The sequence below is a fragment of the Mirounga angustirostris genome, unplaced genomic scaffold, assembly GCF_029215605.1.
Source record: "Mirounga angustirostris isolate CCGP_5_RB_7025 unplaced genomic scaffold, mMirAng1.0.hap1 SCAF_9, whole genome shotgun sequence".
In the NCBI taxonomy this organism is placed as follows: Eukaryota; Metazoa; Chordata; class Mammalia; order Carnivora; family Phocidae; genus Mirounga; species Mirounga angustirostris.
Window position 1 is genome coordinate 143008992 of NW_026991717.1, and position 69791 is coordinate 143078782.

A 69791-nucleotide genomic window follows, 5' to 3' on the forward strand; every position below is an offset into this window, starting at 1 on the left:
CCACCCTCTTTCCTGCTCACATCCAGGAGTCTGCCCCAAACCGGGTCCTTAAAGCCACAAGCAGAACCTTCTGCTGGGGCTGAGCCCGAACAACACTCCGGGAGGCCAGGGTCAGCAGGGCCTCCGAGGTTGTGCAGGCCCTGCCCAGGGGAGGCAACCCCGAAGTCCCTTCGACCTGTCCTGGCAAGTGTCGCCAGGCTGGTCCCTGACAGGCAGCCGGCCCCAGACCCCCATTCGCGGTCGCCCCATCTCCAGTGAGCAGGCCCCATGCGGACAACGGAGCTGAGCCTCCGAGGGGTCTGCTGATGGAGTTGGTGTAAAAATCTACTTTGTAATAAAGCTGTTCATAAAAGAGAAACGCCATTTAGAGGCTCTGTTTCCACGGGAAGCCGGCTTTCTGTCCCTGTGCATCTTGGGGAAGCAGGTGCCTCTGCTCACCGTCCCGGCCGGGCCCGGCGTGGGGCCCTGGTCTTCGCAGGGACCGTACCCAGCGGGGGTCTCTGTGAAGCTGCCGTTTAGAGGGAAACCAAATGCCTCTGCTCCCCCCACCCTCGGCCCCAACGTGGGCACCAGCAGGATGGGACCCAGAGAGCAGGCTGGGGGCGGGCAGGGGAGACCAGTGGTGCAAGCCGTCTCCTGGCTCATCCAGGAAGGAAGCAGGATTGAAGCCTCTCACTCCCCTCCCGGCCCCCAGCCGCCTCTTCACTCAGCTCGGGCCGAGTCTATGCCACTCACCGCAGAGCCGTGAAGGGAGATGGACGCTGGCCTCGTCCCACGGGGGCCATGGCCGAGCCACGGAGCCAGCAGATGGCCGTGCGGGCAAAGGAGCCAGGGTCTGGAGCCGGCTCCTGGGTGTGGAGGCTAATCTGGACGCAGAGGGTCTGATGGCACCAGGCCGGGGGGAGGCCTGGCCACGGGTGAGGGGTCACTCACGTGGCTGCCCTGAAGGTGCCTGAGGCTGGAGACGTCACCAGGCTTCCTAAGCCGCAGGGCCGGGACACTGGGTGGCCTCCCGAGTGGCCTGGGCTTCCTCACAGCGTGGGAGCCGGGTTCCAAGGGGCTGCCGCAGAGGCCCCGGTCAAGCTGCCTCACCTTCGGGGCCGAGAGGTCACACAGCATCACCCCCACATTCTACTCACCTGCCGAGACCCACCAAGATCCACGGAGGCCAGCCCCATTCAGGAAGGAACAGGAGGCCACCCGACAGGGATGGTGAGCCCCTGCACGGGCCTTGGGGGAGCAAGACCAACTCACCCAGCTGTGTCCCTCTGTCTCTGTCTCTCTGAGTCTCTCTGTGTCTCTCTGTATCTTTCTATGTGTCTCTCTAGGTCTCTGTATCTCTGCGTCTCTGTGTCTCTCTGTATCTCTCTGCATCTCTCTGTCTCTGTCTGTCTCTCTCTGTCTCTGTGTTTCTCTCTCTGTCTGCCTCTCTGTCTCTCTGTCTCTGTCGCTCTCTGTGTCTCTGTCTCCCTGCATGTCTCTTAGTTTCTCTGTGTCTCTGTCTCTCTGTGTCTCCTCCTCTCTCTGTCTCTCTCTTTCTCTCTTTGTCTCTCTCTCTGTGTCTCTGTGTCTCTCTGTGTCTCTGTGTCTCTCTCTCTGTCTCTGCCTCTCTGTCTCTTTGTCTCTGTCGCTCTCTGTGTCTCTGTCTCTCTGCATGTCTCTCAGTTTCTGTCTGTGTCTCTGTCTGTCTCTGTGTCTCCTCCTCTCTCTGTCTCTCTCTTTCTCTCTTTGTCTCTCTCTCTGTGTGCCTCTCTGTCTCTCTGTCTCTCTCTCTGTGTGTGTCTCTCTATTTCTCTGTCTCTCTCTCTGCCTGTCTGTCTCTCTGTGTCTCTGTGTCTCTCTGTATCTCTGTGTCTCTCTGTGTCTGTCTCTCTCTGTCTCTGTCTCTGTCTCTCTGTGTCTGTCTCTCTCTCTCTGTCTCTCTCTGTCTCTGTCTGTCTCTCCCACCCCCCTCCCCGGCCCTGGGGGTAGCCAGCTGCCAGGGCCCCACAGCCCCTCTGTCCTCAACACTGCCACCCTCTCCTTGGTGAAGGGAGAGCCCAGATGAGGGGGTCACGTCTGTCCTGCTCCCCTGCATCTTTCCTGCAGACTGTCCCTGCGGTCCTGGCCGGGCCTCCGCCAGGCCTGCCTCCTCCATCCAGCAGCCTCCTGCCTTCCTCCCTCCTAAAGGCCCTCTCTGGGGGGCTGGCAGCCTTGACTCTGGGGCCGGGATGCTGAGCTGGACATTCAGGCCGACCTCCCAACCCAGCCCCAGTGGTCGCACTGACCCCTCCACTCCCCCTCTGCAGGCCAAGTCCTGGACTCCAGGCCAGGGCCAGCAGAGGCACCTCATTCCTGCACTGCTGTGGCCCGTGGGGTGTCCTGTCCCTGTACAACAGGCCAGGCAGGACTGCCTCCGGAAGAAGAACCCAAGGGCTCCTCCACCAGGACTGAGCTCAGAGGGCCGCGTCCCACTCCAGCACGGGGAGCAACTGAGACATGTGCTCTGTGCCCACCTCGCTGCCCAAGAAACCCGCCCAGTGGGGACGGAGGCCCTTCAGGTCCACACGACACTGAGTATCCGGCCCACCCACCCCAGAAGTCTGCTCCCACCTGCCCTCCTCACAGCACCCCTACAAGCCCTCCACCAGGAGGGAAGACCACATCGGGATTACAGCGTTTGCTGCCTGAGCCTTGACCCTCCAGCCCGCGTGCACGGGGTTCCCACTGCCCACCTGTCTCCTCAAACGGGAGAAGTCTGCAGGGGTGGCCGGGACAAGGGAGCAGCCGGTCCCCCAGGGACCCTGAGCCTCCTGCACCAGGCCCACCTGGGTCCGTCCCGGGCCGGGGACCTCATGCCAGCAGGGACGGCCGGGCAGCAGAACCAGATTCCTGTCCCCTCCTGGCCTCACCTGCTTGCGCTCGTGCCCCGCCCGACCGGCCCAGCGCCGTGGAGCCAACCTGTCTCCACCCAATATGCTCTCCTTCCCGGCTAATCCAACTGGAGACTTCCAACCTCATTGTAATTTACAAGGCAGCTGGAGCACAGGATATTTTTAATAGAAATTAGGTACAAGCAGATACAGGGGATTAATAGTTGTATTATGATTTTATAGTTCTCCACATACAGCAGCGTGGAAAAGACAATCAGAGAGCAGAGCCATTTCAGGCAGATAAAATGGGGCATTTATTTTTAATGGAAAGAGAATTTCAGGACTCACCCAGCCGTGGAAAGAGAGCTGCTGACGGCCCTCACCGGCTGGAACAAAGAGGAGGCTGGCGGTGTGGCGGCCTCTCCGAAGAGCCCCTCTGGGTCCGGGGAGAGGCCCCTGGGCTTGCCGAGCACAGGAGGGAGTCACCAGGTGGGAATCTTCAGCCCAAAATCAGAGGGACCTGGGATGGAGCCTTGCGGGCATGGCTAAGTCTCTGTGAGCCTCAGTGTCCCCATCTGCACAACAAGGACTGGGTGAGCTCTTAGGAAAAGCAGACGCCCCTCAGAGCCCACGGGAGGGTGTCATTGAAGCTGGGACCCACGATCACATCTGCTCTCCACTTGGGGAGCAAACACTGAGCACCTACTGTCCTCCCTGAAATCACAGCTGTGCCTTCCACTCAACCCAATCCTGCTGGCCGTACACCGGGGCCTGCCTCAGCCAAGGGGTCTGGCCTGGGCTCAGGCCTGGGGACCGCTTTCCCTGAGCTCCCCAGCAGAAGCCACGTCTCTCCAGGAACCACCAGGAGGCTTCGAAGCTCAGAGCTTGGAAAACGCACCATGGGTTGGAAGGGATTCTGCAGGAGCTGTAGCAGCCCGGAGTCCCCGCGGCATCACAGAAGGTGGGAGGTAGCCTGGAGCAGGGCAGCAAGAGGGCAGAGCTTTGGAGACCTGGGGCAGGAAGGGGGAGAGCGGGGCAAGGACACCCGGGACACCCAGCCCACCTGGACCAACCTGCAGTGCTAGGGAAGGAGCCCTTCCAGGAAGCGGTCATCTGGCTATGACTGGCCTTCCCTGCTCACAGGATTGCTGCCCGGATGGCCACCTCTACCCATCACCTGGCCTCCCGCAGGGCACTGCTGCCCACCAAGGGCCTCCCTCCAAGCCCCAAGCCCACGAGGCGAGCGACAGGCAGAGTCACGGGACACATGGGCCAAGCCCAATCCCCACCATCCTGTAGCCTGATAGGACGCGGGATGGCTTCCGAAGACAGGCTCTGCACCAGCTGGGTTGGTTGGGATTCACTGTGGTCTGGGGATTCAGGGCTAGGAAAGAATAGGGTTCCTCCCATGGTTACCCCGCCTCACCCTGAGGAGCCTCAGGGCCTGGTCCTGAAATCAGCTGGCTGTGGGCCTCAGAGCCAGGCGAACATGCCGGCGACGGCGGAGCACCCCGGGCTGAGCCCGTCTTAGGACCAGCCCCTGAGGGCCCGGATGAAACGGAGCCTACACAGCTCAGGCCGCATTAGCTAACTCACCTGGGAGCGGGGGCCTGAGTCCCGCACATGGAACCCCCGGGGCGCACGGGGCGCACGGGGCGGAGGGCGGCAGTGGGGGCCCCACGCGTGGACGAACCATCCATCCATCAGCCCACGAACACAGAACACACGACCGAGCCAGCGCCGGGGCCCCTCAGAACGGAGAGGCGGGCTTGGAGGGCCCACTTTCTAAATCACACAAATTAATTTAGAAATCAGAGCAGCTCCCGCAGCTAGACTGCAGATTTCAAAACAGCTTAACCGATTACCAAACCCCCTTTAAGAAGACAAATTATACCCGCTCCTCCGCGCCTGCCTGGTTAATTATGTATGCGCTTCTGGGAGGCCTTGTGAAATATTCACTAGCTGGGGGTGTGCACTCGCCACTCGCGGCCTCATTTCCATGCGGGGCCCGCAGTCGCGCCCCACGCCGTCCCGGCACCGGGGGACCGCCAGCCTTGGGACCTCAGGACCCACAGATGCCCCCGCCTACCTGACCACACAGTCGCTTCCAGCCCGGCCGCCCAAGGCCTGCCCCCCAGAGCAGAGCCCACCCGGCACACCTGCACAGAGTCTTCCCACCCTCCCCGCCCGCGCAGCAACCCGAGGCCTATGCATAACCACGTCCAGTGCCAGGCACAGCTTCTCCCTGCCCCAGCTCCTGGCCTCCCCCCCCCCGGCCAGCCCCTCCACACCTTCCCCATAATCGGTGTCTGTGTCCCCCCAAAAGGAGACAGGGCCCCCTGCCTCCAGTGGTGTCTTCCTCCTCCTGAGTATTCAGGGGGAGCGGCAGAAGGAGGTCCCAGCCATCGAGGGCTGCCTTCGCCAGTGAGGGCTGCGGTCCTGACTCCACAGGCAGCCGGAGCCCCTGTGCCGGCCTCCTTCCCGGGGTCCCAGGATGTCCCCCAGCTCACACTGGGCACCACAGCCCACGCACAGGGAGACGGTCCTCTGAGCGTCCCCGGGGGGACCGAGGGAGGACACCAGGGGATCATCACCTTCCTCCCCTCCCAAGCTCGGCGGCCTGAGGCGCTCAGCTTTGCCAGTGCCCGCAAGTGCCCGCCGTCCCCTGGAGCCCATCCAGCCGCCCAGGCTGCCCCCTCCCTCCAGGCCACCCAGTGTTCACGAACCCCTTCCTTCCCTCGCACTGACTCGGCACAGCACCCCCAGGCCTCACTCAGGGGCCTTAAATCTCTCAGCCCCTGATCCTGGACATTGTCCTCAGCAGGGGACACTCAGGGTCCAGACGGCGCCAGGCTGGTGTGGACCGGGGACTGCGAGGCAGGTGACACTAAGTGACTGGTATAACCAGCCCAGAGCGAGGGCAGCCAGACAGCTCTTAGAAGAAGCACCCTCCTCTGCTGGGGTGGGGTCACCAGGCCAGTGCCCCCACTTGAAAAGCTTAGAATCACAGACCCTCAGAGCCAGAGGGACCCTCGGCTGCCACCACACCAGCCTGCCCTTGATGGATGGGAGAGCAGAGATCTGGGCTCCGGGGAACCCACCTGCCCCGCCGGGCCGTCCCAGTCCTGGGGCCTCAGGCACCTGCTCCCCCTGCCCCACCAGCCCCCCACGGGCTCCCATGACTCCGACAGAGTGAGAGATCAACCCCCAGACGTCCTTCACAGATGTTCCGCCCCATTAAGTCCACATTAACGGGACAGAAAGGACAGGTCCACTGGCAGCCGCATGTCCCCATTTGCCTGGGGGAGAGGCACTGGTGGACCCCAGACTCACAAAGGGGGGGCTGCCGTGTACCTGCCCACACACGTGTGCACACACGCAGACGCGTGTGCTCGAGTGTGTGCGCACGCCCGCACGGATGCACACACAGGCACACACACACATGCACACCCACCGACAGCCCGGACAGCCGCGCCACCGCGTGCTCCTCCACAGGGCCCGGGGCGGGAGCAGTGGCCCAGCGGGGCTCACCGGCTCGTGTCCCGCTCCTTGCAGAGGAGCTGGGGCCGAGAGAGGGACGGGGCCTCGTTCAGGGTCTCCCAGCGAACTGGTAGCCAGCCTGAACCAGAGCTCCCCTCAGGGCTGGGCCGAGCAAGCAAGGCAGGTGCATGCAGGTGCAGGGGTGCGGGGGCGTGGGGGCGCGGGGGTCCCGCCAGAGTCTGTGCCCACGCTTCCCGGGGGCCCCACAGCCCCACGGGCTGCCCTCACCGTGGTTGGGTCCGGGCCTGTCTTCCCTCCCTGGGCGGCAGCCCAGCCCTCAGGCTTCGGTGATGGCTGTGGAGCGCCGGGCACGAGGAGTCTGCCGTGTCGTCACTGGGAGCCCACGTGTGAAGACTCGGGAGAGTCCTTATTTGTGTCCAAACTCTCCAGGAAGCAGGGATGTTGGGTGGCAGGCCCCTTGCAGCCCCGCCTGGCACGGCGGGGGGAGGTGGGGGCTGCTCCCCTCCGACAGGGCATGCACCCTCACCCCTGGGACCAGGGGCACACAGTGATGGACAGCTCTGGGTGCTGGGGCTTGAGACTGGGCTTCTGGCCCTCCGTCCCTGTCCCAGCCATCTGGCCCTACCCCGTGTCCTGGGCAGCACCCAGAGGCAGATCAAGAAAATTTCACTCCCAGCTTCCCCGGGCCACCTGTGTGCTACCACTCGGCTCACCCCAGGGGGAAGGAGACAGCCCAGATCCTGCTCCTGGCCCCAGATCCCGCTCCCGGCCCCCAGCCCACTGGAGCCTCCACACCTAAGCTGCACACCGCACTCCTCACCCCCTCCCTGGGCGTCTCTGGGAGCCCAGAGCAGCCTGTGGTTGGATAGGACATCCTTGACTTTCTCTGCAAGGAAAAGACACAGTCACCCCTCCAGAGGGAGGTGCTGGGGGCACGTGCGGGGGCTCCGGGCAGCCGGCAGCAGGCTCCCCCCAAGCCGGTCGGTCGCGTGCCTTTGCGCTCACTTTGGAAACTGTCAGTTCAGCAGTCTGGCTAACTACCTGCTCGACGGTGGCCTTAAAACTGTCCACACTCATAAATCACCCCGAGATTTAAATAAGCACTGGTGGCAGGTGATTTTTCAGAACTCCCCCACACTCGCGCACGGGATCGTGGGTGGAGTGGACAGAAAGCGAATTAAGACAGGGCTGAGAACAGAGCAGGAGCCCGTCCCCCGAGGTGTTTATGGAGGAAGGTGGACAGTGCTGGGGCTGCGAGACAACGGGGAGGCCCTCGCCTCCCCCAGGCTCTTCCCCTGTCGAGGCCCCCACCCCACATCCATCGGAGACACAGCCAGCTTGCAGCCTGCCCACAAAGAGCTCCTCACACGGGTCTGCTGTAATGGTGTGGAGCTTTCCTCCCTCTGGGTTTTCTGGTTAACAGCAGGAAGCCTTTACTTAGGGTGAGAAAGGACTGGTAGGGGATCAGGCACTGAACAAAGAAGCGGGCCATGAAGGGCTGTGTTTAGGGCTCCCCAAGGGCATCTCCTCTGCCCCACACAAGTCACAGGGCATTGGTCCCACGAGCATAGCTAGGAGGGGGAAGGAAGAGAATCACATGCCTCCTTGGGACATTTTCCAAGACCACCCCCCTCCAAAGCAGAAGGAGTGTGGCCCTCCACGTCTGCCCTCCTGCTCTGATGCTCACCCATTCATTCAGCAGACTCTCAGAGCCCTGCGTGAGGTCAGAGTCTACACTCTAAGTGATCTGAGGTCAGGGTTCCATGTAAGCTGGGACCAGTGCTCAGTGTGTGCTGGGGCCAGAGCTCAGTGTGGCCTGGGACCAGAACTCAGTGTGAGCTGGGATGTGGGCTCAGTGTGAGCTGGGATCAAGGCTCAGTGTGTGCTGGGACCAGAGTTCAGTGTGTGCTGGGACCAGGGGTCAGTGTGGACTGAGATGTGGGCTCAGTGTGTGCTAAGCTGTGGGTTCAGTGTAGTCTGGGACTAGGGCTCAGTGTGTGCTGGGATGTGGGCTCAGTGTAAGCTGGGATCAAGGCTCAGTGTGTGCTGGGGCCAGAGCTCAGTGTGGCCTGGGACCAGGGCTCAGTGTGAGCTGGGATGTGGGCTCAGTGTAAGCTGGGATCAAGGCTCAGTGTGTGCTGGGACCAGAGTTCAGTGTGTGCTGGGACCAGGGGTCGGTGTGGACTGAGATGTGGGCTCAGTGTGGGCTGGTACCAGGGCTCAGTGTGTGCTGAGCTGTGGGTTCAGTGTAGTCTGGGACTAGGGCTCAGTGTGTGCTGGGATGTGGGCACAGTGTGAGCTGGGATCAAGGCTCAGTGTGGCCTGGGACCAGGGCTCAGTGTGAGCTGGGATGTGGGCTCAGTGTGAGCTGGGATCAAGGCTAACTGTGTGCTGGGACCAGAGTTCAGTGTGAGCTGGGACCAGGGCTCAGTGTGGTCTAGGACCAGGGCTCAGTGTGGGCTGGGATGTGGGCTCGGTGTGAGCTGGGACCAGGGTTCAGTGTGGTCTAGGACCAGGGCTCAGTGTGAGCTGGGACCAGAGTTCAGTGTGAGCTGGGACCAGGGCTCAGTGTGGTCTAGGACCAGGGCTCAGTGTGGGCTGGGATGTGGGCTCGGTGTGAGCTGGGACCAGGGTTCAGTGTGGTCTAGGACCAGGGCTCAGTGTGGGCTGGGATCGGGGCTCAGTGTGGGGCAGAGTCAAAAGTCTGTGGCACAGGCTCAGAGAGGTGGTCTGACATGCTAATGGTCTCACAGCTGGTGACAGAAATGCTGGTGGACCCCATCTGTCCCACTCTTCCCCAACCTGCAGGCCATGGCACCTGGTCCAGCTGACCACAGGTCATCCCATCCCCTTCTCAGCCCTAAGGGTTTGCAGACCATCAGGAAGGCGAAAACCACCCACATCCCGGTAGCTCGTGTCTGGACCGTGGGTCCTTCTGAGCTCCCTGGACACTGGCCAATGAAAGGACAGCCACTGACTACACGGGAGGATTCTGGTGGACACCGAGGCTGTGGCCCCCACTCACTCCTCCAGGGAGGGCCCCTCCTCACTGCCCGGAGGGAGAAGTTCCCCTGCCAGTTCCAGGCTGCCCCGGAGTGGGGAAGATGTCAGGGGTCCTCCTGGCTCCCCAGCCCCAGAGCTTATTTCCAGAGCAGCCCCAGGGGACCTCCATCCACCTTCCTGCTCCATAGTAAGATTCCCGGCAGGAGGACCCCCAAACCGGCAGGGGCAAACGGCCACGGCTCCCCATGCTTCCTGTCTGCTGCCAGACGCTCTCGGGAGGGTGGCCTGTGACCCTCTGACACAGCACCCACCCTGATCCCCAGGGTGACCGTGAGGAGGGGGCCGGGCCTTTTCCCAGAATGCATCTGGCTCCCGGCTCAGCAAAGGAAGATGGGGGAGGTGTGGCCCTGAGGCCAGTAGTCATGGGAAACACACGGTGTGCGGCCCTCACTGGGCACCAGGACGATGGCTGGCTCCCTGCAGCCTGGGACCCACTCCCCTTGCCCACGGGCCTCCTTGGGGGGGGCCCTGCCTGCACCCCATTCCCTCCAGGCCCGGCCAGGTGGGGCCGTGCATATGTGGGCAGGGGGGCCAGCCAAGGAGCAGGGGTGCTCCTGAGGAGGGCATGCCCCCTCAACTAGGCTGTGATTCCCTCAGGGCCTCCCAAGACCCCAGGCACGCTGTCGGAGCCTGTGAGCGCGGGGCGACCTCGGCCCACCTGCAACTGCACTCTTGGTGGATCCTGCTGTTGGGAAACGCCCTGCCCTCACTGGCTCCCCGCAGGTACCAAGGCCGCTGCCCCGCTAGCCTGCTAGCCCGGAGCCCAGGCCTGCCAACGCCGCATCCCTCCAGGCCACCCCAGCCACCTAAGACAGGCCTGGCCTCCCGGCCGGTCTTCCAACGCCACCTGGTGGCCCATCTGCCCGCGCCCGCGGCCAACCGCCGGCCTGGGCCTCTGCTGCTTCTGGGCTGGACTGGACAACCGTCCCGGGCCTTTTACCGGGCCGGACTCCCTGCCGCCCCCCGGTCCCGGCTGGGGAGGGGCCCGGTCTGAGCAGTTTGCTGGAGCGGCGCCCTTAGTCTTAAAAGGGAGTTTTGCTCATCAGAAGGAGCTCCATCCCCTGAGGGTAAACGCAATAAAAAGCACATAAATGCAAGAAATTAGAGCTGGCCCAGGCGGAGAGGGGCCCATCCTGATTGCTAATCAAATCCCCATTCCTGAAGATCTTTAAAATCCTTCCTGTGCCGTGGCATTGTCTCGAAAGAGCCGTTATCCCTCGTATAAAAAAACTTATAAAAATTCCAATCAACGCTGGTCCTAAAGCACAGTGCCCCGCCCCCGGCTCGGCAGCATTGGGAGGGACGTCATGAGGCATTTCACGCCTCAGGCTGTCCCTCAGCCTCGGAGCTTCATTGCCCATCAAAGTGATAAAGAGGGTGTTTTGTGACTCAAAAGCTATTTATTAACACGCAGTCTTTTCCACACAAGCCTCTCGGGCAGCGAGGGCAGGCCTCCCTGACAGGGAGCTGTCACCAGCCCGCCCGGCGGCACCCCCCCCCCTCGGCTAACTCGAAAATGCGTCGGCACCAGCCGGCCCAGCGCAGCCGCAAAGCTGGGCAGACCCGTTCGCGGGACGGGGCATCAGGCCCCCAGCCGCCGGTTGCCAGGTCCTCCTGCAGTCCCTGCCCCGCGGCCCACGCGGCAGTCACACATCCAGGCCATGGCCGTGACCCCCGGGGCCAGGGCCACATCCAAGCGAGCAGAGAGCCCTGAGCTGGACCCGGCACGCTGTGGGACCCTGTCTGCTCACCCCCGCGTGGAGCCTTGCTTTCCCCATCTGGTCCTGACTCACAGCACGGATTTCCAGCCCTCCTTCCCTGGACCCAGGCCCGGGGCCACCCACGCTCACAGGGATGCATGTGGCAGTGATGGTGGGGCTTGGGCCCGGATCCTGCCCCTGGGCTGTCTGACCCCTTTGCCGGCAGGCCCGTGTCCAGCCGGGTGCCAAGGGCCCAGTGGTGTGGAGGGCCCCTCACCGGGGGACGCAACCCGCAGCTGTCCACCCCCATGGTAGCTGCGGACAGCCTAAGGGACAGGCTGGGGGCCGAGGGCCCAGCGTCCCCGCCGCCCTCTGCAGCTCCTGCCCTCTGCAGCCCTGCACTCCAAGCACTCTGCCCCCGGGGTGTGGGTCCACCTTGGCCCACACAGGCCTGCAGGGCCACCGACCTGGGCGGGATGGGGCTGTGGGAAGCCCCCGGCCCGGCCCCAGCTGGGGAAGAGGGCCTTGGGGCTGCGGACAGAGGCAGGTAGGTGCAGGGCATCCCAAGAGCAAGAGACAGGACACATTTAACACAGGATGTTTCTGGGGTGATCCTGTGCCCCCCCAACATGAAATTGGATCAAGTCAGTTATGCTCCAGAGGGAAGCTACTTCCAGGCAGTGCCCCCCGAGTGCTGGCAGGACGGCCCCCCGAGTGCTGGCAGGACACCCTCCTCCTCCCACGGGTCCTGCAGGGGACCTTCCCAAAGAGCCTTCTGCCCCCCAAGCTATGAACGCCCCCCTAGGAGGGCTCGCGGCATTACCACAGATATGGGAGGCTGCACGAGGCTGCACGGTGGCGGGGACCTGCCCCACAGGTGGGCACTGCCCCCCCACCGTGGCCCCGGGGCCCCAGTCGAGAATCTCACATTCTGTCCAGCTCTGGGACCTTGCCTGTCCACCTGGGATCCAGAGAGGCCAGTCTGCTGTTCAGGGACAGGCTGGAGGCTTATTTCTGGGTGCAGCCGGGCATCCGGAGGCTCGGGCTGCTTCCCAAGTCAGAGAGGGCCAGAGGCCAACCTGGGGTGATCCCAAGTGCCCCTTCTTACTGGGGGGCCTATCTCTGCTTCTCCTTTGCCCATTGGAAAGTCTGCATCTACGATGGGTGGGGGGCCCTCAGAACACGGGGGCTCGGGGCTTGAGGCCAGCGATTCTCCCCAGGGAGGCACAGAGAACATTAACTGCGCCCTGGGGCCTCCGGGTAGCCTTTTCTGCCTCCCCAACTGCAAGCAGATGGGCTCCCACACAGGGGCATTTGCTCGTAAGACCCTTCGCAGCCCACAGACACCCAGACTCTCCTGGGAGCCAGGGCTGGTGGCTGGTACTTGGTGGGGGCCGCAGCCCTGCCCGAGGCTGGAGGAGTTCCACGGAGGCACCTGTGGGCAGGTGCTGGGGTCAGGGGCTGAGCCCGGAGGGAGTGAGGGAAAGGCCCAGAGGGGAAGCCGGTGGAGAGCAGCCGGGGTAGGGAGGAGCCCGGGGAGGAGGAACAGGGTGCTGGTTCTACCACCCGGGGTCCCCATTCTGCCATTCTCCCCACATTGCCCGGATCCAAATATGGGCCCCTTGGAAAGCCCCTCGGGAGGGCGGATTGTGGGGCGACCGTGTGCAGAAAGCCAAGCAACAGCCCTCGGCCGAGGCAGTGGGCTCGAAGATATGATCGGAGAAATCCGTCACGCAGACTCCCGAATCCCCACACCCTCCCCGGGACTCTGCCGGGATCAGAAGGCTCGATCCTTTGATATGGGGCTGGAAAGTGAGCTCTGCCTCGGCTTCAGAAAGCCAACCATAACTCAGCCGGCAAATATCAGCCGGCAAAATCAGCCAGATAACCGCGGAGAAGCACCCGAGCGCTGAGGGCTGCAGGGGTCCCCCCAGTCCCGGCCCTGCAGCAGCCCCACAGCCCCTCACTCAAACCCCCACCCCTAACATGTGCTTGGCGGGGGGCAGGGGGGAGTCCCTGCTCGGGGCGTCCCCAGGGCCTTTATCAAACTGTCAACAGAAGGAAGGGTTGGCCAGGGTCAGGGCTCGCTGAGCTTGGCCACCCGCAGGTATGGACGGGACCCGCGCCCCCCGATGACCCAGCGCCAGCCCCACAGACGCTCTAGACATGCAGGCTCGGGCCTGCCCAGACCTCGGGAATCAGAACCCTGTTTCCACAAGATTCCCAGCCAAATCACCCAGGCACGCATGGCCATGGAGCACCTCTGTGTCTTCAGTCTGGGGCCCCTGAGTGGGAAGGGGGTGCACTGGGTCCTGGAGGCTGTGAGGTGGCCCCTCCGTCCACGTGAGGTCCCTGCAGTGGGAGCCGAGGGGTCCATGTGGGCCTCTGCCAGGTCCCCACCCTACACGTCTCGGCTCCAGCCTCCCCTCCCCCCAGGGCCCGTGCACGGCTGGTCTCTGCGGAAGGCTTGCACAACCTCCCACCCCCATGCCAGCCACCCCCACCCGGGCCTCTGCCCAACTTCAGAGACACGGCCCCATGACCCCAGATCAGGCCGCAGCCCCTGCCTCCCCTGGGCCCACTTTGGTGGGGAGGTTCCCCTGACTGTTGTCTCCAGCCCCCACTGGGCCATGGACTCCACCCCCAGAGCGCGGGGCATGAGGTCCCCTGGGTGGACGGCAGACGGGCTGTGCGAAGGGCGGTCCGCATGACCCTGCCAACGCCTCCCGCAGGAAGGTGCCTGCAGGCGTCGGGCCCCCCTCCCCACTCGCACCTGCCTCGGGGGCCCCCCATTGGCACCTGGAAACAGTGCAGCCCTTTAAACAGTGCTATACAGAGAAGGCTGCGTAAATGCTCTAAATAAGCCCCAAAAAGGAAACTAAGACTGTTTTACCACTGAATCAATTCGCCTCTAATTTTAATGCTTTGAAAAGGTATTTTATCTTAATGACCCCATTATTTTATCATACGGCGAGCAATCAGCTCCCTCGGTTTCTTGGCCGGCCTGCCTCGCCCCTGCCCAAGCGTGCGGGGCTCGGAGCGTTTACAGCCAGCTCTCAACGCGGGTGATTTTATAGAAGATCCCACCATTCCCGTTAATAGAAAGTCTAGCACTTAATTAGCCTCCATCAGCACCTAGGCTGGCTCGGCGTGGGCGTGTGTGCGTGGCAGACAGCGCGCACGATCCCCCAGACACGGAGCAGGAGCGTGGCGGGGCCCGGAGGCAGAGCTCGGGACTCAAGCGGGCTCCCTGGCCCCGGCCCCGAGCAGCTCCTGACATCCTTCCCACCAGGGCACCGAGGGCACCTCCCTCCCAGGGGTCTTTGTTCCAGGGTGTGCGTGTGCACGTGTGCATACATGTGTGCATGCGTGTGTGAGCCGGCTGTCACGGGAATGACCGCCGGGTGGGCGCCAAGGAACAGCGGGGGACAGCTCAGCTGACCAGGGTGCTTCCGGTCACGGTTTTCCAGACCCACGGGGTTGGGGGTTGGGGGCAGGTGGGTCCACATGAGGCGTCGGGCAGGTTACAGGAACACGGAGGGTAAGCAGGGGCCCTGTCGCGGTGCGGGGCTCAGCACAGAGCAGGGGCGGGTGACGTCTGGGGGCCGTGGAGCCCGAGTCGAGTCTTCAAGGAAGAGGCCTGGAGACCACCTTGAACATCTGTCCCCAGAGACACACAGCATAGTCCCTGAGCTCATGCTGGTCCCGTCAGATGCATGTGGTTGGAGGGAACCCAGGATCGGGGCAGCGGGGAGGGGAGCATGCAGAATGACCGCGTGAGCCCTGCTGAGCACGACCCCCTTGCGTACCCTTCCACTTCCCCAGTCTCTCTTGCGTCCTCTGTGCCCTGGAGGACGGGCAGGGCTGTCACTCACCCCCAAGGTGCCTCTGCCCTCCTCCAGTAAAACTAAGTTGGTTTCTCACTTCACAACCTGAACAACAGCTCATGGCCACCGCCCAGGGGTCCCAGAAACAAACTTCCTTGTAAACTGAGCAGCAGAGCTGTGTGCCCTGAATGGGCTGTAGCACGCCCCTTCTGCTGCACACACACCCACCCCGCACCCACTAACACTCCCGCAGATGCCAAGCACACCTCTCCTGACCTGGTAAGGTGACCTTGACGTCAGGGGGGCAGGGCAGGCAGGAGCCAGGTCGAAGGAGCAACAGGGGCAGGAGAGCGGGAGCAGGGGATGTAACCTCGGGGACACCTGTGAACGTGGCCGTGGGGCGCACCTGCAGGGTGGGCCGACACCGTGGCAGGCAGTGCCCCCTGGAGGTGGCCTTGGGCGCTGCAGCCTAAAGGGCCATTTCCGGCCACCCTGTGATTGTTCCCGTGCACCCAGAGGGCGCACGGCTGTTCCATAGCGTGACCCCGCCGCACCCTGGCCCAGGTCAGTTTGCGTGGCTCGGGTCTCCTTGAGGTGAAGCCCGCGTGGGCCGTGGTCACCAGGATGCCCAGCCTGTGGCTTCAGAGTGATGGAACACGTGGTCGTGGGGCTCGGCTCCTAGGAGACCCCGCGAGGGGCCACCGCATGGGCCTCTGCTGAAGGAGCTGGGGGTGCTCGCTGGCCACGCCACCAGCAGCCACGCAGTGCAGGGGTGTCCTGTGACGGTCTCCCGGCTGACAGGGGAGACTCACCGCTCAGGTACACGTTTCCCCCCTTTGCGTTGAGACCACGCAATTATAACCCCGCCACCGACCCTGGTCCCACAAAGACCTCACGCCTCCAACCGCACTTTAAATACCTGGATGCAAGTCGGGGCCTTTCTCCTAGTGTTAACTGTGCCCGATGCCTGTTGGTCCAACCCTGAGGGTGTCCCTCCCCCTAGCCACCCCCTGACATCCCCTGTGTCCCCACAGCACTCCCTGGGGGAGCGGAGTGGCCCCTGCAGCCAGCAGTGGGGAGGCCTGGCCAACCGTGCTGGGGCCGGCCACGTGCAGCCCTCGCCGTCGCCCTGCGCCCCGTGCCGGGCCCGCGGCCCCTTCCCCTCCGTGAGCCCGGCACTGTCGTCCCCTGGGGGCCCACTAGGGCCCAGCTCCTGACAGTGATTTTCGAAAGGCTACTTTTTAAATTACTTTTTCACTGAAACTTTGTGGTTGGTTTCATCACGTGGATGCAGAAAGACCCAGAAGCCCAGGGAAGTTGTCATTGAAATGCAAATGGCAGAGTCACTGGCGCATCCAATCAATTTTGTCACTAATAAGAAATGGAAATAGGAGCCCCAAGGAAGAGCAGGATTCCAGCATCTGGGCTTCCCAATTCCCCAGGCCGTGGGATCACCAGGTTCCTGTCTGGCTGCCGGGGAGGGGGGCCCCTCCCCGGGCTCAGCCTGCGCCTGCGCACCCAGCTGGCCCCCACCCCAGACTCTGAGCCAGGAGCCCAGGAAACCGCAGCCGGGAGCACAGGCAGGGTGAGGTGGGGAGGCAGGCACGGCCCCGAAGGGGAGCCCTCGCCCTGTCTCCTGTGACGCGCATCAGCCCCCACCCGGCCTGCCTAATGCTTCTCTCTAGATCCGCATGCCGTGTGCCTGCCCCTGGGCCTGCCCTGTGGATCCGGACCCCTTGTCCTCGGGCTCCCACCTGCCAGGCCCCTGACCACCGTCACAGCCATTCCCACTGTCCAGGAGCCTCCGGCTGCGTCTCCCCATGCAGAGTGGACACGGGGCCGTGCTTACAGCTCTGGCCCTGGAACGTTCCGCGTGCCTGTCGGGGACAACAGCTCGTCTGCTGTTAGTTTTCCTGTTGTGCGGACACCGTGGGCAGCTCCTGGGGACCAGGGCAGGACTCCTCCATCAGGAGGCCCTAAGTATGAGTTGAGGGAGTGGTGTTGGGGTGAGAGGCTAAGGGGTCCGGGCCACCTATCTGTGCGACCTACTGATGCCCTCCGGTTTGCGTGGCCGCCAGGTGACCGTTCCTGGCCTTCCACGGTGGGGTCTCCTGGGGGCCGTGGCCACCACAGCGGCCTGGCAAACAGTGGCACTCCTCTGCCCGGCGGGCACATGGAGCCTGCCGGAGACCCCGCTCACATCGGCATCCACCACGGGTCCCTCTGGCACCACTGGCTCGACCGAGCCACACGGCCCTGGTGCCGGACAGGTGACCTCACAGGAGGTCCATGTGGGTTGTGAAGGGGCCACACGGTGAGCTGAGCGGGGACAGGGTGGGGGCCTCCAACCCGGTATGTTTTGGGTCTTTGGGGACCGTTGGGATTTCTGTAACCACTCAAGGATATGGAATGACTCTCCTGGCCGGGTGGTGGTTTTAGAAGCTTCCACGGGTTTCTTTAGGTTTTATCCCCACCACCATGGCTTCCACTGCCCACACCAGGAAGCAGTGAGGGGCCCAGGTGTGCGCAGGGGGCTGGGGCTCCCAGCATGATGGGATGCACATCCCTGGGCTCCCACCCCAGGAAGCCGTCCATAAGGAGAGCTTGAGCCCGGATGCACGTGTCCCAGACCCCGTCAGCCCTCACCCTGACCATGGCAATGTCTGCGTCCCCCAATACCAGTGCCAGCCCAGGCTCTTTATCCAACAGACGGACTTTTCGTGCCAGCCAGCTTGAGGGCTGGGGGGCTCCTGCTTGCATGTGGTGGGCGGGTCAGGAGGACTGAGACTCCCAGGAGGGGTGGCACTCGGTGAAACGCACACCTGGGCCATGCAGGTGGTGGGCATCGGGTCCGGGGCTGCTCAGCACCACGCGCCCACCCACCAGCCCCACCTGGTGCCGCAGCGGTCCCCGCAGGGGAGGGGTCAGCAGCTCTGGGGTGGGCGGTGACAGGCTCCAAGTCGTGCAGGCAGGAGAGGGGGCGGGGGCACCCCAGCCCCCTGGCTCCAGCGTCAGCTCTTTCTAATGCCTCGTGCCAAATGTCCAGGCAGCTGCGTGGTGCAGTGTGCAAGGGAGGCCGCCCACGGCCCCGGCGCGAACCTTCACTCCTCGCGCTGCCATTGCAGGGCCCGGTGTGGGACACCCCCGCCGCAAAGCCCAAGAACCCGGGGGGCCAGCATGGGCACCTACCCACGGGGCTCAGCTATGCGAAGGGTCAGCGAGCACACGCCGTGAACACACATCACATCTGTGGACCAAGCACATGCCCACACACGAATGACGGGGTGCGCGATCACGAGTGAAAACACGGGGGAGTGTGTCATGCGTACGAATACTCAGCCCTGAGGCCAGCGAGCCTCGTCCCTGTCGTGAGTCCTCAGGGCCCCGAGCTCAAGGACGAAAAACCAGTGGCAGCCACACGGCGGGAGCCAGGCCCCCATCGGATGGCTCTGACCCAGAAGCCCTCACCCGGGGGCCACGCACGCACTCACCCCATTCAAGCGCAAACAGACCGCCTGGGCGGGTTGGCCGAGCCACGGAGCCCTCCCCCCCCCCCCCCCCCCCCCCGCCTCTCCAGCCAGCCCGAGACCCTGCCGGAAAGCCAGCTGCGACAGACAGCTTTTGGCGGCCCCCAGCTTGGTTATGGCTTATGTACAGCCCCCCCGGCAGCTGGCTCGCAGGAGGGACCGGCTTTATAGATAGAATTTATCATTGTAATTATGGCTCCTGTAGAGAGCTGAGGACTTTTGCAGCCTCTTGGAGGTCATGAATAATTTAGGAGATGGGAAAAGGGGCTGCTTTTGTTAGTGCACAATGGGGCCCAGTGGTTCCCATTACCGCAGCTACTGGAGACAGATGACGGGGCCCCACGTCCTGCGGTTCTGACTGGCGTGGACCAGCGGTATGCGGTGACCCAGGGCCCCGCCAGGCTCAGGGTGGGGGACGCCACCCAGGCAGCCCGGCTTCTGAATGAGGGCTCTGGCTGGGTGCCGGGGTGGCCAGGCGTGCGAGCTGCCTGAGGGTGGGTGCTTCGGTCCGAGAATGACAAGCTGTGGGCTCCAGAGTGATGGGCACTGACCGTACCCAGCTGGCCTATGACCTCAGGCAGGACCCTCCACCTGCATCGACAGACAGGCATCTGTCCCAGCAGCGGCAGGTCAAGAGCACCCTGGTGGACACACGGGCCGGACACCACACACTCCACGTTGCCGGCGTCCTTCCCTCCCTGCTTCCCCCACCCCAAGTGTTATCTTGGAGTCGTGCGGAGCCTTTGCGAGACCCCAAAGGCAGGAATCTTCCTTTGCTTGCCTCCAGTAGTGGAGGACTCACTCCCTCCCATTCAGCTGTTCCTCCCCTGGACAGCTCTGCCTGGTAGAAAATCCCGCCACCCCCACCCCACCATGTCCCATGAAGGACGGCCTGTGGACCATAGACTCGGCTCCAGTTCAGGGTCTTAACCAGAGCGTGCATCATCCCCTCCATGTAAAGCCCATACTCTCCCACCCCCCTTCCCCTTCTTTCTTCCCTCCTGAGCCACCCCCCCCCCCCACAGGCTTCACTCTCCATCCACCAAAGGGCTCTGGCCACTCCTCATCCCTCCTGGCCCTGCAATGGTGCTGAGAGCCCTCTTGTTTCTCCCCACGCCCCACCCAGGCCCCAGGACCCACAGGCCCCGTGCTCACACCGGAGGGTCGGGACCCAGGACCCACAGGGCCCGTGCTCACACTGGAGGGTCCGGGACCCAAGGACCCATAGGCCCCGTACTCACACTGGAGGGTCCGGGCCCCAGGACCCACAGGCCCCATGCTCACACTGGAGGGTCCGGGACCCAAGGACCCACAGGCCCCGTACTCACACTGGAGGGTCCGGGCCTCAGGACCCACAGGCCCCGTGCTCACACTGGAGGGTCCGGGCCCCAGGACCCACAGGGCCCGTGCTCACACTGGAGGGTCCGGGACCCAAGGACCCACAGGCCCCATACTCACACTGGAGGGTCCGGGCCCCAGGACCCACAGGCCCCGTGCTCACACTGGAGGGTCCGGGACCCAAGGACCCACAGGCCCCGTACTCACACTGGAGGGTCCGGGATTCCAAGACCCACAAGCCCGTGCTCACACTGGAGGGTCCGGGCCCAAGGACCCACAGGCCCCGTGCTCACACTGGAGGGTCCGGGGCCCCAGGACCCATAGGGCCCGTGCTCACACTGGAGGGTCCGGGGCCCCAAGACCCACAGGCCCTGTGCTCACACTGGAGGGTCCGGGATTCCAAGACCCACAGGCCCGTGCTCACACTGGAGGGTCCGGGCCCAAGGACCCACAGGCCCTGTGCTCACACTGGAGGGTCCGGGGCCCCAGGACCCATAGGGCCCGTGCTCACACTGGAGGGTCCGGGGCCCCAAGACCCACAGGCCCCGTGCTCACACTAGAGGGTCCGGGGCCCCAGGACCCACAGGCCCATGCTCACACTGGAGGGTCCGGGCCCCAGGACCCACAGGGCCCGTGCTCACACTGGAGGGTCCAGGGCACCCAGGACCCACAGACCCCGTGCTCACACTGGAGGGTCCGGGCCCAAGGACCCACAGGCCCCGTGCTGATGCTGGAGGTTCCAGGCCCAAGGACCCACAGGCCCCGTGCTGACACTGGAGGGTCCAGGGCACCCCAGGGTCGCTCCTCCAGCCCCACGGCTCTCGGTGTCACCACAGAGGCCATGCACCTGCCATAACAAAGTGCCACAAACAAGGTAATTCGAGCAATAAGAAACAACAGAAATTTACTTACTCCCCACAGGGGACACAGCCCTGTGACCAAGGATGCATGGGGGCCGCACAGGGGCAGCCTGCCCACGCGGAACCTGGCCCTGGGTCCAGGCCATGGTGAGGGAGGGGCCACATCCGGGCCTCCCCCACCACCACCACCACAGGGCTCCTTCACCCAGCAGGACCTCGGTCCCGGGGTGGCCTGGTGGTCAGGGCCAGTGCTGGGCCACAGGTGGGGGACCGTGTCCATGCGCTTGACAACACAGAGGCCACCGTGACGCTCCCAGGCCATGCTGAGTCGCTGGGGTGGCCCCACCACGGAGCCCCTGCGGCCCTCCCTGACCACTGGATGGAAATCAGCCCTGCAACAGCTCGCTTTACCCGTCCGCGTGGCTGGGCCGCGGGCGCCCAGGCATTCGGTGGAACATGACTCCGGTGTTTCCGGATGAGATGGGCATCTGACTCCGTGAACCGAGTAAAGCAGATGCCGGCCCGGCGTGGGTGGGCCTCGTCCGATCAGTCGGGGGTGCGAACAGAACATCAAGGCGGAGAGAGAATCTGCTGGTCCAGCTGGGACACGGGCCTGCTCGGCCTGGGGGCTCAGAGTGGAGCCCACGGCTGGCTCTCCTGGGTCTGCAGCTCGCCGCCCGCCGGTTGGGGACCTCGCGGCCTGCACCGGGTGACTGGTCCCTTAGAGCGACTTTTACATACACACACGTGTGTATCTGTCTGCTTCTCTGGAAAACACTTTTCTCTTCTGGGCTTCACAGCTCTTGGGACCACGTAAGTACTGAGACATCTCCTGCCTTCCCGAGACCTCACAGCCAAGCTAGGGCACAGCTGTGTGCCCAGGCCCTGGCACAGACCAAGGGTGCCGTTTAAGACCCACAGTCCGAAGAACTGGTGGGGTGCAGGGCGTTGCTTCCAGCTGACGGGAGAGTCGAGGCATGTTGCCTGGGGTCCCCTCGCTGGACAGCAATAGACCTGGGACCAAACCCGTGCTCCCGGCCCTCCACGGCGCCTCCCCGGGGGCACAGGGACCAAGGACCCTCTGAGGGCTCCCCTTGGCCTGCCTTATCTCGCCCTGCAGACACCAGGCAGGTATGAAACTCAAACGATGGAGGCGCATGTGGAAGGCACAGCACGTCTGATCAGATGAGGCCGGTAAATAGTACCAGGCTGGGAGCGGAGCTGGGGGCAGATCTCGTGCCGCCGGGCCTTGGGGCGTGCCAATAGATCACCCGGAGCGAGCTCCTGCGAGAGCAGGCGATGTGGGCTCCCCTGCCCGGCCAGCAAGGGGCACGAAAGCAGCTGTCCCGGCGTCCTGGCCTGGGGGGTGCGGCCGAGTCTCCCATGGTGGGGGCCCCTGGGCACAGGCCGTCACCAGCCAGGCACGGCGGTCGGGGCGGGAGGGGTGTCTGGCTCCAGGGCCTCGGGAAACCAAGCTGCAGGCAGGACCCCCAGTGCCCCCAGCCCTCCCCAGTGCTATCCCTAGAACAGGGGACAGTACACTGTGTCCCTTTACACACGAGGGTGGGAAGGGCTTTACGGGAACACGCCTGCCCGTCCATCCTCCACCCGGTCCACGGCTGCTTCCGCCCGGTGAGGCAGAGTCCAGCCCAGAGAGCCTCACATCTGCCGTCCGACCCTTTACACGGAGAGTCTGCTGCCCCAGCACGGAGATACGCACCCCGCACGGCCCCTCGCGACCTCTGCACACACCGTGCACCAACGCTGCGTTCCAGGCCCTGTGGCTTGCGTGGCTGCAGGGGGCCCCTCTGCTCCCACTGCCCCTCCCAGCCTGGTCCTCCCTGGACGCCCGGGGGCCCTGCAGCTTTGCCTGAGTGCTCAACAGAGACAGAGTTGGGGGATCTCTCTACACCCCCTCGGGCCGCCCCAGGACTGGCTGAAACCATCCAAACCCATCAGGGATCTGCCTACGCTTGGGCCCCTTGTCCTTCCTCGGGCCTCACCCCATCGGGGCTGCCACGTGTGCCAGCGCATCGGGAGCGGGCGGGGGGCGCTGAGCCCCGGCCAGGCTGCCACCTCCCGGCTGTGTGGCTTCGGGCGGGTTGTCTCCGTGCTCTGAGGTCACGTGCTCATCTGCAAATGTGGGGCAGCTCAGCACCTGCCAGCTGACACCCCCACACAGCAAGGAGCCCCAGCCCCAGCCCAGAGGGAACCCTGGGAAATGCTGGTCCCTTTGCCCCTGCTGCCCCCCTCTGACCTGAACACCAGCTCTGCCTGCTGGGGCGATATGGGGCTCAGCCAGTGCACCCCAGATCAGCAGCATGGGATCCATGCTTGGCCTTTTCCTCCTGGGACCCCAGAGCAGGACGTAGAGGGTGCAGGGGTGGGAAGCAGGGTGGGCTGGGTCAAGGGCAGGGTCAAGCAGGGGCTGGACTCTATGCTCCCCTCCCCTCCCACAGCCCCCACATCACCCCACCCCCACCTTCACCACCCCCACTCTGCCTCTGATTCCAAACCATGGGCTTTCCAAGGGCTGCACAGCTCTGGAACCGGAAGCCTGGAGGGCAGGGAGGGGCACTGACCCCTTATCTTGTCTGTGTTCAGGGCCTGGGAAACCAGTAGTTCCTCTCCTGCACCAGGGCCAGCGGCCTATCCACAGGGTTACTGCTATTTCTGCCAAAGGGGGGAGATAATTATAGCTCAGCTCTTGCCAGCTGGCCAAGCTCTGCCACCGAGGGGCCTGGGGCAGGGACGCCGGCCGGCCACAGACTGGCCCCACAGGCCGACCGGCGGCAGCTCCAGTCCGGAGCAGCTGCAAGAGGCCGGACAGGCCCAGGACTGCCTCTCCGGGGGGCCCAAGATCAGGCCAGCAGCACACTGGACCACTCCCACTGGACGATGCCACAGAGCCTGGCTTCACGGACCCAGGAGGGAGCCGGGTGAGGTCCCAGCTCAGGGCAATAGGGAGAAGCTCACTTCCCATTTGGGAATGAAGCTGCCAGAGCGGAGATTTGCAGCCAGAGATGTGGGCAGAGAACCTGGAACGGGCAGGCGGACGGGTGGGCAGGTGGGCAGGTGGATCGGCAGACAGGTAGGCAGGTGGGCAGGGGGGCAGGCGACAGACAGATGGACAGGCGGACAGGTGGATGGGTGGACACAGGCCAGGCAGAGCACACTGTGTGGCCCTGGACAAGGGCTGGGGGCTGTGCATCCCATTCACCTGGGACGTGGGCTTTCAGAGCTGAAATGGGCACATTCCCAAGCAAACCAGGGTGGTCAGTGGCCCCAGGAGACCCAGGCCCCTCTGAACCTCATGTCTTGTCTGAAAGTTGGGGGTGGTGGGTGTTCGCAGAGACACCGCCAGTCCCTGGCGCTCTGAGCCCTTCCTCAGCAGCCTGGCCTGACCCGAGGGCTCCTGGACGCCCGTGGGTGAGGTCGGGAACTTGGCTGGTTCCCACCACAAAGCTGGGGTGCAAGTCCCTACAACTCTCCCCTGGCGATGAGCCAAGCGCCATCCCTTCGAAAGCAGCCAGCGGCAAGGATTCTTGTCATTTCATGGGGGCTGGGGCCAGGACACCAGCGAGCCCTCCTCCAAGGCCCCGGGGTTCCTGCTGAGGGCAGGTCTACGCAGGTGCAGCCAGGTTGAGCCAGGAATGGAGTCTTACTCCAGTCACTTAGCCCAGGCCACAGCATTTGGTTATCCCCAGGGAACAGGCCCTTTTCTGAGCTCACTTGATCAGAAGGAATCTCTGCTCTGGCCCCCGGTGCACGTGGGTCACCCCTCCAACTCAGAGCACACCATGTATTGGGCACCTACTGCGTGCAGGCCCCTCCAGGAAGGTTAGTGCATTATCTCCATCTTTACGGCATGCTAGATGGTTGGCATAGACCTCCGCTCTACATGGGGGCCCGGAATTCGGGGTGAGTGGCCCACCTGGGTCTCCCTGTGGCCAAGGTCTAGGCCAGGGTCTACCCGCTCCCTTCTGCCTGGGGCTCTCAAGGCCAAGATCCCCCATTCTAGAGTACCCCCCGCACCCAGCAGACAGGCAGCCATCACCCTGACCTGCTGTTGCCCTCTGTGCAGAGATGTGGGGGGCTGTCTTCGGAGACGGCAGGACAGCTCCTGGTCCCTGTGCCCCCAGCTCCAGGCAGGTGCCTGGGCAAGCCCAATGAGCCAGCTGTCAGCCAGGAGGTGGCCCCCAGGGGTTCTCCTCTTGCTTAAGTCAGAAATGTGTGTCATCTGGGGAGCTGCCAGCCTGCTCCGGACTGTGAGTGCTGGGCTGTGGGCAGCCGGCCCTTCCTGGGGACCCCTGCCCACTGGCCCTCACTCCGCCCCCCAGCCTCCTGAGGGGAGGCCGGCGTGGGTGTGTCCATGGCCTCCTGTCCCCTTCTTCAGCTGGAAGAAGGTGTAGCGTGTGTCCTGTGGCCTCAGCAGTGCCCCCAACTTAATTCAGACAAGCTGCTCAGGGGAGGGGGAGGGCAAACACCACCCAAGGCCACCAAGCCCCGTGGTGACAGCTTCCTCCACGGCCAGGCTGTCCAGAGGCCACTGCCCCACCGTTGTAATGGAAACTTCTCAGCTGGCCTGTGAGCTGCGGCAGCTCCGGTTCCCACTCTGCTCAAGGCTCCGATCGCCAGCGCACTGGGGGCCGGACAGGTGGGCGAGTTCACCCAGGGGTGCAGCACCTGCAGGAGCCAGGTGGGCCGGGGCGGCGCGTGTGTGTGTGTGTGTGTGCACGTGCACGCACGGGTCGGGGGGGCTGGGGGGGCTGTGCCCGTGTGTGGTGTGTGAACGGTGGGGCTCACAGCTCCAGCCTCTGCAGGGCAAGGTCCCAACGTGGCTCGCCCACCTGCGCCAGCCCGGCGGCCCCTGGAGGAGCTGTCACCAGGACAGGTGGGCAGGACGACCCCGGGCGGTGGCTCTGCTCGATCAGGCTCCAGACGTGCCGGGTCAGGAGGAGACGCTCAGCCTCCCCAGGGCTGCAGGACTGCCGGCAAGCTCCTCCATCCCCCGAGCCCTGGGGTCCTGTGGACGAACAGGCACAGTGCAGGATGTGAGGGGTGACGGGGAGCGGTGTGGGTGCGAACTGGCTGTCGGCCCCATGGTCACAGCTGAGGAGGGCCCCCTCCCCGTGCAGGGCTGCACTATGTGGGGGTCTCAGAGGGACCCCTGGCGAGGATGGAGACGTACCAGCAGGCAGTGGGTGGCCGGTGGCACGAGCGTGGGCATCGGGGTGAGCGGGACACAGAGGCGTGGCCAGCCTGGCCCGGGTGGAGGTGAGAGCGATGGCAGGACAGGTGGCCCGGCTGTCGGAGGCGGTGAGCCGGGCGGGAGCTGGAGCTGGGGGGGGCCGTGGGGGGGTGCTGGGCTGCCAAGCTGGGCTGCAGAGGCTCAGCCTCCGTGGGCCAAACCCCATAGATGGTCAGGGCTCTTGTGGACGCACGGCCTTGGTCGGCCTGCGCTCCTAGGAAGGAGGGCAGGAGAGCCTGAGGCTCCCCGCTCGGCACTCCTGACCCACCACGCCTGGAGCAGGAGCTCTGGGGAGGCCTGGGGCAGCCCTGCGCCTCAGGCTGCCTTGGCCCCCCTCTGACCGGCAGGCCCAGCCAGGCAGGCCCCCACCCAGAGACAAGGCTGGGCAGGCTCGGGCTGCAGCGACCAGTGTCCCTACCCCCAGGGGAAGAGGGTGTCCCCTCAACAGAGGTGAGAGGCTGTTGACCGAGAAGCCCTGCCCTTGGGGCGTGTCCTCCACGGGTGGGGGGGTGGTGGTGACATTCCGCAGGCCCCAGGCCTGAGCTATTTTCCGCCCTTTATCACCCATCTGTCACAAGCAGCCTCCGAGTGGAGGGCACTCCTGTTACACTCTGTTGCTGCTGGAGGCCCCGAGGCCTCCCCGCTCCCATGCGGGGTCCTGCCCTCGGCCAGCGGGCCGGGGGGTGGAGGGGGGCACTGCCCGGCGGCTGGAGGGGGGCTGTGGAGGAGCCGGGGGCGGTACCAAGAGCCATCCTCGCCTCCTCCTGTGCGACGGGTGGGGAGACTGAGGCCCAGGACAGTCATGCTGTTGAGAAAGACGCTGAGCCATAGGGAGACAGAGCCCAGGACTCAAGCCAGTCCTGGGGGTAGGCAAAGGCCCCCACTTCCTCTCAGAGGAAATGACATTTAAGGGGAAGCTGGAGCCTGAGCAAGATGCAGAGATGGGGCAAAGGCAGGTGGGGCAGGGACGGTAGGTAGAGGGGAGGTGGGGTGGTGGGGAGGTGGATGGAGACCACCCGGCAGCAGACGAGGACCCAGGCAAAGGCACATGGCCAGAGAAGGCCTGGGGCTCCCGAGAGCCGCCTGGGGGGAGGGCACCGTCCTCACACGGGCACAGGGGCCCCAGGCTCTCTGCCCGAGCAAGGCCACTCTTCCCCTGAGCGACTGTCCCGGGCTCCCTCTGAGCCCCTGACACACATGGCCGTGCTTGCCCTCACCGAGCCCACGGAGGACGTTGCCACCGGGATCCCTATTTTCAGCTGAGTAGACTGAGGCACACAGAGCTTAGAGGCCTGTCCACGGTCATGCATGGTCACACAGGGTCCCTGCTGGAGCTGGTGGGACCCACTGGGCTGCCCGCACCAGAGCCACGGAGACACACACGAACACACACACACATACACACAGAGGCACATTTACACTCAGACACACTCACGCACATGGCATGCACCCACATGCTGGTGCGATCACACCCCCCACTCACACTCACAGGTGCTCCACGTGCATGAGCACACTCATGCCCATATGCACAAATAGCCATGCATACTCGCATGTGCGTGCACACGCATGGACACGCACACTAAGGTGTATGTGCAGCCGCCCTCACACATACACGCAGGCACACACAGACATGCTCGCACATATATGCACATGGACACACGCTCACAGGCACACACACGCACACTCATGCTCACACGTGTGCATCCACGCTCACGTGCACACACACACTTCGTGCTCACACGTGTGCATCCACGCTCACATGCACACACACGTGCTCGTGCTCACACGTGTGCATCCACGCTCACATGCACACACTCATGCTCGCACGCACACACGTGCTCGTGCTCACACGTGTGCATCCACGCTCACATGCATACACTCATGCTGGCACGCACACACACGCTCGTGCTCACATGTGTGCATCCACGCTTACATGCACACACTCACATGCTCTCGTGCTCACACGTGTGCATCCACGCTCACATGCACACACACACGCTCGTGCTCACACGTGTGCATCCACGCTCACATGCACACACTCATGCTCGCACGCACACATGCGCTCGTGCTCACACGTGTGCATCCACGCTCACATGCACACACACGCTCGTGCTCACACGTGTGCATCCACGCTCACGTGCACACACGCGCACACTCGTGCTCACACGTGTGCACACCCGATGCTGTCCCCAGTCCCGAGCGGTTCCTCACCTGAGAGGCCAGCAAGCCGCCCTCCCTGCCGTGTCCCCCTCGCTGGGCTCGAGGCTCCTTCCCTGACTCTATTTGCAGTAAAAACCTGATGCTGAGGAGGAGAAAACTGCTCCCTTTAGAAATAATTAAAGCCACCTGGCTGCGGAGCGCGGCTGTCATTACCAGGCTCTGCACAGCTCTGCTGTTGACGCCCGCCGGGGCTGAGGGCGCAGCCACCCCGTCATCTCCCCGGGGAAGACTGTACGGAGGCCCTGCTCAACCCTCTCAGGGGACCCTGACGGCACCATGCAGGGGACAGTGAGGACCCTCACCGTCAGCCCCACTCTCAGCGCTGGGTGCGGGGGGCATCCTTGGAGGACAGAGCCAGGGACGCTCCTCACAAAACCCAAACGTTCGCCATGGACAGAGGGGGCAGGGATGTCCGCAAAGGACCCCAGACCAGGGAGCCCTGGAGGAGCCTGGGGCTGGGGATGAGGACGGGCAGGTGACCCCCATGCCACCCCCAACGCCTCTCATTATCCAGGGGGAGGGGCAGAGACTGCCCTGGTGTCCGAGTGGCTGGGGAAGCCCTGGGCTCAATTTCTCCACATGTTCACTGAAGAGGGTGGGCCCATCACCGCCCCTCCCTCAGGGCCCTGGAAGGACTAATACTCAATGCCTGGCTTCACCTGCATGGTGCCTGGCGCGGTCTGCGCCCACAGCAGGACTGGGGGAGGTCTCAGAAGTCAGGAACCCTTCAAAGGCGAATGAGAACCCACCAAGAGGGGCCACGTCAGGGAGGACAGGCTCACGGGTGGACGTGGGGAGGCGCCACCTTACGCCTCGAAAGTAAGCAGGCTAAACCTGGGACAGGGCAGGACAGAGACACGGAGACAAGAGAGTCTGGGCGGGCCCCACCAGCTCCAGCCCCTCGCGGAGCTGGAGACCCTCTGGAGCAGCCTTCCCAGTCCCATGGAGCCCCAACCGTGCCCGGCCCTGGACCCCTTCCCTCACACCCCGGAGGCCCCCCAACATGACCTCAAAACATGCACATGACATAATAAAACGCACGCTTCCTGAGCACCCAGTACCGGAGGCTGGTTGTAAGTTACCGACGGCAGCCCCGTGGAATACGGCGCAACCGTGAGGGCTGACGATGGGGGACACTGGCCACCGGGGAGGGTGCAGGGAGCACTGTGCTGGGAGCACTGGAAGGAAAGCCCCGTCTGCTCATGGGCAGGGCAGACAGACGTCCCCTCCGTCTACTCCTACCAGTGCTGCTCGTACAATAAATAATGTCCCTGCTTCTTTTAGGACCATGTTCCAATAAATGAGGACTGCAGGGCGAGCCTTGAGCCCCAACTCCCGGCCAGAGAAGCGCCATCACACCAGGAAGAATGAAGAGGCCACTCCGGGCTCGCTGATGCCCAGGGCGGGGAGGGTAAGGCTGGGTCCTGGACAAGAGCCAACCCCGGGATCCCAAGGCCAAGTGCACCAGGGTCAGCCACCTGGGCCCCCCGCCGGGGGCAGGGAAGGGGGAGCTGAGACAGGAGGCACGGTCCCTGTCCTTGCCCGAGCTGTCCCGGCCCCAGGAACCCTGGGAGAGAAAATCACCGGGGTCGGGAGTTGGGGGTTGGTGGCTCTTTAAAGGCTTGGTCTGGCAGAGAGGGTTGGAGACCCCTGGAGGGGACACGGCATGCCCAAAGGTGCAAGGCCAGGGCCGAGGGCAGGGGTACAGCATGCAAGGGCAGGGAAAGTGAGCCAGGAGAGAGCGCAGGTGAGGCAGAGAAAGCAGGAGCCATGGGGGTGCTCCAGATGCTTCCCCAGCATGGTCACTTTGCAGCCCAGGGAGGAGGGCTTGTGAGTGGGGGAGGGTGGACAGAGGAGGGCCAGGCCAGGGCAGTGGGGACCGACTTCAGACCTGAGTCCACACCTAGCCTCTGTACTCACTTCCAGGCTGGTGGCAGGCCACAGGCCCAGGCGTCCCACCAAGTGGAGGGGACAGCCCTGAGCTGGGCCCAACCCCAGGACTAGGCGGGGCCCATGTCCCCCAGACGGCCAGCAGTAAGCTCTGTGCGACCAGAGCCTCCCAGCCAGGAGCCATTCAAAATGGGTGTACTCAGCTCAGAACGGCCTGTTGTCCCCAGTTTACAGGTGGGAACACTGAGGCTCAGAGCAGTCCCGCAACTCCACATTCCAAACAGCACGGTGGGAGGGCAGCCCCTGGGCGGGCACCTGTGTCCAGGCTCTGTCCCGCCGCAGCCCAGGTCTCATGCTCAGATCCCTCACCGTGTCCACAGGTGAGTGACAGAGGCCCACTATGTGACACAAGCCAGGCACTGACCCCGCACAGCCCTGGCTCAGGGCCCGGCCTCCTCCCCGGCGCCCGGGTGCAGAGGAGCCCTGGGGGCCCCGCGCTCCGGGATCCAGCGAGGTTTTGTGCGGGCAGCTCGGACAGGAAGACGGCCCTAGGTGGATAGCCACAGTTACTGATAGGATCATCATTATTGTTACAGATACCGTCGGGGTTGGGGGGCACGGTCCTGGGCGGCCATGAACACCGCCATCCATTGTGATGGCCCCGATGGCTCTGTTCCAGCCCCCACCACCCAGAGCAGCCCCGCAGTCAGGCCGCCAGGCTGGGGCAGCAGGTGGGGCAGGTCCACGGGGGTCTCCACGCCCCCCATCGGGTCCCCCACAGCGCGTCCCTCTGCAGAAACCCAGAGGAGGCAGCGGGGATCCTGGCCCGGGCACCGTGTCTCCTGCCCCCTGGGGGCTCACTTCTGCTCACTTCCCTCTGCCTCCCACCCCTGCCCCAGGAGGGCGACAGGAGGGGCCCCCCCTCCATCCTGAGGCGGAGCAGGCCGGGGTGCGGCAGCCACGGGGCCGAGCCACAGAGGACCTCGAGGCGTGTGCGGTTCCAGGAACCCCTGGAGGTGACCGTCCACTGTAAGAACGGAGCTCAGCAAGCAGGCGCAGGGCCAGGTGGGGCGGGGGGCCACATGTCCCAGGACCTCACAGAGGGCCATCTGGAGGGACCACAGCCATCTGTCCTGTCTGCACAGACAGAACCCCAATAAAACCCGGCCCACGGCTCAGGCTAGACAGAGTAACAGTCAACAAAACAGCCACTAGCAGGAAAAAAGCAGATCAGAGCTGCCCAAATTGCAACTGTCCTCTCGAGGGAAGGTCAGTGGGCAGTGTCCCCAGCGCCCACCCACCCTTCCCGCCAGCACTGGAAGCTTCCCGCTGCCCCTCAGCTCTCCCAACACCTGCGTCCCTCACTGCCCACCTCCCGAATTCTCCCAGCCCCAGCCGAGGTCCTGGGGTCCTCCTGCCCCAGAGACCCTCCCCGCCACCTGCCCTCTCCTCCCCTGGCCCCTTCACTCCCTGCCCATGGGACTGGCCCCTGTATCAGCTAGCTACGCCATGTAACAAATTACCACAGACTTAGAAGCTTCGAGCAGCCCACGTTTATTGTCACGGTGACCCCGTTGGTCAGGGGTCTAGGCACGGCCTAGCTGGTCCTCTGCTCAGGTCTCCCAGGGCAGCTCTCCAGGTGTGGGCCGGGGCGGCCTCTCAGCTGAGGCCTGGGGCCCTATTCCAAGCTCACAGAGCTGTTGCAGACTTTGTTTCCTTGCAGCTGTAGAACCCACAGCGGAGCACCTCCAAGACCAGGAGCAGACCCTCCCTCTTTTTTAAACAGCTTGCCTGATGAGGCCAGGCCCACCCAAGATAATCTCCCTTTTGATGGACTGAGTCAGCTGATTGGGGTTTGCCACTCAGTTGCAGAATCCCTCCCGTGTTACCTTCTTCTGTTGGGTAGAAGTCACAGCCCCACACTAAGGGGAGGGGATGACACTAGAGGGGTAGGAATCACGGGGGCATCTTAGATCCTGCCCACCACAGCCCCCAGGCAAGGTACTTCCTGAGACCTGCTGAGTGATGGGTAAAACTCCCACCCAGCACGTGTTAGCTCCTCCCTGGATGGCCCGCCCTAAACGTCCAGTCCAGGCCTCAACCCCTCTCCTGAGGCCCATGCCGCTCGCTAGGCTCCTCACACCTGCTCTTCGCACCCGTCCCTTCCGGGTCCAGCGCTCGCCCACAAGCACAGCTCTGCACTCCCCCAGGAGCTTCCCAGCCGCCCTGGAGACAGACACTCAGCGGGCCGGGAATCAAGGCCCAGGCAGTCCAGGGGGTGGCCTGGGGCCCCCCAGGGCCCTGTGGAGATGGGCAGGAGCGAGGGTCCTGCCCGGCCCTCTCCCAGTGCCAGCCCCTAGGGCCCTGCCCAGGGACCCCCGGCAGGCCCCTCCCCCAAGCCACCACGGGGTCACCACATCCACACTGCCACAGGCTCTGAGAGCAGCACCCAGCCTCTTGGGCTCCCCAAGTTCTGGCAGCCTGAGCCTGAAGCCGTGAGGCAGGGGGGACCCCTAGGTGGTGCTGGGGCCGCTGGCTGGCCAGGGGGGGCGTGGATCTCCCACTTGTGAAACGGGGTAGCTGCATCTGACTCGCCCGTCTCAGGGTGCTTTGCGGGGTGGGCGTGAGATGCGAGGTCCTGAGGGCACGGGGCAGGCTGAGGCAGCGTGAGCCCCCAGGCAGGGGGCCCTCCCTGCCCAAGCCCACCCTCGGTTCTCCTTCCCAGACATCGCCCGCAGGGAGCCCACCACCACCACCACCACCACCAGGGGTGAGTCTGACCGCTCGCCCCCACCCCCACATGCCGTGCCCAGGCCACCCCTGCCGCACACCCCCACCCCCAGTGGCTCCAGCAGGGCCCCCCCGCGCCCCGGCAAGGCCACTCCCTCAGCCTGGGTCCCTGACACACAGCATGGCCAGCAGCTCCCCTCTGCGGTCACTCCCCCTTACTCCTTCCCCAAGGGAGGGTGCCGGGGCACAGCCGATGGGAGGCCCTTTCACAAGGAAGCCACCCAACACTGGCAGAGGCCCCAGGCAGGCAGCGGGTGCCCCACGCCCCATGGGGACCATGGGGGGCACCCCAAGGACCCACTCCGAAGGAGCCCAGCCTCGGGGTGAGCCTCCCTCTGTCTGCGGCCTCCCCACCAGCCCCGCAGGGAGGAGGGAGCCCCACAGGGTCCTCATGGTGGGGCTGGGCCTGCGGGCAGGGGTTCATCCGGTCCCGCTCCGCCCCCAGCGCCCAGCTGGCCCGGGCCCCGAGGCGGCTCCCTGCTCCTGCAGCTGTCCGTGTGCATCCTGCTACTGCTCGTGCTGGGCCTGGTCTACGGCCGAGCCAAGCCCGTGGCGCTGGCCCTTGAGGACCTCCGGGCCCGGCTCCTGGTGCTCGCCCTGCGCCTGAGGCATACGGCCCTCACCTGCTGGCGGGGCCTCCTGCAGCGCTGATGGAGGCTGGCCGGACGCTCCCCTCCACGCCTGGGGCCCCGGCTGGCCGTGCAGGGCAGCAGCGGGGGAGCCCCAGGTCAGGTGGGAGGGCTTCCAGCCGAGCCCGCCGCCTGCAACAGGGCCCCTCTTGCCGCACATGTTAGGGTCCACCGTGAGGTTTTATTAGAAAGAGAATTCCACACAGGCCTCGGCCCTGAGAGCCCCCCAGGCCCTCCCTCACCCCGGTGGGAACTCTCCGTACCCTTGGGCCAGGCCTGGATGTGGCCACGCGGAGCCCCCTGAAGACAGGGACACCGGCCCTGTGTCCATGGGGCCCCTCGGGGTGAAACTGGCCTTTGCTACTTCAGGCTCGCAGGGCCTGGACTCTGAAACCCCGTTGAGACAGGCGGGTCTGGCTGTCGGGGTGGGGTCCTCCCTCCTGAAACTGCACACGGGGTGGGGGGCCTGGCATCTCCCCTTGTTTGTGGTGTTGGGATGCCAACCTCTGAGCCCAGGTCTGACTGCTCCCCGGGGCCCCAAGGCCTCAGGGACCCTCTCGTGCCCCGGGGGGACATACGTGCTGCCCCCCTCCTCAGCTGTCCACCTGGGAATGGCTGAGAGGGAGCTCGCTCCGCCCGGACCCCAACACCTTCAGAACACAGCCGCCCGTGCTGGGACCCCAGGCTGCGCCGTGCACCAGCCACAGGGCCTGTGTGTCCCATGACTGTGTGCAGACAGCGAGCTACCGCGGGCGTTGCGAGGCCATGGGGAGACGTGGCAACAAACTCCAGGGCCCCCCCAGACCCTGCATGGAGGGGGATGCCTGAACAAAGCAGGGAGGCCCATGGGCAGATGCCAGGAGGGACTGCCAGGAAGACACCATCTCCCCCAGCCACCTTCAGACAAGTGTCCACGGGACGGCCAGTGCTATGCTGTCCCAAGGTTATGCCCTGACTGCCCATCCCCACTGCCTAAGCGGGGACACACTGAGTTTCTATTAAACCACACTGCCACCCCTTTTATTAGTCTGGGGATTTTTACCCAAAGGAGGGATATGGGGACCAATTTCCTCGGCTAAAGCAGAGGTGGGGGCACAGGGGAGCCTTCCCTTCTAGGCCTCAGGGGCTAGGGTGGTGCTTTCCAGGATTTGGGTTTGGGGAGCCCAGAGCGGGGAGCCCAGTGGAGAGGAGGGGCCTGTCTCTGGGAGCGGTAGCCTCCAGGGGGTCCCGGCGGGGACCCCATCTCATCTCACCCCCACCCCTGAAGAAGACAGGCAGGTTACTGCCCCATACTCCAGGCGGGGAAACTGAGGCTCAGAGAGGTTGGGTCTCATGCCCAAACCCGTGGGGCAGGCACAGTCCTCGGGCTCAGCCCAGTCCAGTCCCGGTCCCGTCTGGGGGAAGCCCTGCCACCAGGGCTCTCAGCCAAGGGCCGGCCGGTCTCTGCAAAGACACCCGGCTCTGGAGGGTCCGCAGACCATGAGCCATGGCTTCGGGGAAGACGCTGCTCGGCAGGTGCGCCACGACCCGGAGACGTCAGTCCTAACACCTGGGGGTGCCGTGGTGAGAACGGAGCCCCCCGGAACAGGCGCGCACGAGGGGGCACAGCCACGGGAAGGCCCAGCCCTAATCCCAGCCAGTTTCTGAAGCTACAGGGATGAACACGGGCAGGTTTCTAAATCTTAGCCGCAGACGAAACCCAGGAGCCAGGAAGCCGAAGGCAGAGGAGGGCAGGGCGGGGACAGGCGGCCCAGCAACCACACCCAAGGCTCAGGACCTCTGTGTTTATTTTGACTTTGAGAAATAGATACACTTAAGTGGAAGAATCATCACTTTCAATTTCGTCAGAAGTAGAATGAAAACAAAGACGCATTATCCAACAGCAGCTGGGAGAAGCAAGGCACCAGGCAGAAGAGATCCTGTGGTCCCGTCTCAGGAAGCCTGGGGCCACCCCCTGCCCTTCCAGTCCGCCCCGGGGCGCCCTCGCCCCCCGCCCCCTGCAGGGCACACAGCGCGGTCCCACTACCCTCTCCGGGAAGCCCCCGGGCACAGACATCTGGAGGTACCCCCGGTCTGAGACAGGTCCGTGCCAGGGACGAGCCCCACTCTGCAGGTGACCCTCAGAGGTGCATGTGGACACACGTCTCTGCCAGCCTGAGCGAGGGGTGCCCCACACCGGCTCCCAGGAACCCATGAGGGGCAGCTGCGACGGGCACACCCAAGCCTGCCGTGGACCCTCAGGCTCCAGAGTCCATGGCCTGACCCTGCTCGTCCTTCCCGGGGCCTGGCTGGTTGCTGCCAACAGACCGGAACTCTCCGGGGCCGGAGAGGGTCCCCACAGCCTGTGCGCGAGTGCCCGGTGAGGGCAGATCTGCTGGGCGCCTCAGTTCTGCCAACACAACTCCCCCAGGGACCGGCCAGCCGCGCTGCCTGGCGTTCTCGGCCAGGCCCTGGGGCCAGAGCGCCTCTGCAATGCCGGGGCCCTCATCCACCTGGCCTCGATCTCCCCCACTGACAGGCGCCCCTGAGCAGGATCTGTACAGGTGACCTGCGGGCCCCCCTCCCTGGCCCAGGCTCCCTGCCCTACTCGGCACCTCGATCCAGACCCAGATCCACGGCCTCTGGAGACCCTGTGCCCCCCACGTGGGAGACCAAACTGACCTCTGGCAGCACAAGGCATGGACATGGGCAGCCGGGTCTCTCCTTCCCTGGAGGGTCAGCCCAGGAAACGGGCTCTCACTGAGCCCAGGGGAAGGGGTGCCCCACTCCTGCGCAGGACTCGGGGGACTGTGTACTGTTGCAGAAGCCGGGGAGCCCTGTGAGGAGGGGCATCCACAGCCAAGCAGCCCCAGGTTGCTCATCACTGGGCTCTAGGGTCCCATTTCCACCCCCAAATCCTCTTCCTGCCTCCGTGTGGATGGGGTCGTGTCCTCGGGGGCCTCGGTGCTTTGGACGCCATCAGATGGGAAGGCAGCCCCTCCACTGAGGTGCCAGGGGTGCTGGGGACGTCCCAGTGGGTGAAGGTACCAAGGAGCTGCTGTGTCCTCCCCCCGCTCTGATCTCTGCTCACACCTTCCAGTGCACACTCACACACACACGCTCGCTCACGCGCACTTACCCACATTCTCGTGCACACGCATGTTCACACTCACACTTGTGCACACGCGTGCTCACACACCCTCCCCATGCAGACTTCCACGTGTGTGCACACACTCGTGTTCACACTCACACTTGTGCACACGCATGCTCAAGGAGCTGCTGTGTCCTCCCCCGCTCTGATCTCTGCTCACACCTTCCAGTGCACACTCACACACATGCACGCTCACGTGCACTTACCCATATTCTCGTGCACACACATGTTCACACTCACACTTGTGCACATGCGTGCTCACACACAGCTCGCGCACACACCCTCCCCATGCAGACCATGTGTGTGCACACACTCATATCACACACACACCTTCACACCCTCGCGTGCACTCACATGCGTGCAGGCACCTGCAGCGGCACCTGCCCCATCCCTCCCTCCATAGGAGGTGGGATGCCCCCCAGCCCATGTCCCACCTCCCCACACCGTGCCCCTCCAGGCGGGGCCATGGGGGGCCCTCCCAGCCAGTCCTGGGGCACCAGGCGCCGGCTCCCAGCTCTGACACCACAGCCACTTGCCAGGACGCCCGCACAGCCACCACCTGACTGCAGGCAACACCACTGGCCCTGCGCTTTGGATGCTGAGACCCGCCTGGCCACCGGGGGCCACAGAGCCAGAGCACAGGGAACTCAGCCCTGCGGCAGGGTGGGGGAAGCGCGGGGCCAGAAGACGGGCCACACAGGGCAGGGCAGCTCCTTCCTGCCGTCGGCCCCCTGCTCCCAGGCCCCACACACTGCTCAGGAACAAGGGACAAGAGTGACGAGTGGCCATCGTGGGTTGGGGTCACTCTGGGGACACGGGCTGCTGCCACAGGATTGGGTACAGAATCACACCTGGGCAAGCAGGTGGAGACAGCGTCCAGCCGAGGCAGGACCTGCAAGCCCTATGGCCAGAGGCGTCCAAGAGGGTGGACCGCCCCCCACCTAGGCTCGCCCGCCAGTGCCCCTGGGACAGGCGTGTTGCGTGTGCGTGAGGCCCGGAGGGGGTCCCGCAGTCTCTGTGTGTCCCTGTCTGAGGGCTGACGCCCACCCTAGTCAACTGCCACACTCAAGGTGGGAATGGGGTGCTTGGGTGAGCAGGGTCACTCACATCACACAGTGCCGAAGGGAGACATGCAAGGCGAGGGGCAGGCGGGGCAAGGCAGAGTCCCCAGCTGCTCCCCTGGGTCGGGCCATGAGCACCGGGCGGGGTGGGGGGCGTCCTAGATGACAGCGCTCTTCTCCTCCTGGAAGGAGGCCCGGGGGGTCGGCCTGGCCAGGAGCAGCTCCTTCTCGTGGACCAGGTTGTCCAGCAGGTCCTCCTGGCGGTAGTTGTGGTAGACTTTCAGGAAAGCCAGGATGGTGATGGCCAGCCAGGCCAGCCACGAGGCCCAGAGGCCAAACTACACAGAGGGCAGAGGCGAGGTCAGGAGGCCAGCCAGACCCACCATCCACTGCCCAGTGCACCCACCCACCTGCCCCCGGGAAAGGTGGGACCCACTTCGGGGACAGGTCAGGGGCTAGCTATGGGGCCCACCATGGGGCCCGCCTTGCCTCCTTCTTCACACAACCATCCCTTCCTGGTATGTGGCGGCCAGGCCTCTGAACCCCAAGCTGGGCAATGCTTTCGGGGACTCTGACCACCCTCACCCCCAGGCAGGCAGGCCCGCCCAGCTCCACGGAGAGCCCGTCTATAACACAGCCTCCTCCAGCCACTGGAACAAACTGACCTTTAGCTGCCGTTACCAAACAGCTGAAGGAGAAACAATTTAATCAGAACCAGGCCCGAGCCACATTAAACAGATTCTCATTGGGGGTTATTTATCACCAGACTCAGCTCACACCTTTGTAATCTAATTGGCGCAAATTAGGGCTGAAGCATTTTCCACTGAATTTTCGTGAAGCTGTCTCTGGCAGTTTCAGCTCATCTCGGCAAAGAACCTTCAGACCCACCGGATATCCAGCCCCTAGAGGGCTCCTCTCTGTCGGAAGAGTCCTCAGACAGGTCACTGGCCAACGTGAGCCCTGAGAGGCGGGCCTGGGGTCCAGAAATGGACCTGGATGCCAGCAAGCCCTGTTCAGTGCTGGAAGGAGCCAGCCCCACCTGGGTACCCCTCACCAGTGACATCTGCCTGGACACAGACGCAGATTTTGGGAAACAGCCCTTACTGACCACTAACAAATCCTAACACGCCTGCATCCCAGCAAACGGGGTCCCCAGAGATGCACCTGGAGGGCAGGGAACAAAGCTCACACAAAGGCAGGGCAGGGAGAGGAGCTGTCCCCCCAAAGCAGTTGGGGGTGGGCTCCTCCAAATTCACAGGCTGGATCCCCCCACACCCTCCCTCAGACACCGCATCAGTTTCCCCTGGCCAGGGAATAACCGCGAGCCCTCCAGCATTTACCAGAGCGTGCCCACTTGGTGCCAGGAGTCCAAGCTCCCTGCCTTGGCTGCAGACCCAGGATCAGATGCCTAGTGTCCTTTCCACGTGGGACAGAGCCACTCCCTCAGCCCCTGGACCTCACGTCTGCAGTTAGCTCACCTGTCCCCTCCTCCTAGGATGCCCCATGCCTCACCCCTCTCCACATCCACCTGCAAGAGCCCCCACTAAGTCTCCGAAACCCAGGAATACCACTCACTCAGCTGTATCTCCTCTGCCTGGCACCATCCTCAACCTCCCCTGGATGAGGGCTTTGGGAGGCAGGCTGTGCACTCAGTGAACGTTCAGCAGTGAATGGATCCCTCCCCAACAATGCATGCTTCCCGGTCTAGCTGGCAGCCCCTCCCACCAGAAAAGCCCTCCCACCTGGACAGCTCCCTTCCTACCAGAACAGCCCCGCCTGGGGGGGGGGGGGCAGCGCCTCCTACCTGGCAGCCCCTCCCACCAGAACGACCACGCCTACCTGGGCAGCCCCGCCTGCTGGCAGCCCCTCCCACCAGAACGACCACGCCTACCCGGGCAGCCCCGCCTACCTGGCAGCGCCCCTCCTACCAGAACAGCCCCGCCTATCTAGCCCCTCTGCCTACCTGGGCGATGGCAAACTGGTCATAGAAGGCAGAGTTGTCCACGCTCAGCTCCAAATTGATGTCCTGGAGCTCTTCACAGCTGAAACAGCAAGACACAGGGTGGCAGGTGACGCTGGGACACGGAGCACAGGGAGTGACACGCAGCACCCCCAAACGGCGAGGCAGCTCTCCGGTCCCCAAAGGCCTCATCCCTGACCCCTCCAACCAAAAGCTTCTGCTCGCGCTCCTCCCCATCCCTATCGCCGTCTTCCAAACCCTCCAGGAGCCGACTCAGCTCAGAACTCCGCAGCCCACCTCCAAAGCAGCACAGGGTGGGATCTCCCGGGCCTTGCCGTGCGGTCATATCAGGCCTCCAGGACCCAGAGCACACTGGGCCTCCGTCCCCCAGCCCGGATCCAGGGCCCTACTCCCAGGTGAAGGGGGCACTGAGGTCAAGGGGGCAGGTCCAGGGGAAGGCGCTGGTCAGGTGTGCACAGGTGGGAGCCCCAGGCAGGATGAGCAAAACCTCGGGCTGGGCTCGGAATGGGATTCGTGCCCCAGGACGTCGCCAGGGGGCAGCGGGGGTGGGGCGGGGCGCAGGCCCACCTGTGGGGCACCGTGCCCTTCTCCGTGATGGCATCACACCACATGGTGAAGCCCACGCTCACGATGGTGCTGGCGATGAAGACGAGGAAGACCACAGAGGCGCTGACCAGGAGGTTCAGGAAGGCGTAGAGGAAGGAGCTTCGGCAAAGGACAAAAGAGGACGGTCACCGTGCGCACCGCTGGGATGTTGGTGCCAGGGGACAGCGGGGGCTGGGCCCGGCTGGGGCAAGGGGGCCATGCAGGGCCACCAGGGCCACTTTCGCCTCCCTCACTGCCCCTCACCCCGAAGTCCCATCCCAGCCTCCCGGAGGCCTGGAGGGAGAGCACTTGTCAGCCAGGCCTTGCAGAGGGGAGGCAGAGCCGAGATCTGACCCCAGGGGTGCTGGCTTCCAGCGCATCCGCGCTCTTCCCCGGCCATTCCCCCACTCAGCTGCCCTGGGGCCCTGTGCCCTCAAGGTCATCAACACTGCTGGCCCGGACCTGCATCAGGGGCTTGCGGAGTCACCCTGCTCGCATCTGTCCACTGAAGCCTAAAAGGCCCAGCTGTGACGGGGGGCGGGGCACAGGAGGCAGGGCCACGAGGACGGAGCTCGCTCCGGGTCTGCACAGACATGGCCCCACTGGGGGCTCCTCCATCCTCCGCCCAAGGGGCCGGCCCAAGGAGACCATGGCAGTGACCCCTCTCCTGGGCTCCTGGCTGGGCTCAACCAGTGCGGACCCGGCAAGGGACTGGCAGTGGAAATTCTCCTTCCAGGCCCCTGCTGGGGATGCCCCCGGTCAGCTGTCCCTCTACCAAAGGTCAGCAGCCCCTCCAGGCGGCCACTTCCACCCAAGCCTCCCCTACATGGTCCCCGTGACCAGAGGAGGTGACAGGGCCGTTGCAGGGCCCACACCTGGCCCACATCCTCGTCTCTGCCAATCGCCCTCCTCGGGTTATCCTCACTTGGGTGAGCCATCCGATTCCAGCAGGGATCCTGACGGCAAAATCCACCTGGCCCTGGGCACTCTGAATCAGAGGTCGGGGCCTACAGTCATAAAGAGGGGTACGTGATGGCCCACCCCACCTCCGAGGTTGTCACCAGACAGAGCAGCCTGTCAAATCTGTCCTGCCTCTTTCCCAGCTGCGTGACCTTCAGCAAGTTGCCCTCTGGGCCTCAATTTCTCCCTCTGTAAATTGGGGAGCAGGAGCCCCCCACAGGGTCACTGTGGAAACTGAGGGAGCTTATGTGGGCAAGGGACAGACAGCGATAACCGCAGGGGTGCTGCTCCCTCCCCAGGACAGGCCTCTACCCATCGCTGGAACCCTGACCTGCTGGGCCGGAGCTGTGTGCTGCATGGGGCTGGGCCTGTGGCCACAGGAGATGAAGCGTGGGTGGGGCAGGAAGCGTGGGGGCAGGGTCAGCAACCAGATACCTGGAGACTGGGCCTGGGGGCCAGCTGTGCCCCCTGCAATCAGCGTGGGGCTAGGCAGTGTGCAGGGGAGTCCACTCCCTGGAGCTAATGCTCTAAGGGAAGCAGAGGTTACCCAGAGCCTACACCCTGACTTTGGATGCCCCCCCACTCCAGCTGAGGAGAACGGGGTGGTCCCAGGGGGACCAGGACGGAGCTTCCACAGGCAAAGCAAAGAAGCTGCCTGCCCTCAGCACAGAAGGCCAGATCACCGGGACAGAGGCTCCCTGGGTGCCCTCCATCTGCCAACACCGCTGTCCCACCAGGCACCCTGCCCAGCAGGTGCCCAGCATCCTGGACGAGCAGCTGCTGCCCCCAGGAGGCCCTCTTAGAGGGAGGAAGGATGCCCAGGGTGCAGAGGACATGCTGACTGGGCAACCACCACCCTCAACTCCTGCCCCCTCTCATGGGAGCGGGCGGCATGCCCCACGTTCTGTACTTAATTCTAGAGAGGCACACCAGCAGCTTGCTGTTCCATGTGTGGCCAGAAGCCCCCTCGGGGAACCCCCTGAGACACACGCCCCCTCCCCATCCCGACACCTGCCCCTCCTGCCCTCAGCGGGGTTTACAACACAACCTCCCATAGCCAGGAGACCCGACTGTCTGCAGGCTCCAGCTGCATCCTGGATTTGGGGTTCTCCTCCCATGACAGGAACATGGCGTCCCCATCCCATCCCCCCAACAGCCTCCTCCTATTCCCCAAGTCCATTTCTGGTCCGTTTCCATGGAACCTGCCTGGGCTTCACAGAGTTTTGAAGAATTGGGAGTGTTCAGAGCCTCACTGGGCCCGGACCCCAGAGTCCCCAATGCCAACCCCCTCCCCGCTCCCCAAAGACCCACAGGGCAGCGGCCAAACAACCAGGAAGGCCGGCACACACAGGGTTAACTCCATCCTTCTCGCTGCCTCTCAGGGTGCCGGCCTGGATGTGCCGTCTCCATGGTGACCGCTATCCCGGGAAGCCCTGGGAGCGATTTGTAGGCTGCGGGACACGTGTGGGCAGACAGATGGGTTGTTTTGACCCGGCGCTGCCCAGCCGTCAATCACAAACCTGTCAACCGCAAACTGCGACCACCTGCACACTCCAAGGGCTCAGCACACTCAGGCCTGTGACCCACCCTCAGGTCGCCCATGCGCCCCCAGCCAGAAGCACCCTAGGAAGCCACAGGCGCCCCCGAGTCACACACCCATTCCTTTCGCCCTGTCCACAGCTGGGCACAAGCTGTCCGGGCCCCACTTTGCCCAGGGACACACCCTGGAGGGAGCTAGAGCCACAGACAGGGTCTGACCCAGGCGCTGGGGACCCAGCCGGGAGCCCGTCACACAGACCAAAGAGTCGGGCTCTGCCCTCGCTCTTGGCTGGGCTCCTGGCTGGTCTCTGCAGCCCGACGCAAGAGAATTAGTGGGTAGGGCCCTCTAGAACTCCAAGTTGGACAGCATGTCCCTGATGGGCTGGACACCCTGAGGGCCCTCGCCGTCCCTCAAGCTCGCTCTAACAGTCCTTCTGAGCCTCCTGTCGGTCCCGAGCCCCACTGACCCAGCACTTGCTTGTCTGCTCCACGAGGCCTGCCCAGCTGCTGAGCTGGGAGCGGGGGGCAGTCGGCGGGGGTGGGCTGTGAGGCAGCAGACCCCACATGCAGGCATTTTTCTGTCTTCCTTCGACAAACACTAATTTGTGACTCCCAAGCTCAGCCCTGCGCACGCAGAGAGAAATGAAGTGCACGCCTGCCTTGGGTTCATCCAGCCCAGGGTCCCCTCAGATGGTGGGTCACCCCGGCTATCCAGGGGAGCTCTGGCCCAGTCCTACCACCAGACCAAGATTGACAGATGGCACAGCTGGCTGGCTGCCGAGGGCGCCTTGTCCCGATAAGACAACTGGCCTTGGGGTGTTCAGGGTCTAGCAGGTGAGGACCAGGAAGCAGCTCTCTGGGTAGGGCTCGGCCTCCGTGGCTCAGCGATGCGGGATCCCGGAGCCCCAAGAGACCCCTAGAGACTGGGAGCAGAGCAGTGAGAGCTGAGAGGCCCAGAGCCTTCGAGAAAGGAGTCCTGGTCATTTCGCACAAATTGGGCAGCAAATCTGGGGAGGTCAGCAATAGTGGTTTCTGTCCTCTCATCTTAAGGCTGTAAGATGTGGTCTCTTGAGGAGACTTGTCCTATAGGGACAAGGTGGAATGATGGGCATGAGCTGATGGCCAAACCATGGCTCCCGCACAGCCTGTGCCCACTGCCCTCAGCTTCCCAGACCGAAGAGACCTCAGCTACCCTATGCTGCTGACTGTCCCTCCTTTTCCTCAGACCTTGTCTCATATTTGGAGATGCTTCCCTGCCCCAATCTGCACAGACACTGACCAGACTTGACAATGTGCATGCAACGTGATGACATCTCAAACACCTCCTGGGGACACCAGCCATCGTTGTGGGAAGGAGGAGGTCTGTGGCAGGGCAGGATGGCCCCCTGACCAGCCTGGGCTGACCGTAGGCTGAGCCCCAGCCCCACAGCACCTGGAGGCCCCCGGGCTGACATGTGGCTTCCTGCAGACTCTCAATCCAGAACCTTGGTGTAGTGTGCTGAACTGTGCCCATGACAACACGTGTCCGAGGCTGCACCCCAGGACAGAGTGACAAAGCCCCAAGCCAAGGAATGTCAAGGGTTGCAGGCAGCTGCCAGGAGCAAGCCTAGAAAGGATTCTCCCTCCCAAGGGAACCCACCCTGCCAACACCTTCATCTCCAACTTCTGGCCTCCAGGACTGTGGCAGAATAAATTGTTTGTGGCACTTTGTGAGAGAAGCCCCGGAAACTCATACACGTGCGTTGCTGGACTTCACCCCCTCTGGGTGTTTCAGTCCCCACGCTGGGTTGTTCCGGTCCTCTTCACCCTGCCAACCCTGTTAATCCCCTCTGTCCATGCCCAAGCCAAGCTGAGGGCTCTCAGGGGTCCCCACCTGACCCTCCAACCCACTGAGACCTCAGAGCAATAGCTTATCTCTCAGGTCCCCAAAAGAAGAGAAAAGCCCCCTAAAAAATACCAACAAATAATGGATGGGGGCATGAGTGGGGCGGGGTTTGGGAGAAGGCCGGATTTCCCCTGTGGATGTGAGGCCAGCAAGGGCCAGGAGCGGCTTTGTCACTTTTACCACAGTCTCTGTCTTCACGCAGCCTCTCCTCTCTCCGTTTCTTCCCCTCTTCTTATAAAGACACCAGTCATTGGATTTAGGGCCCACCCTAAATCCAGGATGACCTCATCCTGAGATCTTTAGCTGAATGACACCTGCAAAGACCCCATCTCCAGTTAAGGTCACACACACCTTTCCTGGGGTGCAGCCTCGGACACGTGTTGTCGTGGGCACAGTTCAGCACACTACACCAAGGTTCTGGATTGAGAGTCTGCAGGAAGCCTCGTGTCAGCCTGGGGGCCTCCAGGTGCTGTGGGGCTGGGGCTCAGCCTACGGTGAGCCCAGGCCGGTCAGGGGGCCATCCTGCCCTGCCACAGGCCCCCTCCTTCCCACAGAAGGTCCCAGGGGTAAAGGCGCATGGAAGGCTACAAGCTGAGGACCCCGGGTGAACCACATCCCTCTCTCACAGAATTGTGCCAGGGTGGGGAAAGGTGAAGAGGAACACAGAGACCAGGAGGCAGGGAGGCCTGTCTTGCATTCCCAGCCAAGCCCGTGGGCCTAGAGAGGTTCCCTCTGGCCTTTGCCCCACCATCATCATCCTTCCCAGGAGGATGGGAGTGGGGATGAGGAGAGGACTCCCCAGTTTGCCCTGTCAGCCACCTGCCTGGCCTGATCCCTCCCCCGCACCTGGAGGAGTGCGGGGGCCCAGACCCGCTAGGGGCTGTCCGCAGCACTGAGGCCTGAGCCTGAGCCGGCAAGCCAGGGAGGGCCCAGGTCCGCTCAGAGATGACAGTGCAATATTTGACTCCCAGGGGCGGGGGTGGTAAATGCCCAAAGCGGGAGGTGATGCGCGCTTGGGGTGGGAAGTACTGGCCTTGTGCAGAGCGCGGGAGACCCTCGTGGTCCGCGGGTTCTGCGTGGACAAAGGGCAGTTTGCATGGAGGCGGTGAGCACCACGGGCTGATATTTTGGGCCTCTGAGCGCCCCCCCACCCCCACCCCGGGAAGAGGGTGGGCCTCATGCTCCTCCGTGGGGAGGACGGCCTGGGGCGCTGCGGGCTCGGGAGGGGCGCCGTGCCGGCCTGAGGGCTGCGTCTGACGGGGCAGGGCGGCCGCCAGGCCCCCACTTACCCCTCGTGTCCCTTGCAGAGGAAGAAGAGCGTGCGCCAGGCGTGCGCGGCGGCGAGCAGCAGCGAGAGGAGGCTGGCGAGCAGGCTGAAGCGGCAGGCGGCCGGCGGGCCCCACTCCTGCACCGTGAAGCGCTCGCGCTCCTGCACCGTCAGGTTGGCGCTCAGCCACATGCCCTCGGTGAAGAGCAGGCAGCGGCCGCGGAAGTCGTGGCCGTTCTCGGACAGCGGCACCACCACCACGAAGCTGAAGAGGAAGGCCAGGAAGTAGCAGACGCACTGCGCGAAGAGGAAGTTGTTGAGCGCCATGGCCGGCCCGGGCGCGCCGAGGAAGGGGCCGGGCAGGCGGCGCGGGGCGCGGGGCGCGGGCGAGCAGGGGCGCGGGCGAGCAGGGGCGCGGGGCGCGGGCGAGCAGGGCCGCGCGGGAGGCTGCGCAGTGGCGGCGCCGGCGGGTCCTGCGCGCCCCGCCCGGGACGCGTGCGCAGCGGCCGAGCGCGGGCGGCGCCTGCGGTCAGCACCGCGGACAGCTCCCGGAGGGCGGGCCGGGGCGCGGGCTGTGCGCTGGGGAAGGGATGCACCGTGGGGGCGCGGAATGGAAACGCAAGCGGGACCGGGAGTGTGGCTAGGTCGGCGCATGGAGAGCCGCCTCTGCCATTAACGGTACCAGGAGCGACCCGTGTCGCTCCACCCAGCCGGCCTCTGCCCCAGCCCCCACGAGCCTGAAGGAAAGGAGGCCGAGAGGTCCAGGAGGGACGTGTCCAGGAGGCCCACGGTGCTGGGCGGGAGTGAGGTTGCAGTCCGGGCTGGACTGATTATTTTGCGGGGCTCTGGAGTGCGAGGCGTTGGGGAGAAAAGACAGAGAGCGGAGGAGTTGGGGTCAGCGGGAAGGCGGAGGTCATCTGAGGAGAGATGGGGGTGGGCGCAGGGAGGAGGGAGCAGTCTGTGAGCTATTTGCGCTTCTCCCCAGCACCGCACCCTCAGAGGGGACATCTGTTACACTGCCTGACACAAGTAGGGCCCTGAGTTGATATTTGTGGGATAAATAATGGATGCCCCGAGCACCTCATTAAGACAGCCTTTGCTGAGATGGAATCTGCTGATGCATTAATTAATAGAATTAATGCCTTGTCTAGTTCCCTTAAAGACTAAGTCACGTTTGGTCCAATTCCCAGTGAGGAAACTCTAGCATTGCTCCTTCTAAAAGAAATTGCCAACTGGCTTAAATTTACATCAGCATTTTTGTTGCAAGCACTAAAAAACCTGCAAGCCAAAGTAATACATGCCTTTTTTTTAAGTCAAGCAGTACAGATATAAATTAAGTAAAAAGATAAAGTGTCCTTCTCATTCCCCCCACACCACCCTGCCACACTATCAGGGGTAACCACATTTCTAGACATTTTGCTAAGCGCCTAAACACACACGCACACACACACACAATTTACACAAATGCTTCCTACTATACATACCATCCTGCAGGTTGATTCTTGTATTCAACATACATCATGGATGTTATTCCCTGCCTGCACATTCAGATCTATTTTATTCTGCTTAATAACAGCATAACGCTCCATAATAATGATGATTCCACCATTGCTTAACGATTCCTCTTTGAATGGATGTTTAATTCTTCAATATTTGCTATTCCAAATACTGTCGAGTGAATATCCTTATGCATATATGTTTGTGCCCTTGTGCAGGTATTTCTTATAAAGGAAATTCTTAGAAGAGGAATTGCTACGTCATAGGTTGATGCACATGCTAAGTGTTGACAAAATTTGCCAAACCGGTCTCTAAACATGTTGCACAAATTCACTCTCATATCCATGTCACAGACACCTTCTCCAAAACTGAGAAATATCCATTGTTTTAAAATTCCATCAGTCTTGCATGGAAAACAGCATCTCATTGATTGTAAACCTGGATTCTCCTTATCATGAGCTTGAACATCCTTTCTTATGCTTGCTGCCATTCGTAATAAGTCTCCTGTAAGTTGCACCTTCAGTTTGTAGGCACTTCAAAGCACACACTGAAGACCACCCATGGGTCTGTGACAGCAACCCTTTTCTTGGATAATTCACTTGGAGTTTCTGCTACTATTGAGGCCCCTAATTCAACTAAAGGAAGCCCACTTAGGAAATTCAGCATCCACACACCCATACACATCCTTGGGCAAGAGTGGACATCCCATCCATCCATTATCCAGTGGGTTGATGAGTTTGAACATATCTGGAGGTGTTAGACCTGAGGGTTTTGCCAAAACTAAAAAGACCATGCCAGTGAAGAAGGAAGTGGCTAACAGGAAAACTATAGAATAAGCTGGAAAGATTATTAAATTTCTACCATCTTAAAAGGCACAAGACCCTGGTATTTTTAAAGATGAGTTCTATTTAACCTTCAAAAGTCAGGGAATTCCCTTTCTATTGAAATAACTCTGATCTATTAAAAAAAATACAGAAAACTCCAAAATTAATTTTTTAAAAGTCAGCATTACATTAATGCTAAAGCCTCACTAGGAGAGTAAGGCAAAGAAAGTAGCAAGAAATTTTAAAATATTGGCATGTTGAATACAATCCAATGTAGAGGATAATCAAAAACACGAACTAGTAGCATTTATTACAAAAGCAAGAACAGCTGAGCTTTATGAAATCTATCAACAATTTGTTACACCAACAAATAAAGGAGAAAAACCCAAAGGGTTTTTGTCGAGAGATACCTAAAAGGCATTTCATACAACTGAATGGCCATTCATTCAAAAAAAACTGTGTAAGACAAGAAAAAAATTACCTAGATATGATAAAGACCACTTCAAAAATCTGCACCTATTCAGATCAGGAAAAGAGATGAGAATTCTCACTATTACAGCTATTACTGACAATTTGTTTGGCAATTCTACCTAATGAAACAAGTCAAGAAATTAAAATATGCAGCATATCTGTGGAAACAAAGAGGCAAAATTATCCTTATTGGAGGATAGTATCATACACTTAGAACACTCAAGACACTACAAAAAACATTACAATTCGCAATTTTGTGCAAGGACTCGATATAAGACAAACACACAAAACTCAATGCCCTTCCTGTGGTATCTTAGGTCAAGTTCTCTGGGAAATAGACTCTGAAATTTACCTGCAGCAGCACATGTGGGGAAGCCAGACACAGAACCAGGTGCAGGGAGAAGCTTAACAGAGGCCTCAGCCACCACCATGGGAAGCTCTGAGAGTTGGTCACTTGGAGATGTCCCAAGCGGAGGCGTGGAGACCACGTCTATTCTCCCACATTTTCCAGCCAAGGGATGCAGGCCTGGGGACGATGGATGATCTTGGGTGAGGCAGCTTCCTTCGGCAGAGGGCAATTTCTAGAGAGGGACGTGGTTATGGGCAGAGAGCACACAACACTTCCGGCAGCTGGAGGAGCAAGTGCCTCTGTCCCGAATGGGGTGTGAGCAACCCACCACAGCATCCACCATGGCCCTGGAGCAGCCCAGGTCCACCTGCAGCAGACAGTAAGTCCCCCCAGTTTGGGAACAGCTTCTCTGAAGCTCTATTCTTTAGGAAGGTTTCCTCTCATCTCTGCCTTCGGGGCCAGAATCAGAGATGGGCTCTACTTTGTCCCGCAAACCTCTCCCTTGTGAGAGTTCTCAGGTTAAGTGCAGCAGAATCCTGCTCCTGCAGCGTACTTCTGGCTGTGACTGTTCCTGATCTAGGTAGACCATTTCTCTGTGCTGGTGGATTGCTGCTGGGTAGGCATGACCTTATGCTGTCGTGGGTCAGAGAGAATCCAGCTCCTGCTGGTCAGTTCTGGCTGTGGGGTCAGCTAATGTCCCCAGTCAGGCCCTCTGCCTCCACCAGAGCCCAGCAGCAAGCCAGGAGCGGTTGCATACGTGATATTCGATTCTCCTCCGTAGACGGCAGGGCCTTGCTCCAGAACCTTAGTGTCTACACTGTGATGATCCTATTGGGCTTGATCATAAACTCCACATAGCATCTTTCCCACCATAAACACCTCTAGTACCACAGGCATAAGATCTGCCCATGTGTGTGTCCCAAGGGCTGTTGGTACCATACTTGGCATTTCCACAGGTCTTTTCCTGCTCTGGGACCCAATCAAAGATGGCAGCCTCTGTGTCACTTAGTACATGTGTGTCACTCAGGAGGCTCACCTGTGGGATAAGTGAGCCTCAGAACCCCAAGAGGCCTCCAGGGATTCTACTGCTTCCTTCTTGGTGGTGGCAGGTGCAGAAAGCAGTAATCTGTTCTTTCCTTCACAGACGATGTCCCAGCACACTATAGACCACCCAACTCCTAAACAGAAGCTGCTGTGGGGGGCTCCTCAGTCCTGCAGAGCTCACGCACCTTAACGAGGCCTCCAACATACTTGCCACTTCTTGTTCCTTCAAATCAGATTAGCATGATGTCACCGATACAGTGGGCCCATGTGACAGTATGAAGTGTATCCAGATGGTTCGGTCCTCTGAGCTACATTATGACAGAGGACAAGAGAGTTAACACAGCCCTGGGGCGAGACTGAGCGAACACTGTTGTTCCTCCCACAGGAATGCAAACCGTTTCTGGTGGGGTGGAAAAGGACATTTGCCAGATCGACGGCTGAATGTCATGTCCTGGAGGGACAGGACACATTATCCTGCTTTGCAAAACAGCAGATCTAGAAAGGAGGCTGCAGCTCAGATTTCTACTTGCTTGTGTTCGTGGGGGCTCAGGGTCACCCTGTAGAATGCATCCAGGCCCCGCAGGCTCCAGGCTGGTGACTCAGATGGCGATGGTGGGGACCACCTTCTACACCCTCTAGGTCTTCAAAGTGGTTCTCATCTCTGCTACTTCCTCCAGGGTTGGAGACTGGTTTGGGTTAACTCTCTTGGTGGGTGCAGGGGTCACTTCCAGAGGCTTTGACTGCCCTTTCCCTCCACGAAAACAAAGTACAGATTCATCCAACTGCATGTACACATTTCGCACTATTTATACCTTCAAGAACCCAGTAAATGACAACAGGTGACCCACCGTGAGCCCAGAACTCTGGTTATGACCTGGGAGTCTACTATAGCAAAGAGGCCAAGATGACCCTGTGCCCCCTGGGTATTAATTTCGACTCAAATCCTGTGCCAAACCATCCTTGAGATGTGCGGGTATCTCCCCTTCCCCCATGAAGGTGCCTGAGCAAAGGGCTGGGATCCTGTCAGGGAAGGACAGGGGCTCAGCACCCACAAACATGCACCCCAGTGTGGTGTGTGGCCAACCTTTCCCTGTCCTTCAACCTGTGGGTTCTGGGTCTGTAACCTGGCTCCAGTCTGGAAAAGGGACCTTCCCAGCAAGGGATCATGACATCATATGGGCAGAGGGGCTGCCCTCGGGCTCGTCCACTACTCACTTCCTTTGGTGCCCTGGAGTGTGGAGTGGACAAGACAGCCATCTGTCCCCTGGGGACACCAAGCCCATCACCCATCTTATACAGGTGCGTGTTCTTTAGGTCCCGCATGTCCCCCAGGGCACGCTCACTCCCCTCTCAGCAGCAGCTTGCCTGTGACTTAACGTGTCATTGGTCCCATTGCCAGTAGGGGAGTGCGGCAGACCCCTTCCCAGAGGTTGGGTTCTCTTGCAAGGCAGGGACTCCTGCATCACCTTCAATCAAGATGCTAAGGATTGAACCCAAAAAAGATATGTTGTAGTCCTAACCCTGGGCACCTCAAAAGGTGACCTCATTTGAGGTTAGGGATGGTCTTTACAGAGGTGATCAAGTCAAAATGAGGTCATGAGGGTGGGTCCTAACCAAACACAGCTTGTGTCCTTATCAAAGGGAGGGATTGCAGACAGACCCACACGAGGAAAGCATACCTTGTGAAGACAGGTGGAGGTCACCAAACACTCAGCAAAGCTCCAGAACCTACAAGATCCTGCAACAGAATCTCCCTCGCAGGCTCAGAAGGAACCAGCCCTGCCCACACCCTAACCTCAGACGTCCAGCCTCCAGAAGCGGGAGCAAGTAAACGTCTGTTGTTTAAGCCCCCCAGTGTGGGGGGTTTGTTTGGGCAGCCCCAGGACACTGATCCCCAAGGGAGCACCTGCTTTTAGCCTGGAACGGGGGGTTGTGGGGGGGAGAGTGGGCCACTTCCGTGGCCCCGGGAGTCACAAGGACCTAGGGGCTGTAATTTCTGAGCGTGCACCCGGGTCTGGATCCCTGGGAAGCAGTCTGAGCCTGGCCCACACAGGGAGGGCTACTGGGAGGGGCGCTGTGACCAGTAGCTGGGAAAGGAAAGTAGGAAAGCCAGATGGGGCAGAGGGTCAACGTGCAGTCTCGGGGCTGGCCTCCGCTGGCCCTGTAGGCCTCGGACCTTCACAGCCATGTGCTGACCAGTCACAGAAGCAACTACCCTGGGACAGGCGCTTGACCTCAGCAAGGAGCCTGGGAAGAGGACAGCGCTCCGTGGCTGCTGGGGGAACGGGTGTTTCCCCTCTGAAGCAGAGCTGCTACGGAACAGAACGCTGGTGGGTGGACTTGCCAAAGTCGAGAGCCCCATCTCCTCCAGAGCTCAGCTGCTCTCAAAATCAAGGCCTGGGTCTGGACCCGGCTATTTCTGCCCTCCATTCATAGGCTGTCAAGGAGGCCCTCTGTCTGTCACACCTGGCTTAAACCGGAGGTGAGTCCTGCTCTGCGTGCATGTCTTTCTCCAGCAGCACCTGCCCCCGTGCGAGCATCTGATCCCACACTTCGGCACTTACTGCCTTCCCTCCACCTGTCAAGCTCCCAAGATGGGGCACCAACCAGTGCATTTCCTTCCCCTGGTGCCCCACCCCAGGTGAGGTATCCCTGATGTGGCCAGAGCTGTCACCTCTCCACCAGCCACCAAGATGGGGGACACTGCCAACCAGCCCACCCGTGGTTGGTCCTGGCAGAATCCTGTGTTAGCATCTGCTTCCTGAGACCACCCCCAGGTCGAGTTCCTGGGAAACAGACACTGGGCTTTGAGCTCTGTGGGCAGGAGGATTTGGAAGGCAGGGGGAGGGTCCTCTTGGGAATAATACCCATGAAGTGACCAAGAGCAACAGAACTGGGCCGAAGGAAAAACCAACCAACAACTGCCAAACAAAGGGTGGGCTGCTGAGAGAGTGGGCGGATGGAGGATGGCTGGGGGGTTGGGGAGATACATGGATGAAATAAGGAACTGATGCATCAGTAGGGTGGTTTGACAAATGGATCAGAGGGTGGGTGGATCAGATGATGGATAGATGGGTGAATGGATGGATGATGGGTGAATCGACAGATGATGGATGCATGGATGCTTGGATGGATGCATGGATGGATGCATGGGTTCATGGATGAATGGATGCATGGGTGGATGGATCCATGGATGGATGGGTTCTTGGATGGATGGATGGTTGGATGATGGATGGATCGATGATTGGATGGATGGATGGATGGATGGGTGGATGATGGGTGAATGGATGGATGATGGGTGAATGGATGGATGCATGGATGCATGGATGCTTGGACAGATGCATGGATGGATGCATGGGTTCATGGATGAGTGGATGCATGGATGGATGGGTTCACGGATGGATGGATTGATCAATCGATGATTGGATGGGTGGATGGATGGATGGATGGATGGATGGATGGATGGCAGGTGGATGGAAGAATGGCAGGGAGGATGAAGGATGAACAATGTGTTGAAAGAGCAGTAGTGCTGGATGGGTGGATGAATATGTGAATAGGCAGGTGGATGGATACCTGGGTAGAGAGACTGGAGATAAAGAATGGGTAAAAAAATCTTGCAGCCACACTTTGATTCTGGTGAGCTCTCACAGAATGATAGTCATGGATTTTTGAGTTTGCTATTCCGGGGTGTGGGCTTCAACACTGCCAGCTCAGAAACACGTTATTTATGGGCCCACCATCAGTGGACCCAGTAACCACACTATAACCAGATTCAGATGGCTGACATAGCAAGCCAGAGTGTCAATGTACTGATATACCCAGACAGGCGACTGTTGGCAGGATGAGAACACCAGGCATCCATCTGCAAAGTGCGCTGGCTCCCTGTCAGCAATCCCAGTGGGAAGGGGTCTTCAGATGGCATCTTGCAGAGCATGGACTCAGATGGAGACTGAGATCACTGGCATGATCGTGGGCTCCGGCTAAGGGAGCTGATACCTGCATCTCCCAGTAGTATCCACCTGCCCAGGTGACTGGAAGCACGTGAGCCCCAAATGGGGATGTGGGGGACCCTCCCTCTCCCTCGACCATGCCAGGAAGGGCACAGCCAACACAAACCTCTGGGTCTGTTTCTGTGGCTCCATGGCTGCCCTTAGGGTAACACTTCACTTCTCTGGGCTTGTTCTTTTTCTAGCTTCTTCAGTTAAAAATCTTAGTCTATCAACTTTAGGTTTTAATAAATGACTTACATCCGTCCATTTTCCTCTTGGTAACACTTTTATAGTCCATTCTCTTCTTTGGTTTCTGGGAGCATCTCCTGCCATGACAATGGATTTATGCATTTCTCTTTGCTTCACACTCGACTCCATTTGACGACCCTCCAATATTCTTTACGAGCTGTTCTATCTGCCAAGTGGAATACCCCCCTTTGCCCCTTTTAAATATTTTGCCTTGAACTTTATTTTGTATGATATAAATATGACGAGGACTGCTGGCTTTGTGTTAGCATTTTTGACATTTTCTTCCGTGTTTTATGCTTTAGCATCCTAGTTTACGTTAAGCATGTTTTTCGTAAGCAATATTTTCGTTAGAACTTATTTATTTCTGTTCAATCAGAAAGTCTATCTTTTGACACATTTGCCTAACCCATTGGCACATACTACTATTCCTGGTAAAATAAAATCTTACTCTCTATTTTCTATTTTGTTTGCTTTTCCCATTTTCCACCTTATTTTAGAGAAAAGGTTTATCTTATTCCATCCTTTGCTTAGCTGGCTTTGAAATATTTACATCCCATTTCCAGTCTGCTCTTGATTGCCTACCGATCCACCAAACACAGACTAAAGCTCTACTTTTGCTGACAGTGTCGAGCATCAGGCAGGGTCCTGGTGTCCTTCCAATAAGACGACCCCGTAAGTTACTTTCTTCCGATCCTAGAACGTCCCCCGAGCCCCCACATTGCCCCCACCCCGGGCTGTAGCTCCAGGCTGTGAACCATTTTTCACCATCGATACCTGTGTTGCCGCTCGGGTTCCTGCATTTCCTTACCTGTGTAACGCGAGGAGCTGCGCCCGACCCCCAGCACTGCTGTGAGGATGACGGAGGTGGCCCCCCACACCGCACTCAGCAGGTCACAGTGATGACAACTGTCACCCCCAGCTCCTGGGCTCCCTGTCTTCCTCCTGGGGAACGTCTCCCAGTGAATCTTTCAGGGTCGGTGGACCGTAGCAGCTAAATGTCTTCATTTTCCTCATTCACACATCAATAATGGGTTGTCCGAGGATGTCACCCCTGAACTGGGAAGATCCCGCTGTCCTCATGTGTCACCCCCGACACGGAGAAGTCAGGAGTCAGTCAATCTGGCCCTCGTTCCTTTTCAACAACCTGGGCATCCCCTAGCCACCCATCCAATCTTGGAAGCCCTTGGGATTTTCTCTGTATGGGGGATGATCCACGTTGTGCTCTGCTGGGTCAGGGAGCGAGTCTGGGGTTTGCTAGGTTGTATGCATCCTGTTGGCACCTGGCAGGGCCCACGCCTGCCTTTAGCTCTGGAAAAGTCCGTAAAGCCTGCTTGGACCGTTGCCCCTGCCTTCCCCTTATGGTCTTCTCCTGCGAGCCCAGCACAGGGGTACAGGGACTCGGGGTCCTCACACCTCCGCTGTCCCGTGTGCCCTCCCAGCTCACTCCCCTCCCCCCCGCCCATGGCATGTCCATTCTCCACGAGCCCATCTGTGGAGACACGTTTGGTCTGTTCTTCATGTCCTGTTTGTTTTATTTCCAGACCTCTCCTTGTTTCTCTGAAATGCCTGGCTGTCTCCCTCCAGTCACAGATGCCAGTTCCATCCATTGGGTCCTTCCTGCAGGATCCTTCGGTTCTGATTTACTTTCTCTTCTTGGAGCCTTACACCTCTCACGGTGGGGACTTTCCTGGAAACTGGGTAACGCCTGGCTGTGACCCAGCTTTGCAGGGACCCTTCCTTGGGGAGGGCACCTGCTGTATTTGTTTGCCATGACCCTTGGGGGTGACAAGGACCCCTCTTTGACCAAACCTCAGTCAGCCTCATCCTTGGCCAGCTGAGTCCAGTTTTACCAAAGAATCCAGCTAAGCCAGCTTCTCAAGAATCCCCCACCTTCCATGGACAATCAGGGCCTCTTTCTCCGGGTAATGCTCCTCTCACCCGCTCCCCCTGCCCGCCTGGCGACAAGGGCGCACCTGTCACTGTCTGGCGCAGAGTGAAGCCTGCTCTCTCCCTACTGCAATAGTCTTCAATAAAGTCTTCCTTGCCGTTTTTAATAGAGTCCAAGGCAAAGATTTTTTCTTTTACAAGGGGAAGGCTAAGGCTTTGGCTAAGACTTAACTTCACTGGGTCTTCCTCTGTAAGAGCAGGGGGCGCAGGCCAGCCCCGGGTGGCGTTCTCTGCTACAGGCTGAGCACAGAGGCCCCACATTCCCCCAGAGCCTCTGGATGCCAGGATATGCCCCGTCTCTTTGAATGAAGATCCCACAGTTTGTGATCCTGGTTCAGGCAGATCCATCCTCACTGCAGCCTGACCCAAGACGGGGGAGGTCCCCATCACTGCGCAGGTGAGAGAGCTCACTTACACACGTGCCATGATTTAAGAAGTCAAGAGAACAGTCTGCACAGGTATGGGGTAGGCCTTCAGGGAGGTGTGGATGCTCCAGTATAGTGAGAAGGAGTAGATGTTCTCCAGGAGAGGCAGGGGAGCGTGGCGTGGAGAGGCAGGCCCACGTGGCCCGTGCTCTGTGTCCTGTCTGTGCCCCGAGTGCCCCACACCCCAGGGAGAGCTCTCTTCCCAACCCAGGGGTCAGATGACCCCGCTCACTATCCCCACCCGCCCCCACAGAAGGAATGCAGAAGCAGTCTCCAGCTGGGGACCAGCTGGCTTGGGGTGGGTGGGGAGGGATGAGGGCAGGGGATGCAAGTTTGGAGAACTGCTGCCTTTAATTTGGCACTTCCTTTTTAAAATGAAAAATTTTATTATTTCAGGAAACCAAGAGAAGAACCAAAAATAAAAAATTATCATGCCCTACTATTAAAAGGCCAGTCGCAAGGCATCAAATTTGTGCACATAGGCAAAGAAATTGTTCCTAAAAAAAAGTGCAAATTGCTACTTGGCTGCATGTAAATGAACCGTTAATTGCTTTTTGCAAACAATATTTATGCAAATGGCCCCACATTCTGCAAAGCTGCACAGATTATGCGTTCACGTTTACATTTGTCATCACCCTCCTTTTATCCGAAGAACCACGGGTGCTGTGAGGGCAGCCCCCACCGCACATGCTCAGACCTTCTTCCTCCGCGTCCCTGCAGGCCCCGTGCCTAGGAAGGGAGCCAAGTGTCCCCGAGTCCCGCCTTCCACTCCAAAGGCCCTGTTCTCCAATCCCAAATGCACGTAAAGGCCTCACCGCACACCCCCCCCCCGCACTCAAAGTTTGTCATGCCTCCTCCATCAGCAAACTCCATAGACAGCCTACAAACCTGGGGAAAGTCCGATGTGTCCCGATTCTTCTAACATGGAAAGACTTTCTGGGAATCAGTAAGAGAATGGCCCGCAGTCAGTAGAGGAAAATTTACAAGCAAGATGAATAATCATAGAAAATAAAATGGACTGATTCTTCAGTGTGTGAGAAAGACCTTAACATCACTCACCATCACACAGATTTCTGGGCACCAGAATGGATGGAAGCCACCTGGGCCTGTGTCCCCCGTGTGGCCGCCGGAATCCAAGAGGAAAAAGAACAAATAAAACCACAGGAAAGCCATTCCCTCGGCATGATCAGAACACAGGGAATGCCCAACTTCAAAACCACGGTAAGTGAAGCAGGAAAAGAAAAAAGGGGGGAAATCCCAGCGGGTGGCTTCTCACACTCTTTGCAGACAGTAAGAGCGACCCAGAAATAATCACTAATCACGGGAAAGAGGGAAGACGAAGGCTCGGGGAGGGCGTGGGCTGGGCACGGGCTGGGCACGGAGAGGGCGCGGGCTGGGCGCGGGGTGCTGCACAGTGCAGAGAGCAGGACCGCTGCCCCCCTGTGCCCGCGCCCGCAGCATCCTGGGACATCGGAGCACTAACCCAGCACGTGGGACTTCAAAGCACCTGCGACATAACCTGGAGTCTTTGAAAGGTGAGGCTTCCGGAGAAGCGAAGAGCAAGAAAGAAGGCCAATGCGCCCTTCAGGGATCAGGTGGCAGAGGCAAAAAGGAGTAAAAAGGGGAAGTTTCAGGTCCTGTTAGAACACAAGGAACCACAAGTTTGGAGGACTTGCAGTCCCTCCCTCTCCCACCACCAGAACATAAATCCACTGAAGAAACCAGACTCGGTTGTACTGATGGTGGAGGGGCCGTGGAACCACGGGTCCCGTAAGCCACCCAGATCCACAGAAGGAACAGGAGGAAATTACATCTCTTCTAAGTCACCACAAAAACCAGAATGTGAAAATCAACACACCTGATAAGCCCCTTCCTCGACAACGGCAACAACAACAACAAAAACGAGGCTTTAACGACCTTGAGCCTCTGCTCCAAACCAAATTCCATATCCTCCCAGAAGTGGCTGAGGTCTGAAGACCCATCCACAGAGGAAGGGAGCAGTCCTGTCTGCCATGCAGACTGATTTCAAGATGCCCAAGAAGGAACAGACTTAAAGTTTAAAGGAGGGGCGCCTAGAGGGCACAGTCGGTTGAGCATCTGACTCTGGATTTCAGTTCAGGTCACGATCTCAGGGTCATGAGATCAACCCCACGTCGGGCTCTGTGCTCAGCGGGGAGTCTGCTGGAGATTCTCTCTCCCTCACCCCTCACCCCCACTCGCTCTCGTGCTCTCTCTAAAATAAATAAATAGCCTTAAAGCAAAGCAGGAAAGCAACCAAGAGAATGAAAAATTAGACAATGAAGGAAGTAAAGAGAGCCAGAGAGAGAGAATGGAGGGCACAGAAGGGATGTGCCCAACAGGAGCCCCTGGAGATGGAGAGCCGATCCACCGCCAGGGACGACGTCTAAAACTATAACCCAGAAATGAAAGACACAAGTCCACATCTTGAACACCCATCCCTGTGGCCCTCTGCAATGGTTACCCTGAAATGATGAATGCTGAGATATCCCCCGAGGAATCTCTTGTGTTTCCAAGATAAAGCAAACACAACTTACATGAGCAAAGGAACTAGCCTGGCAGACTTTTCGAAAACAACAGCAAAGCAAAGCAAAGCAACCGTGTGGCAACAAAGAGGGAAGATGCCATAGAAAACAGGCAGAGATGGGAGAAAGTCTAGGTGGAGGATTTTCTATGTCTGCAGAGGAAGTGTTTGTGTTCCTACAACACTGTGGCTGACGAGCCTTGGAGCCCAAGACGGTGAAGGACCCAGGACAGGACAGGGGATCCCAAATCTGTCTCCCTTTGCTGTGTGTTCCGACTCCAGAATGGGATAAAACCAGAGCCAGTGCCTCACATCCCAGAGGGCTGCAAGCCAGAGCCTTCTGTTCTCTTCCCAGAGAGAAAGTGTTTGCCCTAGAAGGACCTCCCCTGGCCAGGTGGGGTGGGGTCCGGACAGCATATGAGCCCCAAGACCACTCCAGCAACGCAAAACTCCCCTTTCACAGGATTTCACACCACAGTGCCCACATGGACACAGGTCATAGGGACCCACACGGAGGCCTTCTGTGAATAAATCACGGGCGGATCCTCCTCTGATCCAGAAACCTTGCACTCGCTTTCAGGATAAAGTAAATTAGCAGGGACGAGAATGTTCGGGAATCCAACCACAGCGCCCTCCAAGTGCCCAGGCTACAGCCAACAGTTCCAAACATACAAGAACTCGGGAAATGCTGCACCATAAACCTTTCCTGAGGAATCTACCAGAAGATCAACTTCATCCATCTGAAAAAGTGATAGGGGAAGACTTTAGGAAAAGGATGAATGTGGGGAGGAGGGCAGGAACTTACCTACTAATGTTCGAGCTGTGACAAGGCAGGAATGGGGACACGTCAGAAACAGAGAAGAGGGATAGGCAGCCAGTGGGAGTTGGTTACCATTAAAAACCGGCAAACCAACAGTGAAATGTTAAATAAGAGAACAGGAAAAAAAAAAAAAACAGAAATAGGAGCATTTAAAAAGTACAAGAACAGAGGGACTCATTAGAACAAAAATACATATCTTTTAAGAAAAACAACAAAAACAAAAGAGCAAAAAACACACATCACACAGCAAATATTACAATACGCATGTAATTATAAAGTAGTACACCAAACACATAAGTCATATTAATAAATGTTAACGGGCTTGACTCGTCTATTAAAAGAAAAGGATTTCCATTTGGCTCACAAGCAACACCCAGCTATATGCTGTAAACAAGAGACACGTGCAAAATGAAGTGAGTCCAAAAGCTACAGTTAGTGGGACTGATTAAACTAAAGGCATGTTAGGCATATAGAAGGTGCCAGAAAGGGGGCGGAGGTCCAGACAGCAGTCAAAGTAGAACTGAAGACAAAAAACACTAAACATGACAAAGAAGGACTTTTTTATGCAAAAGGTACAATTCCCAACAAAAATAAAAAGTTATGCAACAAATAACACAATAACCACCTTCATGAGATGAAAACTCAGGACTTACAAGGAGTCATGGAAGCACGCTAATCACCGGAGACTGTCCCCCAGAGCAGGACAGACCAAGTGAACAAGAAGGAACGTGTCAGCACAGTTCTTCCAAAGGCAGCAGGAAATAGAGTCAGGACCACAGGAGGCTTATCGGGGAACACCTGTCCAGGGTAAAGATGGGGACACAGGATCGGTCAGGAAGAGCCTCAGACTGGGAGATGCATGTCAGACACAGTCTTCACCAGCCCGGGGGGGGGGGTTTCAAAGCCTGCATAGCAGGAGCCCCACGTGGGGCAAAGCTGGCCAGGTGCCAGTACCTCCCTCCCACCAGCCCCTTCACTGCTCTTGTCAGAGATGCCCAGGAGCAAGGTGGCCTTGGTGCAAACGTGACAGGTCCTGAAGGTGCTGCAGCCGGAGGGCATCAGCCACCTGCTCTCCTCACAGCCGAGCTACAGGTTCTTCCTGGAGGGGAGCTTTGAGTGACACGTAAGGATATAGAAGAGCTACACGCACGACCAGTAGACAGAGCTTGTGGGTGTAGCTAGTATTTGCACACACACAGCCTGGAGGATCCCAGATGCACCTTCTCAAGCATTCATGGAGCATTCCCAAAAATAGATCATGGATTAAGTCACTAAAAATTAGTAAGCTCCATAAAGTAGAAATATTACAATCAACACTCCATGATCACCATACAATAAAACTAGAAATTATTGACAAAATGAAAAATTTTGGAAAAAAACATTTTTTAATCTGTAAAAGAATTTTTGGGTGAAAGTGGAAATGCACACTGAAATTACTTTAAAAAAAATAATGACAGTGAAGATACATAATATTGGCTCCATGGGATATATTTAAAGCAGTGATCAAAGGAAAATTCAGAACTGTGAACACTTTTATCAATAAACATGAAAGAATGAGAAAAGCAATAAAATTCCCAGCTTATGCAACTAGAAATAGGATCATGGAAACCAAAAGAAAGCTCAAGGAATGAAATAATAAAGATAAAAGTAGAAATTAATGAGGTAGAGGAACAGAAAAGCACTCGACCTAATTAATAAATCAAAAGCCTAATTTTTTTTAATTAACAAAATGGGCAAACTGCTAACTAACCTGATCATGAAAAAGCAAAAGCTCAAATACACAAAATAAGAAATGACAAGAGAAAGCAACTATTGGAGAAGAAGAAAACTTAAAGTCATGGGACTAGTTTGCAGACATCTCGGCAAATAAATCTGAAAACACTGATGTTACGGGTTAAATTGTGTCTGTCCCCCGTCCAAAAAAGGATATGTTGAGGTCCTAACCTCCAGTGCCTCAGAATATGATCTTATTGGGAAACGGAGTTGTTGTCAGTGCAATTGGTTAAGCTGAGGTCCCTCAACTCACTTTAACTCCTTGGCAAGAGTGAGCCCCTAATCTGACTGGTGTTGTGGTAAGAGGGGAATTTGAGGCACACACACATAGAGGGAAGATGCCATGAGAAAACAGGCAGAGATGGGGGTGATGCATCCACAAGCCAAGGAATGCCAAAGGTCACCAGCAACATTAGAAGCTAGGAAGAGGCAAGGACGAATTCCCTACAGGTTTCAGAGGGAGCATGGTCTGGCTGACATCTTGTTCCAGACTCCCGGCCTCCAAACTGTGAGACAATAAGTTTCCATTGTTTTAAGCCCCCCTGGTTTGTAGCACTTTGTTATGGAAATCCTAGGAAACCAATACATGTGATAAAAGAGATAAATTCCTAGAGAAATACCTATTACCAAAATTGCCCTGACTGGAGATAAGGAACATTAACAGAATAATTTCAGGAAAAGAAATGAGAACTTCCCCCCAAGAAAAGCCCCAGGCCCAGATGGTTTCATAGGAAAGTGTTACCAAATTTTCAAAGACCGAATAGTTCCAGTATCTCATAAATTTATCCACATCACTGAAAAGGAAGGAAAACCTGCAAGTATAACATTGAAACCTCAATCTTATAAAGACAGTATAAAAAACAGAAACTGCAGAGCAGTCTCGCTTATAAATATTAACACAAAAGCACTAAGGAAAGTATTACTAAACAGAATGCAATACCACACAAAGAAAATAATGCACCACAGCCAAGTGGAGTTTATTCCAGGAATGCAAAACTGGCTCAGTATTAAGAAACGGATATACCACAGTGCACACACAGAGGGAAGACTCCATGTGAAGACATCTATATATAGACCTTGTCCTCAAGCCTGCATCTCACTACATGTGAAAACAGTAAGGAATTTCCTCTAAGATTAGAAACAAGGCAGGGCTGTCTAGTATCTCTGCTGATTCAATATTGTACCAGCGGTATTAGCCAATGCAATTAGACAAGAAAAATCAAATTGAAGCATAAGTATTAGAAAAGAAGTAAAACTATGTCAATTTTCAAATGATATACTAGTATTTCGTGAACACATCTAAAGAACAAATGATAAAACTAACTCAGACAATAAAATATTCCAATAAGGTGGCAGGATACAGAATTAACATAGAGAAACCGATAGCCTTCGTGTATACAAAACACTAACCAGTTAGAGGACATAATGGTACAGAAAATCCCAATTACAATAGCAACAAAGAAGATTAAGTACTTAGGGATAAACTCAGCAAAAAATGGGCAAAATCTATATGAAAAAAACCTTAAAAATGGTCCTGGAAGACAAGCTAATGGAAAGACATCCCCTGTTCTTGGATAAAATGGCTCATCACAAAGATATCAGTTCGCTTTCAGTTCATTTATAAATTTACTGGAATCCTGGAAAAATCCCAACAAGGTTATTTATAGAGCTAGACAGGTTAATATTGAAGTTCATATGGAAAAAAATATATACAAATAGTACCAGAAAAACACTGACAAGATCTGTCTCTACCAGATCTTCAAATGTACTGTAAAGCCACTTGTAGAATGGAATAAAAGTTCAGAAAGAAACACGTGCACATATGAAAATGTAGTATGTCATGAAGATGACAGCTCGGATCACAGGGACAAAGATGGACTCCGTGTGTGTGTGTGTGTGTGTGGCAGATCTGTGCATTTCTTAACATGTTCCATGCACAACCCCATCCACCAACACAATCAAACTGCAGAGGGCATTCACGGGCTTCCTTGTGATACCACTCTACAGCCCCCCAACCCCTTCTACCTCCAGACCATAACCCCTGACAACCACTAATCTGTTCTCTCTCTTGCTGCATGGTTCCAAAATGTTTTATAAATGGATTCATACAGTAGGAAACTCTTTGAGAATTTCACTCAGCCTAATTCCTAGTTACTATGTGTATCAGTAACTTGTTCCTTTTTATGACCGAGCAGTACTCCCTGGTGTGGATGAACTAGTTTGTTCAACCATCCACCTGCTGAAGAACATTTGGGTCATTCTTAATTGGGGGATATTACAAACAAAGCGGCTGTGAGCATTCATGGACAAATTTTTGCATGAACTTAAGTTTTCATTTCTCTGACATAAAAGCCAAAGAGCACCATTGTTGCCCCAAAGTAAGGACATTCTTCCTTTTAAAAGAAACTGCCCAAAAAATCGATAAATTGGACTTCATCAAAATGTAAGACCCTGTTAAGAAGGTGATAAGACAAATCACAGGAAGAAATACTGGCAACCACTATTTGACTAAAGGCTTGTATCTAGAATTTATAAAAGAACTGTCAAAACTAAACAGTAAAATAACAATAATAGTCCAACTAGAAAATGGGCAAAAGACATTTCACTGAGGAAGATGTCCAGATGGTAACTAAACGTGAAAAGTTGTTCATACAATTAGTAGTTAGGAAAATGCACATCAAAACCACAATGAGCTGTCACTACCCACCCATCAAAATGGCTAAAATAAAAAGTTTGATAACACCAAATGCTGACATTGATGCAGAGAAACTGGATCCCTCCTACATGCATTGCTGGCGGGGGCAGAAAGTGGTGCGGCCACTCTGGAAGCTCGGCGGTTTGTTCTAAAGACAGACTTTTTTACAAAAGGCGTTGAAGCAACCAGGCAGCCACGTGGGAAAGATAATGAGACCCTTACCTCACACCACACACACAACCAAGGTCCAGACGGCCCAGGGATCCAAAGACAAGCCACACCAGTGCCAGAAGGAGATGGGGTGAGTCCTTGTAACTTTGGCACAGCAAAGGGGTTCCTAACTAGGACTCAATATCCAGACGCAATAAAAGCCTGATAAACTTTACATGGGAAAAATACTATGAAGTCAAGAGATGACTGACAAACTGGTAAAAAAAAAAAAAATACATATATATATATATATATATACAAGTCCTGTCATAGACAAAGGGTTAATATTCCTAACCTATTAACAAGTCTTAAATACTGAAGGGGGAAGAACAACAACCCACTAAAGCAATGGAGAGAAGATGCAGACAACCCCCAAAAAGGAAGCGAAGCTGGTCCTGATGCTCAACCTCACACAGGACTCTCAGATGACAGAATTAGGATGCAGATCACCAGATAATGCAAACGAAAGCAGCCTCAGGGTCCTCAGATTCAAAAAGGAAGGACCTCCGGACACGGGCTGCCACTTGGAGGACATGTGCACGTGGAGGACACGTGAGGAACGTGCCGCTCGGTGACATCAGCTGTCACGAAGGGACAAGGACTGTGTGATTCCACTCACACGAGGAGTCACATCCACAGGGACAGAAAGTAGACGGGGGTGGGGGGCTGGCACCGGGGGCTGGGGAGGGGGACAGAGCCTCCGTTTGGGGACAAGGAGAAGGTTCTGGAGAGCGACGGTGGCGGCGGCTGCACGACAGTGTGAATGGGCTTCGCGCCCCTGAGCTGTGCACTTGGAAGTGGTTAAAACTGTAAAGTTTATGTTACGTGGATTTTACTACAATAAAAACAAGCACATGAGACCCCATTTCACAGGGATGAAATCAGAAGGGCATGACCACGCACTGCGCATGCGGCTGTGGGGTACGAGGCCTGTCCTCTTGGATGGGGACCTGGGCAGCATCTCACAGAACTGGGCACTTACTCCCGACCACCACCCCCGTCCAGGGGTCCACCCCCAAATACACAGGTGCACCGTGACTCGCCGCAGCGGCGTTGTGGGCCACAGGGTACGACGGGCCTACCCCCAGCCAGCCACAGGAGAGCGCTGGATACAGTATGACTCCCTGGGGGGCTCAGCAGCCTACCCAGAGGGGTGAAGACCCCCGTGAACCCAGGGCTATGGCCTGCCGTCCAGGGGACGTCTGCAAGTCATAAAAGCAAAGAGCAGAAAAGCATCTAGCATGCTGCCTTTTGCGCAAGGAGGAAATAGAAAATCCCATGGAACTACATGGATCCGCTCATTTGCGCAAACAGAGACACAGGAAGAGTAAGTCGGAGAGGCAGGAGGTTGTTACCTATGGGGCTTGGGAGGAACGGGGAATAACATGGCAGGGTGGGATGAGCCCACGGCTTCGCGGGGGAGACACTCCTCCACGCAAACCTTCCCGGGCGTCGTTCTGACTTTGAGAACGACGTTCATGGTTCGCATACTCAAATACAAATAAATGAATTAAAGATCAGTAAAAGGAACCAGGGCTTCTTGGAGAAATAGCCAGTAAGAGAAAGAACAAAACAGTCCCGAAATCCAGAAGTGGTCAAAGGAACACAAGACCACTCCAGCAAGCACCCCCCATGGCAAGAGGATTAAGTTAAAATGGATAAAATGAGAACTCAGGAGTTTATACTGATGCAAATATGCAATATTTATAAAATATGGATTATAATACTGATGTAAATAAGTAATTTAATGAATACATGTATAAATTATTAAAATATTATTTTAAAACTATTAAAATCAACATTTTTTAAATCAGGGGATAGATGCACCAGAAGCTCAGACACAGCTGGAGAGAAAGCCACTGGGGGCGCAGATTCAAGGAGTCGCCCAGAAGACAGCCAGAGAGAAGGAAAGGTGTTTGCACCACGGAAGAGTCAGGAAGGAGAGGAGGTCAGGTCTAACGTGCTCTGACCGGGGCTCCGGGGGGAGACTGTGTCGGGGTCCCCCGGACCACCCCGGGGTCCATGACTTACCAGGAGGACTCGCACGACGGGGGGTCTGGTGGTACTCACGGCCGTGATCGACCACAGTGAGGAGATGCAGAGCTAGCTCAGCCAAGCGCCGAGGTGCGTGGAGTCGGGTCTGAGGACACCAGGCACCGGCTTCCAAGAGTCCTTCACCAGGGGGGTCACAAGGCCCCAGGAACAAAGACGGGAAGAGAGACCACACACCAAATCCTGATTTACGCCGGGTCCGCCCAGCGTCTCACACCGTTCCAGACGAGCGGTTACCACGCACATCGAAGCCTTTTCTCCGCTCCTCACACTTTCCTCCGTGAGGATGGACTCTTCAGAAGCATTTTTTCATTTTGAAACTACGGGTCTGGGGACTCTTGATTGCTACGCTGACTGCAGTTTGGTCGAGGACGTGGCCCCGCAGGACCCACCGCGTGGCACCCTGAACCGTGGTGGTCTGTGCCCGTGCCCGGGGACACTTAGGGAGGCGTGGCCTCTCATCGACGCCGTGGCCACTGCACCCGGGCCACGAACCGCTTCGCCATGTTCTTCCCATCTTTCCTGCCCTGGCTCACTTTCCGGATTGCTTGCCAGTCACACGCGACCACTGAGCATTTGAAACAGGACCAGCCCAACTGGTCTGAGACACAGTTTTACATTTCATTCCATGTCAATTAGTTTAAATTGAAAGAGCTACACGCGGCCGGTGGCCACCTGCTGTACCAAGAGAGGATAAACACTGGCTTGTTTAACACATGACACCGGGAGGACTTGGTTCTGTTTCTAACACCTGCACACATTGAACCCCAGATGGGTTAAAGACCAGAACGTGAACAGCAATGCTGCAGGAGTTTTAGGAGACAACAGAGAGAATGTGCTTACGAGATTGGCGAAGCAGCAGATTTCTTACCGCACAAAATAAACAAACAATAAAGGAACATATTGATAAGCTTGTCCAGCTTAAAAGTAAGGCCTCTGAATGTCGAAAGCATAGAGGAAAGCAAGCCCAGACCTGGAGAAAAATATTTGCTGTGCACTTGACTAATGAATTATTAGAATCCAGAATATATTTTTAAAAACTCCTATAAAAAGCAATTTAAGGGGTGCCTGGGTGGCTCAGTCAGTTAAGCGACTGCCTTCGGCTCAGGTCATGATCCCAGGGTCTGGGATCGAGCCCCACGTCGGGCTCCCTGCTCGGCGGGGAACCTGCTTCTCCTTCTCCCTCTGTCTGCCTCTCTGCCTACTTGTGCTCTCTATCTCTCTGTCAAATAAATAAATAAAATCTTTAAAAAGAAAAAAAAGCAATTTAAAAAGGGAAAAAGGACGCTTCCCAGTTGAAAGAGTAAGCAGAGGATGTGGTGAAGGGAGCCACGGGCTATCGGTCACCCTTTGTTTCTAGAGGTGACCCCTCCTGGGGCAGGAGTCGCAGCCTGAGTCATCACCCCATCAGTGGCCAGCCATGCACCCGCTGTCACTCACTGGGCACTTAGATCCTCCCCCTGGTTCTTGACAAATTCAGGCCAATCCATCTTCCTCCGGGTGGCCAGGCTAGAGGCACCCAGGACGCAGGCACTGATGAAATGCCTCTAATAGTGAACATCCATGTGCCCGTCCCATCGGGCTCAGCAAGAGCAGGGTGGCTGCAGACCGGCTGTCCACCAGCCTGGATGAGACCCTGGCCTGAGGTCTCCACGGCAGGCCGACAGATGGAGACGGATGAGCAGGGCCAGCTCTGAACCCCACACAGAGCCATGGAGCCACGGAGGTGAGGTGAGGAGCCACCTCACGCTGAGGTGAAGGGCCTGGCCCTGCGGGAGGGTAGGGACCCTCCCTTCCTCTCCTCCCCTGGGTCCGGCCCCACACAATCCAGCCAACGCAGCCAGGACTGAGCGGCTGGCCAGGCCCCTCCTGTGAGTGGACAGAGGCCAGAGCCCTTCTGACCTCATTTAACCCATTTAACCTTAATTACTTCCCATCTCCAAATGCAGCCACACTGGGGCCTTCAACAGAGGAACCTGGGGGGGCCACCATTCAGCCCAGAGCATCGTCCCAGCCCCTGTCTCCCAATGCCTCTGTGGGGCTCCCTGCCCGGCCCTGGGGGTGGCTCAGCCACCCAGCTCCCACCAGCAGGGAAGCAGGGTGGGCGCACATCCTTCCCATGAGCAGACCCACCAGGGGCAGCTTACAGCCCGGGGCCTGGAGCAGGAAGGAGCCGACACACACAGGTCGACAGCACCCTGGGATTTGCACGGGATCCACACGGAGGGGCACTCAGGCAGCAAGGCGGGGCAGCCCGATGCTTCCGGGCAGGGCTTCTCCCCCTGGGGCACTGCCGAAGGAGGCAGCAGGCTCCAGGCCGCACCCTGCCAGGGTCGGGGAGGCCCTCTCCCCTGAGCCCCCCACCCCGGCAGGGTCCCTGTCCACCCAGCTCAGGCTGCTGCCTCCTGGGGCTGCACTGGGCCCCCAGCCAGCTCCCAGCCAGCTCCCCAAGACAGGTGCCTGTGGTCCCGGTGCACAGAGGGCAGAATTGAGGCCACTGGGGACGTTCGCCCCTTCGTTGTGGGGCCGCGAAGCACCCCCCTCTGTGCCTCCTTCCCCGCCCCCACAGGACAAGCAGGGCCGCTGACACTTCCCGCAGGCTACTGACCTCCTGCCTCTTATTTTATGGGTAAATTAATGTTGTATACACGAGCACACTCCCGACCCAGCTGAGAAGCTGGGGTGATGGCCGGCGGGAAGGCGTAAATTGTCAGGCGCGCGCCTCCGGCCGTTGCCGCATGTCCCCCCTCCCGCTGACCTTTATCCCCTGGTGCACAGAGCTCCAGACGCTGGGGGCCCATTAATTTGCCCGCCTTCAGGACAGACTGGACTTCGTTGCTTTTCTATGCAAATCAGTAAAAAGCCTTTTGCTATCTCATTTAAATCACCGAATAACTCACCAGCAGGGCCCCACCCTCAATTCTCTGCCCTGGGAGGGAGGGGCCCGGGCGCTACCCGTCAGCAGTCCACGGAGCGGGCAACCCCACCGACGGCCTGGGCCACATGGGTGCCAGGGAACTGACAGGGGTCCCAGGGGCTCCGCCTCCT

At 59.2% G+C, this 69791-nt stretch overlaps 2 protein-coding genes across 2 annotated transcripts; one reads left to right on the forward strand and one right to left on the reverse strand.

The window, feature by feature from the left end:
• Window positions 1-29439: 29439 nt before the first annotated feature.
• Window positions 29440-33470, forward strand: CUNH14orf180 (chromosome unknown C14orf180 homolog). Its single transcript, XM_045901830.2, has 4 exons — window positions 29440-29550; window positions 30929-31058; window positions 32755-32799; window positions 33265-33470. Exons 1-4 carry the CDS (start codon window positions 29440-29442, stop codon window positions 33468-33470), a joined length of 492 nt encoding a protein of 163 aa, XP_045757786.1.
• Window positions 33471-35230: 1760 nt separating this feature from the next.
• Window positions 35231-46241, reverse strand: TMEM179 (transmembrane protein 179). The gene is made up of 4 exons (XM_045902048.2): window positions 45879-46241; window positions 40188-40325; window positions 39603-39681; window positions 35231-37977 (listed from the first exon to the last, which is right to left on the reverse strand). The coding sequence occupies exons 1-4, from the start codon at window positions 46181-46183 to the stop codon at window positions 37798-37800; spliced, it is 702 nt and encodes a 233-aa protein (XP_045758004.1). The 5' UTR covers window positions 46184-46241; the 3' UTR covers window positions 35231-37797.
• Between the last annotated feature and the right edge of the window lie 23550 nt (window positions 46242-69791).

Bases quoted from the DNA above. Each gene is read 5' to 3' on its own strand.
- CUNH14orf180 (XM_045901830.2), top strand. From the start codon at position 29,440: ATGAGGACTGCAGGGCGAGCCTTGAGCCCCAACTCCCGGCCAGAGAAG. The intron at 29,551-30,928 runs GTAAGGCTGGGT...CCCCTGCCCCAG, and splicing joins TGATGCCCAGGGCGGGGAGG to GAGGGCGACAGGAGGGGCCC. The intron at 31,059-32,754 runs GTAAGAACGGAG...TCTCCTTCCCAG, and splicing joins CCTGGAGGTGACCGTCCACT to ACATCGCCCGCAGGGAGCCC.
- TMEM179 (XM_045902048.2), bottom strand. From the start codon at position 46,183: ATGGCGCTCAACAACTTCCTCTTCGCGCAGTGCGTCTGCTACTTCCTG. The intron at 40,326-45,878 runs GTAAGTGGGGGC...CCTTTGCCGAAG, and splicing joins CTCTGCAAGGGACACGAGGG to CTCCTTCCTCTACGCCTTCC. The intron at 39,682-40,187 runs GTGGGCCTGCGC...TTGCTGTTTCAG, and splicing joins AAGGGCACGGTGCCCCACAG to CTGTGAAGAGCTCCAGGACA.